Raw genomic sequence first — 67,001 nt, 5'->3', positions numbered from 1 at the left:
TGTGATTCTTTTGTAGATGATTGAAAGCGTGCACATAAGCACACACTAAACATAATATCTGGTCTACTGGCTGTTAAATATAATAAGCTACCAATCATACCTTGATATATTTTCGAGTCAACTGGCTTATCGGATTCATCTTTATCAAGTTTAGTTGATGGGCTCATTGATGTTCCAATTTCCTTAGCATTTTCCATCCCAAACTTCTTTAGTAATTCCTTAATATATTTTGATTGATTGATGAATGTCCCACTTTTTGCTTGCTTAATTTGCAATCCGAGAAAGAATGTAAGTTCTCCCATCATGCTCATCTCAAATTCTTCCTGTATAGTCTTAGCAAAAACTTGACACATATTTTCATTAGTAGCACCGAATATTATATCATCAACATAAATCTGAATCAAAAGAATATCATCATTTTTATATTTAATGAAAAGAGTTGTGCCGATTTTTTCTCTTGAAAAACCTTTTTTAATCAAGAAACCACTGAGTCTCTCGTACCAAGCTCTAGGAGCTTGTTTAGGTCCATATAGTGCTTTTGTGAGTTTGAAAACATGATTTGGGGAAATATGATTTTCAAAACCTGGAGGTTGCTCAACATATACCTCTTCATTTATAAAACCATTTAAGAAAGCACTTTTAACATCAATTTGAAGAAGTTTGAAATCTTTATAACAAGCATATGCAAGTAGCATTCGATTAGCTTCTAATCTTGCGACAGGTGCATATGTCTCATCATAATCGATTCCTTCTTCTTGATTAAAACCTTGGGCTACAAGTCGAGCCTTATTTCTAGTAATGACTCCGGACTCATCTTTCTTGTTTCTAAAAACCCATTTTGTTCCAATAATAGTATGATTTTTGGGTCTAGGAACAAGTGTCCAAATATCATTTCTTTCAAATTGATTCAACTCTCATTGCATAACTAGAATCCAAGATTCATCAAGAAGTGCGTCATCAATATTTTTGGGTTTAATTTGAGATAGAAAAGCAGTATAATTGCAAATATTTCTAAGAGATGATCTAGTACTTACACCTTGTGAAGGTTCTCCCAAAATTTGTTCCACTGGATGATCTTTCACAAATTTCCACTGTTTGGTTGCATCTTATATTAAATTTTGATGATCTTTCCTGATGGCTCTATGTTGAACTTCCTCTATTGTTTTCTCTTTGTTGAGATTGAGACTTTCCGTGTTATTTATACTTCCTGTTTCTTCATCAATAGATTTCTTGGAGAGTGGAGAATTAGATTCATCAAATACTACATGCATAGATTCTTGTACAGTCAAAGTCTTTTTATTGAATACTCTATAAGTTTTACTATTAGTAAAATACCCGAGAAAGATACCTTCATCAGATTTTGTATCAAACTTGCCTAAATTATCCCTATAATTCAAAATAAAATATTTGCATCCAAATACATGAAAGTAACCAATGTTGGACTTTTTCTCATTCCAAAGCTCATAGGGGGTTTTATCTAACTTAGACCTTAGCATAACTCTATTTATAATATAACATGCAATACTTACCGCTTCAGCCCAAAATAATTAGGCAAGTTGTTCTCATTGAGCATTGTTCTTGCCATCTCTTGAAGAGATCTATTTTTCCTCTCTACTACTCCATTTTGTTGAGGAGTTCGAGAAGCAGAAAAATTATGCACAAAACCATTTTCATCACAAAATGCTTCAATATTTTTATTAACAAACTCTTTTCCCCTATTACTTCGGATACTTGAAATAGTATAGCCATTTTCATTTTGAATTCTCTTGCATAACTTGGTAAAGGCATTATGTGTCTCATCTTTATGAGCAAGAAAGATGACCCAAGTATATATAGAGAAATCATCAATAATAACAAATGCATAATATTTTCCTCCTAGATTTGCAACTCTATTTGGTCCAAAAAGATCCATGTGTATCAGTTGCAATGGTCTAGTAGTGGAAATATGTTTCTTAGTTTTAAAAGAAGTTTTTGTTTGTTTACCAAATTGGCATGCATCACAAATTTTGTCTTTAAGAAATTTTTTTTTTTGGTAAACCTCTCACAAGATCATTTTTTTGAAAGTTTGGAAATAAGTTCCATGTTCACATGACATAATCTTCTATGCCATAACTAACTAGTTTCATTTTGAGCTGAAAAGCAAATAGTATCTTGTGAGGTAATTTCTTCAAAATCGATTGTATAAACATTATTGTTTATAAAAGCAATAAAACAAATATTACAATCATTATCATTCAAAATAATGCACTTATCCATTTTGAAAGTAACTGTAAATCGTTTATCACATAATTGACTTATGTTCAAAAGATTATGTTTTAGACTTTCAACAAGTAGAACATCTTCAAAATCGATTGTATAAACATTATTGTTTATAAAAGCAATAAAACAAATATTACAATTGTTATCATTCAAAATAATGCACTTATCCATTTTGAAAGTAACTGTAAATCGTTTATCACATAATTGACTTATGTTCAAAAAATTATGTTTTAGACTTTCAACAAGTAGAACATCTTCAATTATGAGAGAAGATTCATTACCTTTCGAGTTGTCTCCAAATGTCACGTGTCCTTCTTCTTTAGATCTAAGATCAAAGAACTTAGTTTTGTCTCCCGTCATGTGTCTTAAACATCCACTATCTAAAAATCACTTGTTTTTACTTGTGGATGACTTCATGCATACCTATAAAAACAATTAAAATGATTTTTCTTGGTACCCAAGTTCTTTGGGTCCTTTATTTATTAGTATTAGAAGAAACAAGATTTTTAGGTACCCATATGGCCCTAACAGTCATTGTATGATTTCTTCTAATAGGACAAGTATGATAATTATGATCACTTCTATTACAGAAATTGTAAATAGTATGTGACATATATGAAGAACTTGAATGATTATAATAATATATTTTTTTTACAAAATTATTTTTATGAAAAGAATTTTGATTATTGGTCTTTGATATAGAAGGATTATCAAACATTTTTTTATAAGGTTTGTATTTTTGTTTTGGTATATATCCCAAGTCTGCCTTGTCAAAAACACATCTTTGACTACCAAGAAGTTTTTCAAAATTTCTTTTTCCATTCGTAAAGTTTTCAACAATATTTTCTAAATCGGTTTTCTTCTTATTCAATTCAAGATTTTCATCTTTCAAAATGATACTTTCTTTTCTTAAAATATCAATTTCATTTGTTAAAGAAAAATTTTTCTTTTTCAAAGTAGTATATTTGATACCCAATTTTTCAAATTCCTCATAAACCTCTTCTAAAACATTTTTCAATTCTTCATATGAAGGATCTTCAATATTATCAAGATTTGTTACCTCAATGTCATCTTTAGCCATAAGACAAAAATTTGCTGATTCTCCATTGCTTGTTTCACTATCTGAGCTACTTGAATCATCATCCCATGTAGCTTTCATTACTTTCTTGCCCTTGTTTCGATCTTTCTTTAGCAGAGGACAATCTGGCTTGATATGACCAGGCTTATTACATTTATAACAAATTAAAGTGTCATTTTTACCTGAATCTTTCTTGGAAAACTTTTTGAAGAATTTCCTCAGATGAATTTTATTTTTCTTTAAGAACCTCTGAATTCTTCTTATTATCATTGCAACTTCTTCATCTTTATCTTCATTTTCCTCATCTTCATCACTTTCACTTTCATGAGGAACAGTTTTAAGTGCCAAGCTCTTCTTTGGCTTTCTTTCTTCTTCTCCTCTTTTCAATGTGTACTCATGGGTGATAAGTGACCCGATGAGTTCATTCACTTCGAGCTTCTTGAGGTCTCTAGCTTCAAGAATCGCTGTCACTTTTGATTCCCAGAGGTTTGGTAGAGAGTTGAGAATTTTTCTTACTATCTCCACCTTGGAATAAACTTTGCCAAGAGCTGTCAACCTGTTTATGATGTTAGTAAAACGAGTGTGCATACTAGAAATAGATTCATCATCATTCATCTTAAACATTTCATATTCATGAGTAAGAATATAAATTTTTGATTCATTGACTTGCGAAGTTCCTTCATAAGTAACTTCCAAGTTATCCCAAATTTCTTTTGCCGTAGCACGAGTCATTATTCTATTAAACTCATTTTCATTGAGAGTATTAAATAATAAATTTATATCAGTTAAATTCAAAGTATAAAATCTATCGTCTTTACGATCAAACTCTTCTTCTTCCTTTTTGACCTTTACTCCATCAACCACTTTTGTTGGAATATAAGGTCCATTTACAATACATTTCCAGATTTCTCGACCTTGAGCCTGTAGGAATATTCTCATTCTAACTTTTCAGAATGAGTAATTATCTCCACAAAAGAGTGGAGGCCGACTGCTAGATTGAACTTCACCAAATGAAACTGCAATGTTAGCCATAAGATCTTAACTCAAAAGATAGTTAATCTTATAATAGAGTTCTTAGTTCTGATACCAATTGTTACCCAGATGACTAACACAAGAGGGAGGGTGAATTGAGTTGTATTAAAAAATAACAATTATAAATCAAATATATAATATAAAATATAAACAAAATATGAAATAACAATAAATATAAAGAGTAAGGGTAAGAGAGAAGCAAACTCAGTATGTTAACGAGGTTCGGCCCCACTGCCTACGTCCTCGCCTCAAGCTACCCCTTGAGGATTTCCAAATTCACTATTCAACCTCCTTCAGGTAGAGATAGAAACCTATTACACCTTTGAACAACACCGCTACAAACGATCCGTGTAGAACACCCTCTACACTTGCAATCACCTTACACGTGGTGATTCAACTAATACTTTCTACACGCACAAGGGTTATACACACCCTTTTTCTGGTACAAAAGCTGATAGTGGGTAAGTTATCAGAATACACTCCTCAATGAGTGAAATAAGAACAATACAGCACAAACTATATTTCTCAAAATGAACAAGGATTAAAGCTCAATGTTTAGAGAAGCGAGAATGAAAGATTTCAATGAATGTTGTATGCTCTTGGTGTTGTGAATGTGAAGCTCTCAAATGATCTATTTATAGGCATATGAGACTTCATATTCAAATTTAAAAAGATTCACATGTCAAAGACAACATTATTCACTTTTTCAAAAAAATCAAACCTAATATTTTACTTTTAGCATATGACAAAAGGAGCACACTTTCATTTTCAAAGAATTCAAATCTAATCTTTTACTTTTTGTATATGACAAAAGGAGCACACTTTACTTTTCAAATTTTTCAAACAAAATCATCTACCTTTTGTATAAGTCTAAAAAAGCATCAATCACTTTTGAAAATATTCAAATAAAACATGCACATGTGAAAGATGACAATCAATCATCTTTAATATTTTCAAAGTTCAACCCTTTAATCAAGGCATGCATATGTAAAAGATGACAATCAATCATCTTTCAAAATTTTCAAATTTAATTTTCAAAAATATTCATGCACATGTGGAAAATGTATTTTAATGCTTTATGATAAAATATTAATTTTGAGCATTAATCCTAATTTCGAATTTTAAGAGATTTACAACATTACTTTATGATTTTAATGTGAATTTATTTCCTTCTTACTCATGCTTGGTTCTTTGATGTGCTTGACTCCATTGTATGGACAACTTGAGCTTGAAACTCCTTTATTCTTTGAATTCATTTGTTATCATCAAAATCCATGTGTAGATTTATAATCACATGAAACTTGAAACCTTGGGTTCAACAAGTTTGTATTTAAATAAAATTCTGGTATTTAGTTTAAAGACTTTTATTACCATTGCGTTATTTTTATGTACACGTGTTGCATATACACACACATGGCACTTGGCGATAGGATGCGTGACCCGTGTTGTCATCATCCTGATACCTCGATTTTCACATGTTTGTACGTGAGAGTTGGAGGTGTCACACCCTGCCCCGATAAAATCAATAATGGGTTTTTCATATTATATTATTTTTATTGATGATCATTCTCATTTTACTTAGCTTTATTCTATGAAGTTGAAGTCTGATTTTTATGAAATTTTTCTTCAATTTCAGAAATTTGTGGAAAATAAACTCTCTTGCAAAATTAAAAATTTTCAGAGTGACGGTGGTGCTGAATTTTGTAGTCTACGTTTTCAATATCATCTTCGCTATACTGGAATTCATCACCAAATGTCATGTCCTTATACACCATCCCAAAATGGTCGTGCTGAACGTAAGCACCGTCACGTGATTGAGATGGGCCTTGCTCTCTTATTTCATTCACGTGTTCCCACTTCTTTTTGGGTTGATGCTTTCAGTATTATGACATACATCATTAACCGGTTGCCTGCACCGCTTTTTAGAAGTATTTCTCCATTTGAACTCTTGCATGGTAAGGCCCCTCATTACATAAATTTTCATCCATTTAGTTGTCGAGTTTTTCCTTGCTTACGTGACTATGCTTCCCATAAATTTTTCCCCCATAGCATTTTTTGTATTTTTTTAGGGTATAGTCCTTCCTACAAAGGTTTCCATTGCTTAGATCCGATCACCACAAAAATTTATGTTACTCGCTATGCCCGCTTTGGCGAAACCCATTTCCCCCTTATTCCCAACTCTCATGTTTGGTCCATAATTGCCTTGGATTATTCCTCCTTTAGTGAGCCCATCCGAGCCCAAACCCCATCTACGCATGTTGCCCCATTGCCCTACCACACTCTATCCAACCCTGTTGCTCAGACCAGGCCCACTTCCTGTCATTTCTGTGTTGATCATTTTGTTGAGCCCCTGCAGGTTTCCCAGGTTGACTCCACTCCTGCTCGTAAGTCTTCAGCCCAGCATGATCTTGTTGTTCTACCTGGTCAGCCCGCAAGCCTTGCACATCAAGCCCCTGCCGGCAGCTGATCCAACACCCAATACCCCTCTTTCCTCTCATCTAATGGTCACCCGTGCCAAGCAGGTATTTTTCGGCCACGCCATCCTACCTATCTTAGCCTACATGTTTCTGGACTTCTTTCTGCCTTGCTCTCCTCCTCAGAGTCTCATGGTTTCAAATCTGCTGCCAAGAATCCTGCCTGGCTTGCCACCATGGATGATGAGATTAAAGCTCTCCATGCCAATCGCACTTGGGACCTGGTGCCACGTCCTCCAACATGAATATTGTGGGCTCCAAATGGGTTTTCCAAACCAAATATCTCTCTAATGGAATCATTGATCGTCTCAAGACTCGTCTTGTAGCGAAGGGTTATGCTCAGCTCCCTGGACTTGACTATATCGATACTTTTAGTTCAGTGGTCAAGGCATCCATCGTTTGTGTTATTCTCTCTCTTGCTGTAACGTGGTTGGCCTCTCCGCCAACTTGATGTCAAAAATGCATTTTTTTAATGGTGTTTTGCATGAAACTATTTATATGGACTAGCTCCTGGTTATGTTGATCCTTGTTTTCTTGGTTACGTTTGCAAGCTCAAGAAAGCTCTCTATGGTTTAAAACAAGCTCCTTGTGCTTGGTTTCGGTGCTTCAATTTTTTTTACTGAAGCTTGGGTTTTCTTGCAGCCGTGCTAACACTTCTTTGTTTGTTCTTCATCGTTAACATCTCATTTATCCTCTCTTATATGTAGATGATGTTATTGTCACTGGTAGTGATCACTCTCTTCTTGGTGCCTTTATTCACCAACTTCATGCCAAGTTTGCCACCAAGGACTTGGGCCCTCTCAGCTACTTTCTTGGTCTTGAGGTCACCTCTGTTTCAGATAGCCTCTTTCTTAGCCAAACCAAGTATGCCCGTGACATTCTTGTTTGGGCTCAACTCTTGGATTGCAACCCTGTCACCACTTCCATGGTTGGTGGACAGCGCCTCTCCTCTAATGGTCCTCCTTTCTTTGATGTTACTCTTTATCACTCTCTTGTTGGTGCCTTGCAATATCTGACTATCACCATGCCTGATCTCGCTCACTTCATCAGTCAATTTTTGCATGCTACCACCGAGGATCATTTTCAGGCTGTCGAATGCATTATTCGTTACGTCAAGGGCACTCTTCACTGGTCTCACCTTTTCAACCTTTACTTCTGTCACTATCACTACTTATTTTGATGTTGATTGGGCTGGTTGCCTAGATACTTTCCACTCCACGTCAGGTTATTCCATCTACCTTGGTGACAATCTTGTCTCTTAGAGTGCGAAGAAACAACTCATTGTCTCTCGGTCTAGTTGTGAATCTGAGTATCGTGCCCTTGCTGTTGAGGTTCTTTGGTTGCAACATCTCCTCCGTGATCTGCGTATCACTACCCTTGCTCCACCACTTCTACTTTGTGAATACAAAAGTGCTCTCTTCCTTAGTTCTAATCCGGTCTCTCACAAGCACTCAAAGCATATTGATTTAGATTATCATTTTTCTTTGTGAACTCAACATGTTGCTAGCACTCAACATGTTCCATCTTCCTTGTAGATTACTGACGTTTTCACCAAAAGTGTCTCCCAGCCACTCTTTGTTCTCTTTCGTTCCAAGGTTTGCATATGCTCTAATTCCACGCTTAGCTTGTGCTCGGGGGAGGGGGGGGGGGATACTTCAGAATCCTCTCCATGATTGTAGAGATATATTATTCATTATATTATTTATTTCCATTTGTATTTTGTTTCCATGTATAGCTATACGTGTACTCCTCTATAAATACAAATATCTCTCCACCTCTCAAAGTATGGTGGTTTTACAAAACATTCTTGAGGAGAAAATAGTATTATCTTAGTTTCTTTGAAACATCAACCATAGTTGGCCTTAGCTCCGGATTGTACTCCAAGCATATAAAAGCAAGGTCCAACGCAGCTTGTAATTGCCGCTCAACACAATCTCCTTCTACTTCTGCTAGGATTGCTGGATCCACAATCTCATTTTTATTATGTTTTCTTATGTAATCTTTTACAAGGTCCCGTTCAGCTTGCAATTGCTGCTCAAAAGAAGCTCCTTCTGCCATGAGGTCATCTTCAACCATAGCTTTTACATGAAGGTCACTAGATCTTAGCCCAGATAAGAGCTCTAATAGAAGCACAACGAAACTATAGATATCAGCTTTCTCCGTTATCCAATCGATAGCTATATAGCTGGAGCAAGTGTATCCCGGAATCCCAACAGGACTAGCCAGTACTCAAGTCACATTCTCTGAGTTTGGCATGGAAAGTGAAAAGTCAAATAGTTTGGGCATATCATGTTGGTCCAAGAAGATATTTCAAAGGCATATATCTCTATGGATGATGGGTTTGGAAAATGCATGATGAAGATATGCGATTGCATGAGCAATTTCTCAAGCAATGTTTAACCTACTTCGCTACTCTATGGGTTGTTATTGTCGTGGAGTTATGCCAAAATCGTAGGCATAAACTCGATCACAAAGAGATTCATTTGATGTTGATTCGAGTACCAAAAGAGGAACTAAAGTCTCAAGACAGCAATCTATTAGCTTTAAAACATTCTTGTGTGTCCTCATCTTTGTAGAAATAGTCATATCAGCGAGGGCATCATCTAATGTAGCACTCTTCTTCATAGAAATTTTTGGGCTTGTACGTATCAATATCCAGTTGAGTTTTCGAGTAACTTTTTTTATAAAGTTTATAGGCTCAAATTGCACGTTGGCGGATGTCAATTTTAAAAAAAAAAAAAATTAATGGATTTGCCATTCTAGTTAAATTCTTAGAATTTGTTATGAAACTAAAAGAGAAATAATATTGCAAGAGATAGGAGATATTGTAAGAGAAAGAGTTATTCAAATGCAAAACTTGATGATATACAAGTGAATGATACCCATATATATAGGAGTACAACGGAGTAGGTATAGCTCAATAGTCTTAATTAATGGCCAAAGAATGGTCTTCATTGATGGCTTCAATGGTCTTAATTAATAGCTAAAGATTAGTCTTCATTGATGGCTTTAATGGTCTTAATTAATGGCTATGTATGATCATACAATAAGTTTATAACACTCCCCATTGGATGACCATACATAAAAAATATACCTCGTTAAAACCTTGCCAAGGAAAAACCCAGAGGGAAAAAACCAATGGCGAAAGAAAAAGAGTACAATATTCATGTATATCGCCAAGTGCTTTAACATTACCTCATTAAAACCTTACAAAGAAAAACCCGGTGGGATAAAACCTTAGCGAAGGAAAAAGAGTACAATTAGCACAAGTTTTCAAGACATTACTCCCCCTAAAAAGTGTATGATAATAGGTCTTCAAGTCTTCGCATTCCAATGTTCTGCACAATTTTCTTAAATGTTACAGTTGGTAATGCTTTTGTGAATAAATCTGTCAGATTATCACTTGACCGTATCTGCTTGACATTAATTTCACTTTTCTCCTGAAGTTCATGGGTATAAAAGAATTTAGATGAAATATGTTTGGTTCTATCACCTTTGATATATCCTCCTCTAATTTGAGTAATACAAGCAGCATTATCTTCGTATAAAATTGTTGGACTATCATTAATCACTGGAAGACCACATTTTTCTTGAATATGTTGAATCATTGATCTTAGCCAAATGCATTCTCGACTTGCCTCATAGATTGCAATGATATCTGAGTGATTTGAAGAGGTAGCAGATAGTATTTGCTTGACAGATCTCCATGATATAGCAGAATTTTCATAAGTAAATACATATCCAGTTTGAGATCTACCTCTGTGTGGATCTGAAAGATAATCTGCATCTGCATATCCAACTAATTGTGGACTTGAATCATGTTGATAAAATAATCTCATATCAACCGTACCTCGGAGGTATCGAAAGACATGTTTAATGCCATTCCAATGTCTTCAAGTTGGTGCGGAACTATATCTTACAAGTAAATTAATTGAGAATGCAATATCAGGCCGAGTGCAATTTGCAAGATACATCAGGGCTCCAATTGTACTGAGATAAGGTATTTCAGGACCAAGAATTTCTTCATCATCTTCACAAGGATGAAATGGATCTTTCTGCAAATCAAGTGATCAAACAACCATTGGATTACTCAGGGGATGAGCTTTGTCCATGTAAAACTGTTTCAAGACTTTCTCTATATAATTTGACTGATGAATGAGAATTTCATTTTGCGAATGTTTGATCTGCAGGCCAAGATAAAATTTCATTTTACCAAGGTCCTTCATTTCAAATTCATTCTTTAAATATGTAGCGGTTTTTCTGATCTCTTCAAGAGTTCCAACAAGATTTAGATCATCAACATAAACCGCAATAATAACAAATCCGGAGTCTGATTTCTTAATAAAAACACATGGGCATATTGGATTATTCTCAAATCCTTCTTTCAATAGATATTCACTAAGGTGTTTATACCACATGCGTCCGGATGGCTTTAACTCATATAAAGATCTTTGAAATTTAATAGAATACATATTTCTGGATGTACTCATATTAGAAGTTTTAGACATTTTATATCCTTAAGGGATTTTCATATATATGTCATGATCTAATGATTTATATAAATATGCAGTGACCACATCCATCAACTGCATATCCAATCCTTTTATAAGTACTAAACTAATCAAAAATCTAAATGTGATTGCATCCATAACAGGAAAGTATGTTTCCTCATAATCAATCCCCAGTTTCTGCAGGAAGCCTTGTGCAACAATTCGTGCTTTATATCGCACAATTTCATTGCTCTCATTACGCTTACGTATAAATACCCATTTATATCCAACAGGTGCTACACCCTTTGGTGTTTGTACAATTAGTCCAAAGACCTCTCGCTTTGCTAGCGAGTTTAATTCAGTTTCAATAGCTTATTTCCATTTTGGCCAGTCATTTCTGCGTCGACAGTTCTTAGCTCAATTTCTTTTTTACTTCTGGTAATATCAAGTGCCATTTTATTTGAAAATATGTTGTCAACAACTGTTTTATTTCTATTCAAAATTTCTCCAGTACTCATGAAATGTATCGAGATCTCGTTATTTTCAGGTACCTGTCCCTCTCCAAGGGAAGACATTTCATTAAATACCTTTTCAGGAGGTTCTTTTTCAGGAGATTTAGTCTTTTCAGGAGCATCAATTACGCTTATGGCCTGTGTGGGTATGGACTCTTCGGGAGTACCAAATTCATTTTGTATTTTTCTCTTCCGAGGAATTTTGTCCTTAGCACCAATAGGCCATCCACACTTCAGGCGTATCTTAGACTCACCTATTACTATTTTGGCAACTTGTCCTTCAGGGACTGTAATCCTTACTGGAACATTAACAACAGGAATATATGATTTTACCACGCCTTTAGTGTCAATAAATACATCCAGTAATTGATTTGCAACATTTTTCGAATGAATAATCTTTTGAACCTCTAGTTTACATTCATTTGTACGAGGATCAAATTGGGAAATGTCTTTATTTTTTCAAGTAATTTCCTGTCGTGCTTCAGGCACCGACTTCTCATTACCTGATATTGGAAAAATGGATTCGTCAAAATGACAATCCTCAAAATGTGCCTTAAACATATCCCCTTTAAGAGGCTCAAGGTATCTAATAATAGATGGAGAATCAAACCCAACATATATCCCAAGTCTACATTGAGGTCCCATTTTTGTACGTTGTGGAGGTGCAATTGGAACACATATCGTACATCCAAATATACGAAAATGAGAAATATTTGGTTGTTGACCAAATGCAAGTTGTAATGGAGAATATTTGTGATATGCTGATGGTCTAACTCGAATCAACGATGCTGCATGAAGTATAGCATATCCCCAAGCAGAAATATGAAGTTTTGATTTCATGAGTAAAGGTTTAGCGATTATCTGAAGCCTTTTAATTAATGATTCAGCTAAATCATTTTGAGTGTGTGTGTGAGCAACTGGATGTTCAACATCTATTCCTATCAACATGCAATAGTTATCAAAAGGTTGAGATATAATTCACCTGCATTATCTAATCGAATAGTTTTAATTGGATAATCAGATAATTATGCTCGTAGTTTAATTATTTGGGCAAGAAGTTTAGCAAATGCAATAATTCTATTGGAAAGTAAACAAACATGTGACCATCGACTTGATGCATCAATTAAAACTATAAAATATCTGAACGGTTCACTTGATGGTTGAATAGGCTCACATATATCCCCATGAATCCTTTGTAAAAATGATAGAAATTCAAAAATAACTTTTGAGATAAATGGTTTGATAATCAATTTATCCTGAGAACATGCAGAGCATGGATATTCATTATGTAAGATAATCTTCTAATTCTTTAGGGGATGCCCATAAGAATTATCAATTATTCGTCTCATCATTATTGATCCCGGATGTCCAAGGCGATCATACCAAGTCATAAATATTTTGGGGTCAATGCACTTTTGGTGCATTACCACATATGATTCAATTATTCTCATTTCTGTATAATACAATCCAGATGAGAGAGCAGACAATTTTTCTAATACGAGCTTTTGGCTCGAAATTATTTTAGTAATGAGAAGATGCTCTTTATTGTCTTCGTTGGTGTTTCAATATGACAACCATTACGACGTATATCTTTAAAACTCAATAAATTTCTTCAGCATCGTGAAGAAAATAGAGTATCATTAATACAAAATTTGGTGCCATTAGGCAATACAATATAAGCTCTTCCGGAGCCTTCAATTAGATTCGATGAACTAGATATGGTATGAACGTATGCTTTACTCAATATTAGATTTTGAAAATATTTTTTATTCTTAAGAATTGTATGAGTTGTAGCACTGTCAGCCAGACATACATCTCTATTATTCATCTCAGAGATAGAAAGTTCATCAGTAAGACTCGATTCTACAAAATATATAAAACTTTCATTACTACAAAGTATTGCAAAATATAAAAGAAAATTTATAATAAGATAAAAAAATACATTAATTAAAAATGAACACTTCTATCACGAATCAAATGATCAACTCTACCACTAGAATCTTCAAAGAAATCAGAAACATCAAGACTTGTAATATCTTCTCCATCTATAGAATCTAAATCATCTGATGGTTCGACAAAATTTATTTCAAACTTTTTTATTTTTTCTTTTATAGAAACTTGGTATAAGTCAACCAAGTGCTTAGCTGTACGACAGGTATGAAACCAATGTCCAGTCATACCACATATATGGCATCCATCTTCATCTTTCTTTAAAAATTTGTTTTGAGGACCTTTACCCTTCTCTGAGTTGAACCACTTCTGGTGGTACGGTGTATTTTTATTATTATCCCTTTTAGTGTGGTCGCTTTTAGGACATCCACTTCTATAGTTTTTTCTACCACGTTCACTCCCTCGGTTTCTTTGAAAAGATGCACCATTCGCTTATGGGAATGGTGTAAATCTAGTACCATTCATTTCAGGGAATGATATAGAACTAGTAGGACGTGGCTGGTGATTTCTTAACAAAAGTTTATTATTTTGCTCAGCTAATAGAAGACAAGATATAAATTCAGAATATTTTTTAAACTTTCACTCTCGATACTGCTGCTGCAGGAGCATATTCGATGCATGAAAAGTAGTATATGTCTTTTCTAACAAGTCATCATCAGTGACTTTTTCACTACATAATTTCAATAACGAGCTAATTTTAAAAAGTGCAGAGTTATACTCATTAACACTCTTGAAGTCTTGCACCCTCAGGTGCATCCAATCATGACGAGCTTTTGGGAAGATTACAATTTTTTGGTACTCATATCTCTCCCTTAAATCATTCTACAAAATAAGTGGATCTTTTACCGTGAGATACTCAGTTTTTAATTCTTCATGAAGATGGTGCCGAAAGAAAATCATTGCCTTAGCGCGGTCCTGCCGGGACTCTTGATTTCCTTTTTTAATTGTATCTTCCAGGTTCATCCCATCTAGATGGATCTCAGCATCAAGGATCTAAGATAGATAATTTTTTTCAAAAATATCAAGAGCAATGAATTCCAATTTTGTAAGATTTGACATTTTCTACATATATAAATCAGGAACATAAGTATGTTTAACATTCACAAAATTAAGAGAATAAACATAGAGTTTTCATCAAGTAATAATAAATAATGTAACATTTCATATTCATTTTAGAAACTATAAAAACTAGTTTTAAAATCGTCAGAACTTTCGTGTTGATAATGTGTTATGAAACTAAAAGAGAAATGATATTGCAAGAGAGAGAGGATATTGCAAGAGAAAGAGTTGTTATTCCAATGTAAAACTTGATGATATACAAATGAATGATACACATATATATAAGAGTACAAAGGAGTAGATATAGCTCAATGGTCTTAATTAATGGCTAAAGAATGGTTTTCATTGATGGCTTCGATGGTCTTAATTAATGGCTAAAGATTGATCTTCATTGATAGCTTCAGTGATCTTAATTAATAACTATGTATAGTCATACAATAAATTTATAACAGAATTATTATTATTATTATTATTATTATTATTGAATCAAATATTTTTATGGGTGATAATGTTTTTCTTTGTAGTCAAGTTTAGATTTTTTTAAAGTTTTAAAGTCGAGGCCTATTTTATTTACAGACCTAGCCCATGATTCGTTTTAAAAAGTAAAAAAATAAATTATCATTTTCACACAGATTAGGGTTGCAACTCTAGATTCCCTTTTATATTTAAAAACTCTTAAACCTACCTATATACATCTTTGCTCGCATGCCCTCGGGTTCACAGCAGCACTGTCTATATATTTACACGCTAACTTCTCAGTTCACCATCTCTAGGTATTTTACACTGCCAAGCTCCTCTTGGTTGATCCCTGCCTTGCCACAATGAGGTGTTCCTCGCCCCTTGCAAGCCGTTGTGACCTAGCCCTTCCTATTTCCAAATCACCGTGCACTAGGTAGCCTACACGAAGTCGTACCACCGTCAGAGTCATGCTCCACATCTCAGCCAAACTCGGTCCCTCACGGCCTTGCACCTACACCAAGCATAGATGCCAAGGGATTTCTTCCACCACCCCATCCACAGAAGCCACCCCAAACCGTTGCCACCCTGTCCCATGAAGCCCATGCATGCTACCATTGAACGTCCAAAGAGGCCCTGTTTTCCCTCACCAAAAACAGAGCAACCTGAACGTCTCCTATCTCGGATCACCACCGTACCCAACCATAGAAAAGCCTTGAGTATCTTTTTCATTGGAACTCTTCGACACCGTGGGCTAACTTCCAGAACAAAACCACCGTGTGATAGCTAGCCACTGCCCAGCCAACGTGAAACTGCTGTACCACTGTGCTGCCACCGTGTGACCCAGCTGAACCACCCAACTGAGCCTGTGTGTCCCCTATTTTTCCATACTAGAAATAGAGCTTTTTGACTCAAATACACACTGCCCTTAAGCCATTACTCTGCAAGTTGCCGCAGCTACAAACGACGACACTAACAATAGAAGATGCCGGAGGACAAGCTCCCACCTTTGGACGCTACCCTAGGTGACCCCAGTCCGTAGCTCCCCATCGTGCTTGGTGAGTAAGTCCTCCCTCTCACTCATCACTCACTCTTTCTCTCAGTACTTTGCCTCCAAGCACACAGATGAATTCATCTCAGCTATCAATCTCCGTCGACGTCCAGCTCCGACTCTCTGTCGTAGTTGGTCCAGCTCTCTCTCGGTGGTTTTACGTATGCCTGGGTTTTTTTTTTCTAATTCAGAAGCTTTATTTGTAAATATTTTTGTTTAACTTCTCAATTTTATTTCCTAAAACATCCCTTTAGGTGAGTTTTATATTTATAAGTCTAGTCCTCATTTTATAATAGTTTTGAACTTTTATTTTTTTTAAATATATAGCTTATAAAGCAAATAAATATGGAGTTGAATTATATTATTAAGTAATATATATATATATATATATATTCAAATATGAATTTTTGAAGTGAACAGTGAGTGCAAAATTTTATTTTGAATCCTTTTAAAAGAATATTTTTGATTTAACCAAAAATTACTACTTTTCTACTTATAATGATTTTGATATTTTATAGTTAGACCTCAATAGTAAATGAGTTAGAATTTATTACTTTAGTGAGAGATTAAGTTGGATATTGAGGAATTTGGGAAGTGATGATATTTTTAGGTTAAGAGAAATTTAAGTTTTTGAGAAATTAAAATAGGCAATTTGAGTATTTCATGTGTGATTACAAGTTATGTATTCAATTGAAGATTTATTTAATTTATATGATTTTTTATAGGTGACGATTAATTATTTATTAAGCAATGTTGTAAGGAAGTTTTTTCAAAGACTAAGAAGTTCAGGTAAGTAGGGTTTTTATGCTAAACGTTGCATAAAAATAAAATAAACTGAGGTTGATTTATAAAAATGTGTATTATATGTTATGAAAAGAATGATGAAAACAACCTCAGTTATTTGTTCGGCATCATTCATGAACTCTGATGAAAGATAAAGCATTTTTGTCTTGACTGGTGTAGACATGAGTTTATTTTTTTTTTTTTTTGACATTCAGTTTTCTAAACTGTGCAAAGAGCGAATATGAAATTTTGTTCATAAGTTATATTTTTGTGATCTGATTTGTTATGTTTTGAAAATGTTATGTACTCTGATATGATATGATGTGATTTCTAAAAAATTTTTGCATGACATTCTAAATCGGGATATGTTTTGTAGATGGTAATCTGTTTGACCTACCATAGGTGCTAATAGTAGCTTCTGTTTGGGTTGGTACGAACTGTTTTGTTTCTGGTGTGCCCACTTTAGAGACAAAGTGGTTTTTCTGTTAATCTTTCCTGTGTGCATATTCAAGATTCCAAGAATAATAAGAGAAAGATTCGCATTATGTTTCTGCTTTGTTAGTTATCAAGATTTGCACAACCCTACCACGAGAGTTAAACATGACTTCTGATGTGATATGATATTCTAGTATGATGGTGGTCTGTTATGCTACGTCATAAGACTTTGAATAAAAATATTTTTGAATATGAAAATGATATGATTATGGTCAGTACTTTGTTTTGATAAGATGTGGTATATGAAAAATCTTTAGCATAACTATCTAGTTCTAAATTTGATTCTATCTCTGCTTTGTTCAGTTAAGGGACCCTACCATGGGGGATATATGTGGTATCTATTTCTGTGTGATGTGATATGGCTTTACCATAGAAAAGAATAGTAGTAATCTATTTCAGTTCTGATATGCACCTGCTTGGGTATCTGCATATACACAACCCTACCACGAGGGTTAAATATAGTTGGCTCTGATTTGATATGATGCTTTGATTAATGATGATAATGAATTAGATACATTATGCCAAAATACTTTTGAATATGAATAATTCTGAAACCTCGCTTTGATTTTTTGATAACATGTTTATGCTTCCGCACTCTGAAAATGAAAAGGGAAAAGTTTTGTTTAGCATACTGATCTCTCTAAATACTTATGTTTACATACTATTTTATGTTATTTACTTACTGAATTGTTGATAACTCACATCTTATCTCTTCAATATTTTTTAGATAATTTTAGAATAGTTTAACTAAGGATGATTAAGATTATGGAGCATTGGTGAGATGATTATAGTGAATTACTCATAGAAGATTTATTAGGATTGGCAGGTTTTATTAAGAGATTTTGTAGTATTCTAATAATTTTATATTTTGAAATTTATAAATATCTTGATGAAATGTAAGTTTTATAGTTATAGGAAGTAGCTCTCCAACCCTTATGGAATCGGGGCGTTACAACGAGCTTCTCCACTGTCATGCTTCCATTCTATAGAAAAGCTTTGTGTCTCTTTTTTGGACCATTCGAACGATCTCTGCAATAAGTCACCAGCTTCTCCAATAGCATGCCTCTCTCTTTCGTCTTTTCCAATTTAGTTTAACAAATGATCGATCTCTTCACTGTGCAAGAATTGAACATTGCCCAACCTTAATCTCCCTTTCCCCTGTTGTGAACGTAGTTAGAGGTACATTTCGTCGAAACTCCTCGGGAACCTTCCCATCGTGCCAACTGTTTGCTAGCCTTTATTTGATATATATTCTAAAGAAATTGTTCCAGGTCAACTGCAAGCATGCAGAATATATATATATATATATATATATATATATATATGTATGTATGTATGTATGTGTATTGTATGCATATGTATTTTTTTTTGTGTTTTGGGGGGGGGGGGGGGGGGGGGGGGGGGGGGGGGGGGGGGGCGCGGTACACAGTTTATGTGTATTTACGACCAAATATGGAAATGCAATAGATTGATACTTTTGTCATCTGAAGGGAAAAAAGAATAAAGAAAAAAAAAAGAAAAGGTCAACTGCAAGCCACTTCGCCACACGTTCTTTGTGAAAACCCTTCGTCTCCACCTTCAATAACTAGTTTTGCTTTGAGATAATCTTATAATTGGTTGGTCTGTCCTCAACCAAAAAACAGCCCACCAATAAGTGAGTGCCACGTAAGCGGTCTATTGGAACACAAATGTGACTGCATTGTAGGAGATAGCCTTGTAGCCCTTACACTTTCAGAGCCCGTTGCAGACCTCATTCAAGTTATCTCCTTCGCAAGCCCCTCATCTCCTTTGCAAACTTGCAATAAATGTGTTGTTTCCTTCATTTTTCAGGACAATTTATTCTACCTGATTCTTTGACTATTTCCATTTATGGGTTGATAAACATAAATTTATTTGGCATTGTTCGGTGTGCAGACGAGTTCATAGCCTTTAACCTTTTGATGCTAACTAAAAGCGTGGTGCTATATCGGGTTCTTGGGTTGTGAAGTCCTCAAAGTCTATTTGGATTACAGAGCCTTGATCAGTATCAATCAACTTAACTGGGTGGATGTTCAAGAAGTTCCAGTACCATTTTCACACCTCCAACATTTACCAGTGGACGAACAGAGATAACTACTAGAGAGAGAGGAAAGTGGATTATGAATTGTCGAAAGCCATGCCCTTTTGCGATTCTGATTTGGGTAGAGAACTTGAATATTCAGATGAATCCATCTCTGATCCAATCTTTTATCTATTGTGAGAGGCTTTCAGATGTATTGGAGGCTGGTTTGGTGGCTGACAGAACTGGGCAACGAATCTTTAGATGTATTCTGATTTGGTGGCTGACGGAATTGAGCGACGAATCTAATTGTGAGGGCGTTCGACTGGGTTAAGCCAGTTGAGTTTATGAAGAAATGTTTATTATCCAGAGAAAAATATAATTGCAAGTACAATTATGTATTAATATGTACATTAATATGATGTGATTGGTAAAAAAATAAATTTTATTAAAAATAATATTAATTTAAATTTTAAGTATGAATAAATCAGTATTAGTATACAGATTAGTGCACAATTGTATGTAGCAAAACTCATTATCCAATGTGATGACTATTATGTGAATTGTGTGAAATTGCTCATGTGGTGCATTATTATTGGAGGCTGATAATTCCTTTAAAACAGGTGGATTGGTGCAAAGCGTTTTTGTTTTGTTTTCGGCAAGAAAGAAGCCCATATGGTCCTATATTTTGTGACGAATGGCAAGAAGAAAGGGCTTTACCTGGGGCAGGATCTGGAAAGCAAAACAAAGGCCGTAAGAAAGGGCTTTAAATTTCCAGAAAACGACGGGAGCCCCAGCTAGCTTTCTATTGCCCAGGGTGCTTGAGGGGAGGTATGGTTTTGAGTCCAGTCCAACACTCGAATTAAGGCCTAGGTCGTCGCACGAAAGAACTCACTTCAAAGAATTCAGAGCAACAACTAGCTAGCACAGTAGTGCACGGGCCGAGGCCTAACACCCTTACACTATTGTCCAAGAATCATGCCCAGTTTCTGCAAATCTGTTTGAAATGTAATCAAGGGAAGACGGTCCAAGAAAATGCCTGACCTCGAGGCTGTTTTACGGTTGTCTGATTATCACAGCACCCGTGAATCCGCCCCCATGCCCCATATACATCAAACTGGAATGGGAATCGCAAGGCATGAGTTGTTGCTTTTGCATTAACAAGTTGTCCATGTTCAAGGGATGTGGGAGCAATTTGAAAATGCTGTTTAAAACTTGAGAAAAAGAATATGGGGAATCAGAATCCGTTTGTGTCAGTCTGGTCCCCAGCTTTTCAGTTGTCTCTCTCTACCTTTTGCATCTAAATTCTCTTTAACCTTGGAGTTGAGGACATGGCGAGTGTGTTCACTGTTCAAGACCACACGTGACTGTTGCACCTCATGTTGTACTCTAATATTCTTCCCCCACAACGATTATGCAAGCGAAAACCTCGTCACAGGCCAGCTCGATCGGCCTTCAATTAATTAGTCATCTAATATCGAATTAAAACCAAAATGTTATAGGGGGAGTTTCAAACGTACGTACGTGTATTTACAAGCACGTATTTATGTCTATTATTTGCATCTATCTAATTTCTTGATGTAATCACCCCACCCTTCTCGGATATATGTACGTAACTGTATTACCATCTATTTGTCATCTCAATCATATCAATAGAATATAAATGTTTTCTTAAATTAATCATAAAAGATTACTTTTGTCTTTACATCTCTAGAGATTCTTATAAAAACAGAAATGAATTACAGAAAAAAGAAATTATTTGTGAGACTCGATAATTATAAACGAAAATGCAAAGTGGAGCCCCTCAAACGTCTTACTATTCAATTTTATTATTCAAGCATTTTAATTTTTTTAATTTTTTTAATTTATTTTTTTACTTAATAGTTAAAAAAGTGATTATTAGTGAAATTTTATATTTTTTCTTAATAATTAAGGATATTAAAAAAATATTTAGAAAAAGATAAAAAAAATATCTCTACATTTTTTGTGATAAGTGTTGGGTGGCCCACTAGCCCTATCTAATTATAAAAATGTACAATTTTTTTGCAACCTTATTTTAAATAAATAATATCTTATAAAATAGAGTTGTAAGAATATTATTTTTCACAAAAGTGCCTCCATTTAGAACATGTGTCCGAATCATATTTAAACAAGGATAAAAGCAAATTAATGAACCAAATGAGAAGGCATAAGAGGAGGTTCGTCCTACGTTACTTACATGTAGGGCTAGTTCGTTTCTTCATGGCCTTGTGTCACAAGCGGCCGCCCTGGTTACTGTTTTCCTTGCAATTGGCTGCGTTTGTGTGCTGAAATAATTTTAGATGATTTAAGTTTATATGTGAATTGTAGTGTTTTGTGAGTCTTATAGAGATATATTTAAGGCTATATTTGGATGTTGACTTAAGTTAAGCTGAGTTGAGTTCTTTATGAATAATAATGAGTTAAGTACGTAGAGTGAGTTACGTGAGATCCATCTAAAATGAGTTTAGATATGTTTTGATATTAAAATAAGTTTAGTACTATTTATAAAAAGTTAAAAAAAGTTGTGAGTCTCATGTATAAAGATATATTGAGTTGAAAAATGTTACGAATTTCAAATGTAAAAAAGTTTTGAATTAAAATAAAGTTAATAATTTAAGAATTAAGTATTTAAATATTACACTGATCAGCTTAAAATTAAATTTAATTAAATTGATTTCAGTTGAGCAGGAACATTTCAAATAAATTAAAATGGATATAACACCGTAACCTAAAAAATCCCATCTTTTCCGTCATTCTCAACTCTGGAAATTTGGTTGTTGTGTTGTCATTCGGGATGAGCAGGCAACTTGCGCACCAACTGTAGGATTGATTTAAGTGTGCAAAATTCGTACTTTGCAATGTTATGGACTAAAACTCTTGCAATAGTCATGTCTGGAATAAAGATGGATGGATGATAGAAATTCATAGAAACAACAAGGAAAAACTAAATAGATGGAACAGATTGGAAAATCGACCATGAAATATCCCCTCAACTGTCATGTCCTGGAGACTATGATCTCTTCAACGATAACGATTCTGATCTCCTCGTGTCTTATCACTTCCTGCTACGTGAAACTCATGGAATCCTCTGAAGTCTAAAGCCTCCCGAGGCATTACCAATACCAATATTTTTCTGTGGTTTGAATAACTGTAAAGTGGTTTCTTTCACGTGAACACGAAAGATGATGAAAAACTTACATGTGAACTTAATATCTTCTTCTTGTTGTTTTGTTTTTTTGTTTTAAAGAAAATTTGTCTTCAAGGTTGTCCTTTTTAATGTCTTTACGTTTTGAGAAGTACGGAATTAAGGACGCTATATATATGAGAAGACGGGACGGTGGCGTGTGGTACAGGCAGACAAATACGCCAAGTACTGCATGCCATTGCATGCTTGAGATCTTCTTTGGACTTGGATTTTTGGGCTCTTCCTGAGATCGCCTCAACAAGTGTGCTTCTATCATTTATATTGGTTTCATTTAATCCTAATTACACTGTGGCTGTTGGCTGTATATTCCAACTTAAAGAGAGGGAATCTGTAATTGGGAAGAAGGAAATGCTGATCTGTACTGGATAAACAGAAAATGCAAATAATAACAATAATAATAATATATGACCGATTACAGTAGATTCATATATATATCAGTATATATGGAACCCATGATCTTTCCCCACAGGGAAAAAGGTTCTAGAAGTGAAAAAAGAGAAACGGCAGTACTATTATAATTAGAATCATTATAATTTACAGGGCTCACAAATAGGTATTTAATTTCTTCTTTGATCACCTGAAAAATAACTCTAATGCAGTTGGTTTGATTATGGGTTGAAGATAAGATTCCCACATTTGCATTTCCAACTGATGGGCTTGTAGTTTGAACTGTCATCGCCTCTTGCATATGCAGCAGCATTTGAGACCCTGGAAAAGACGTTTCTCTTCCCATTCTGCACTTGCGGATTTGTAGGGACTTGAATGGCTTCACAAGGCCCACATGAGCTGCACCTACGCTCGCACCTTGGAGGCCTTGATCCTATTCGAGCTCTAAAAATTGCCTTGTCTTCTCTTACTGTCTAATTAAAGAAGCAAAAATAATATGTGTTTGGGTTAATTTCCTTCATCACAACCCATATATATATATGTTTCTTTGAGAGAGAGAGAGAGAGAGTTTGTGCGAAGTTCTCACCTTGGAAAATGTTTCGGAAATTGTTCTGGCTGCATGACACAAACAAAAATGTTACCTACAATTTGCAAGTATGGTTCATCTTTTTCAAATTCAACAGTTACCTATTTACCTTCAGCAATGAGTTTCAGCTGGGTGGAGCTTATCGCAATGAGAAAGATAGCCGAAATACAAAAATACCGAACTCTACGGCTGCAAATAAAATTGGGATTACACCCCATTTCGTGAGAGCTAGAGAGGTGAGAGCAGAAAATTCTATATGAAATGAAGGGGAAATGCAGTTGGACGAAGAAAGACGAGAGAGTAAATAGTCAGATCGTTACTGATATAAGAGAGGAATGAATGTGAAAAGTATGCTGTAAGTAATGACAGTAAAGTTAAATGACAAAACAAAAGCTCTACCAATCTCTCTGATCAGTGAGATTGTTGAGGTGATCGAACGGGGAAAGACATATCAGAAAATGCAGAATGCCGAGAGAAAAGAAAAGAAAAGAAACTCATCCCGAAATGGGAATTGCAGAACCCCAATCCGGTTTGATGTGTCCCAATCCAAACGACCAAGAGAACCAACAAGACCGAGGACACAGCAAGGAGATGGCGAGATTAAAGGAAAGAAGCAACCAAAACAGCAAAATACCACAAACGCCAAAGATTTATATAAGAGACAAATTAGTTCCCACTACCGGACATGCATAGACAGCTGTGGATATTGGGTTTTCGCTTTCTTCAATATCTGCTTTCATTTATTTGTAATTACTTCTCAACATACGTAATTTGATGCAATATGTCATATTATAAAATATAAAATAGATTTAATGTATCATGTAAAATTATATTAATTTATAAATTTATTTATATATAATTTTTTTATGTCTATAATAATTCTCTTCTTATAATATTCGCTTCTTATAGTCTTCCTCTATATTTGTGACGACTAAATAAATGATTTTATTTTATTTTATTGGCACTGGTCATTTAAGAATAAAGTTTTAACTAATTCCGAGGTTCATAGATCCTTAATAATTTTCAGAAGAAATTCCCTCAATTCGATAATTTCAGGAAGATTAATTATCATGTCTATGTTGAAGTTAGAAGAAACAAAATTATATGCAGCATTACCATCCCATGTGTTCTCTCCATGTTTAAAGCCAGCCTATTTGGACATATATGTTCAAGTACTGTATTGTAATTTTGTTGGGGGAAGTTATGATGAGTTCCAAAGTACAACACGTGATTGTCGCAGTGTTGGTCTCGGACATACACACGGAGGCCCCGAATAACATGAAAATTATAAGGTGAAAACATAAGTGACACACAGGATACATGGGAATGGTTTGGATTTGTCTAGTTGTAGCTGGAAATTAATATTGGATCGTGTTGGCGCGCTGCATCATACTCCTAAGATATATTCTCGTACGTACGTGGTTCCTTTTCAAATTCTTATATATACATATGATGTTTTGATTACTGCAATTTCCTTCCAATATTAATGCATGCATGCCCAGAGTGTTTGTTTCTACAACCGGGGCTTTCCATGTTTTTAATCAAATCTGCCAATCAGATGATGTCAAAATTAACGTAGCATCCTCTCATAGATTTTCATTAGTAACTACTCAGCTGCTCTAATCTTCACTTTCGAACGCCGAAAATCCATTAGTACAATCATGGAGTTTGGGAGGCCCATCAGAGAGATACACCTGACTATCAAAAAAAGCTTAGGGTTTTGTATACAGTCCCAACGCAGCCTACTTAAATATGGGCCGAAGGTCCATATACAATAGTTTATACCAAGAACAAGGAAAGCTACTTTTTTTGAAAAAAACTTTGAATAACCTAGCAAGATGTGAACTTGTGCGAGGATTGACTTTGAATAACCTAGCTAGATCATGAAGGTTGTCGTGGCCACCATTGAGTGGTCATATTTGGGCCATCCACTAGTGGCCAGGATGTGGAGGCCCGGCCTCTCTCTTATTTTACTTAGGATGCGTTTGTACGTGAGGTGATTTGAGTCTATCTCAAATATTTTCGGACAATAGACTCTTTAGCATCCAAATGCACAAAACACTTCATAGAGATGTTCTCACTTCAACTCATCAGGTTTCTATATTGTTTTTTAATTGAACTATTCGATATTGTTGCATGGCAGAGGAGTCAGTAAAAATCATTGATGCGCACTGCCCAAGACGTACAAACAATCTCTACCTCCATCGGTCTAAAGTCGTCCTCCAATTATAAATAATTGGAAAATTTTCAATTTCAGGAATTTTCCAATTATCAGTAGTTTTTCAAAATTTTGAATTATTAATAATTCGAAAATTTTGATAATAAATATTCTAATTTAATTGGAAATTTTTGAATTAAACAAATTTGATGAAAAATAAACTTAGAGAATTCGATAATATTTAATATTTTTGAAAAAATGGAATTAAATAAATCTGATAACTAAAAATGTGTGAAATTAATTTTTTATCGTATTGGGGGAATTTTTTTATAATATTTTTGTTTTATCACTAAAACATATAAATAAAATAATTATTTCATCATCACAACAACATATAAAAACATATTTCAATTTATTTCATACATTTACATACATTCAAACATATATTGATGGGACCCAAATGCTTAAACAAAACCTACTCAAATATCTTAATGAAAAATTTTATATGCAGTTATTTTTACGTACTCTTTACATACTCCATTAATACGATTGGATACATAATTTTTTTTAATATAAAATAACTGTTTTGGTTAATTATATTACTAAAATATATAAAAAATATATATAAAAATGATTAAATGTAGCCTAACTATTTTCTAAAATATTAACAATTTCATAAGTAGCCAAATTATAGAATTTCTGACAGCAATATACTTGCATAAGGCCTAGAGAATTAACATTTATGTCCTAGTCCTTTCCAAAGAGTGAGGCTGACATCTAGCAGAAAAAATTTGACAAGATTCTCCATCCTCTATCTCATTTATGTGGTAATTATGGGCTTATGAAATACGTGGGGTTCCTAAATATTAATTCATAAGAATTTTCCTTCTACTGTAGATATATAATATTATCATGATTATCCACAGAGCTGTACGTCTCTTTCCAAGCTAGAAGATGATGTTCAGGGTCCCGATCACTTGATGCTTCAACGTCTGTCTAGAATTCAAATTGGATTGAATTATCGATCTCTGAAGAAGATCATCATGCTTTATTTATTGTTTAAAACCAAACCTGATGCTAACAGCACAGCCCTGGCTAGATTCCACTTCTTTTTATCTCTTTCCTTATATTATTTTTTATGTGTTCATTGATATTCGGTCTCCCATTCATGATAAAGTGACTCACGTCATGATTTTGATTGATGCATTCATGATTTTGCTTGCCGTCTAGACTAATGATAACAAATTAAGGATTAAAATTACCTCTGAAAACAATAGATTTAACATATACAACTGCCAATAAATACATAAGATCGGCCCTTCATAATTACCTAAAAATTTATTCGAAATTGTTCAAAGCATCCAGAATATGAGGAGGTTCTGATATGCACATCACAATAATGGCATTATGTTAGGACATGTTAAGTTGCTGCGCTCTGTCTAATATAATTTGGGTCGTTAAGCTTTCATATTCATGATCAACATGAAATATCATCAGATACATATATCAAAATCACTATGTTTAGTCAGTTTGACGTATTCATTATGTATTCTAATGATGTAATAGATTGCATCACTTTTTTTAATATAAAATAACTGCTTGAACTAATTATATCAGGTAAAGAATATATAAAAATAACTATATATAACAAAATTATATATATATAGAGCATACATTAAGGCTTTAAGCTGCATCCTTTTTATAACAAATGGTTGATATAATATATCTCCTTCTTATCCAAGGATGTGATTGCCCAAAGTACCATACCCTTCAGCATGCATGCATACATATATATGTATATATATAAATAGACACACACATATATATAGTTTTGTGTATCAATGTAGGTTAAGAGTAATGATATTGTTTTTTTTTTGTATCATCATCCCCCACGATCTCATAACGTAAAATTAAATGATTATAAGCTATTCGTTATATTCAATAACGTATCAAATAATGTTAAAAAAGCGAAAATAAATAAGATGATAAATGTAATTTTTCATATAAGCTCACTGATCTAAAACCCCACGTACATAAATTGTCTGTGTATTATTTCATGTTTGTGGGTTCTGCTTTTCTTGTTCGGTTATATTGATAGGTTCTGCTGTCCTTGTCTGGTATATTGATAAGGCAAAGAGAAGGGACCAACTTAGTTTGCCAACATGTACATTTGATCAGGATAATTGTGTGTACGTACTTACATTTTCAATTATAAGAAAATTATTTAATTATTTTTTTATAAAAATAAGTCTAAATAATCATTTTCATTACAATAACTCAATATAAATATACATTTATCATCGAGTAATGCTATACATCACACTATCATTCTACTTATATTTTATTATATATGATATGATGTATTTATTATTATTTAATAATAAAAAATATGTAATAAATGATCATTTAATAATGATAAATATACTACATTTTATTTAGTAGAATGATAGTATAGCGCATAAAATTTTTCGCATCAAAATAATTACTAAAGTTAATACGAGCTATAGCATTTTAATGGGGTGAATGTAGAGCGTTTCAAACGAAATATCTTATTAGTTTGCAAGCATACTTGCATCCAAGTTATGTACTTATTTCCACATGAAGTAATATTAATTGCAGTTTATCATTATCACAATATAAATTAATTATTAAAATAATAATAATAATAATAATAATAATAATAATAATAATAATAATAATAATAATAATAATAATAAATAAAAGAACAAGAAAAGAAAGATGAGCAATATATGTCGTTAACGCCTGTTACAAAAGTCAATTGTTGCTAATTAGTCAAATCCAGCCACCCTAATTACCGGCAAAATATTAAGTATTTGAAAACTCTGTTCCTCCCATATATATTAATATATGCATCCAAATAGTGCTGGGTCTGAGATATATATATATATATATATATATATCTATATATATAAATAATAGTAAAATAGTAGTAAAATAATTTGTATTAAAATGTTTTATGAGGTTTTGAGAGATGCAAAAGAAAAAATTAAATAAAAATATTATAAAGTTAAAATATTGTTAAAATATTATTTTTATTTAAAGATTTGAAAAAATTGAAATATTTTTTATTTATAAATTTGAAAAAAATTATAATGATTAAATAAAAAATTTAAAGATTTAAAATTAAAAATTATTTATATTTATAATATTAAAATATTAAAATAAAATAAGATCAGATCAGATCATCTTATCTTTTAATAAGATAGGTAGTGAAGTAATTTTAAATATTCTGTTAATAGTGATAAAAAAAAATAATAATATAATAATAAAATAAATAATAATAAATAGTATAGAATATTTCCACAATACTGTAGCATCCAAACTCGACGTTACAATAATTGAAAATGGACTGCCTGTACAAATGTCAGGATTGATAGTCTTTTCTACCTGTGTATTATTAGTGGTCCATGCAAGAGACCAATGAAAAGGTTATATATATTTATATTCTGGCGTACACTTGATTGACTTAACTTTGACAATATGGTGACTTTGGTCACAGAAATTTATAACATAATAATGGGTCTATTTCAAAAGTTTCTTTCGTTAATAAATATGGGTTACGTGTCTTTCCTTTTTCAATACGATACTACTGTAAAGCATTACGTGAATTATTATAAGAATTAATCTATACTTAATCCGGTTTTTCCTCCAACACCATGACATGGCGATTCCAGTCTGAACGCCGTGTCAGGATTTTGCACCTAAATGGTTCTTCCTCTTCTCTCACGCCACTTTTCTTCTCCTTCAGATTTCTTCTTTGTTTTTAAGTAAATCTTCTCCTTCAGATATTAGAAAAAAAAAACAAAAATCTTATCATTCATATTTCTCTTTCATCTCCTCCTTCAAATTTCTTCGTCGTATTCTCCTTAATGCAGAACCCCACTTTTTCAACTAAGTTTACCTCCTAGATTTTTTTTTTTTTCCAACGGATGAAGAGCTTATGGTGCAGTATCTATGTCAAAAAGTAGCAGGATATCATTTTGATTTTCAAATTATCACTGACATTGATCTTTACAAATTCGATCCATAGGTTTTACCAAATAAGATTAAGCTCACCATCCATAAGTTAATAATATGTAAACTCTAGTTTTACGAAGCATTTGTAGCAAGACATATACTCTAGTTCTCATAAAGGTTATTGGTTTGGTAATATTGCTTGACTGGTTTGAAGTGAAGGTTGCTTGGATGTTAAAGTTTGGTTGAAATTTGGTATTTTGGTTGGATTGAAAATCTAGCTTGGGATGAAGATATCACATGCAAAAAGCACAACAATTTGTGGAATTTGATTGCGTATTATGGCTTAGATTGAAGACGAAGATGAATACAAATGGAGAACTAATTTGGGAAAAGTGGTTTGGAGAGGAAAATAGTGAGAATTAATGTAGAAAAAAAAAAAAAAAAAAAAGAAGAAGACAAATCCACGTCAGCAGCAATGTACGGTGTTGAAGAGATAAGCGATTTAAATATAAAATTACTTTTAATATAAATAGTAAGAAATAAGAATTCTTCATTTACAATTAATAATATCGATCTTTTCATTTTTACCATCTATATTATGTATGTATGTATATATGTATTATATGAAATTACTATTTATCTAAAAAATTTAGGTTAATGGGAAGAAGTAAATTTAATTATTTAGGATAATGATAGATTTACTATTTCTTACTGTCGATTTACTATCTCTTACTACCAATTTACTACTCAATATTGGATTTGAAACTTTTATTATTTATTTTATTTTATTTTAAGTATTTTTTTAACATCTTTAATTATTAAGAAATTTAAAAAAAAAAAAACTTCACTAATAGTTACTTTATTAACTATTAAGTGAAAAAAAAATAAGCAGTGATAAGAGATAGTAAATCTATCATTAAATGCCTAGGATGAACTTGGAGAGACAAAACACAACAGTATTGAGCATTACAATTAGTTGCAGTTTTTAGATAAAACAATTAGTTGCACTTGGTTACAAGTAGTTATGGTTGTTACTAGTTGTTTTACCTCCAACTAAAATTAGTGAATCCCTAAATTAGCATCGCAGCACGTAGAAACGCTTATATATTCATATATAAATATATATACATATATATTTTCTTTTTCTGTTATTTTGGCCAAACGTGCTTATACGTATATTGAACCAATTAATTATTCATTTTTACAAGGACTCGTAGATACGTACGTACGGGTAAAATGTCAACAAAATTGATTGCCCATAATAAATGAAAATTGATTTTGTTGGTTGGCAATGGAGGTTTGATCCTCCAAAGCGTTTTCAATTGCTACAGTACTGCCACATAATGCCCTTTTTTTTTTAAACAAGTGGCTCTACAGTCACACATGAAGATGCAATCATTTTAGAATGTACAAATTTTTTTAATATATTTTTTAATATTTTTAAATATATATTTAAAAAAATTTATAATATTATTAAAAAATATTTTCTTAATCACTAAGTAAAAAAAAGTCACTATCGGAATACAAATTTTATTGAGTGGCTTTAGCATTTCAATTTTTTTATTGAGTACAAATTTTAAATAGATAAATTTTACATAAATTTTTGTAAACAAATAGATCACACCTTAAAAAATTGTAAAAATACTATTTTTATTAGTAAGACTCACTTTTTTTAATACGGGACTTTTACGAAGTTTGTTTATAGCTGGTTTAGATTTAAAGATGAAATAAGATAATTTTATATGAAAGTTAAATCAAATATTATTATTATTTTAAAAAGTTGATTTAGGATTTGAAATAATTGAATTATTTATTATATTTTGTGTGGTAATTTAGAAAAATTATAACGATATAATAAGATAAAATACTCTCTAAATTCAAACCAGACCTTAAATTTTAGGAAAAATTTAATTACAAACATAATTATGCACTAATATGTGCACCAATCTATTATAATTGATCAAAAAGTAGATTTTATTGAAAACATGTTAATTAAAATTTTAAGTATGAAGGAATCAGTATTGATACGCAGATTAGTACGCGACTTTACTTATATGTAGCAAAATTCTAAAATTTATAACTACTATTAATCTTTTTTTACTAAGATTTCCCTTCAGATCTGTTATGTTCATTGATATTCTTTGTTTTTTTATTTTTTATTTTTTATTCCTTTTTTAAACATCAGCAATATAAAAGCTTCGTACATGGGTCAAAGCCAAAATAACATATCAGCATAAATTTTTCTTGATTTAACTTCTTTTATTTCATTTTCATATTCCGGAATAGAAAAATTCTATTCACAAGTATGTGTAAAACACATCTCAAAAAATACTTATATGTCATAAACTTATTTCAGAAATTAAATTTAAATTTTAAATCTTATAAATCAAATATTATAATTTAAATTATTTAGATAATTTTTAAAAAATACTTATACATTGACTTAAAAATAGAATGACTCTAATCTCTAGCTATATGCGTTGACGAAATGAAAAATATATATTTGATAAATGCTACCCATCCATCTACACGGCATACCGTTGGTGTTTTAAATTTTATATTCCTATTAAATTAATTGAATATTTTTACGTATTATTTCTATACAGTAGATTTGGTAAGAAAAAAATAAAAAAAATAAAAATAGGCATGTAGTATAGAGATAAACCAATTGGGCTTGACTGCGTCTAATCAGCAGTGTCAACTTCGTACACATACACATCAGATTGGGCCCAGAATTTACAGGCATCGATCTCTTGTTAATAGCCCATCCATACCGCACCACATCATACCATACCCTCTTTCTATCCAATCCCATTCTCCAAATTTTCAATCATACAAAAGGTTTAAAAAAAAAAAAAAAATGATATATTTGTCTTTTAGCCTCACAAATTCAATAAAAAGTCTTTCCTTGTCAGCAGCATGGCGCACCCCCCTTGTCGGTCCCACTTTCCATTTCTTCGTTTTATTTATGTGATGTATGCCTGCCCAGTCTATTAAACCAACCAAGATATCATAATTAAAAATTTTATTTATAATTATTTTTATATATTTTATTATAATAATTAACTGCTTCATCTTTTAATATAAAATAATTATTTTAATTAATCATATCAATAAAATATATAAAAAATATATAAAAATAATTATATATAACATAACTCTATTAGAATACCCACGCCACAGCTATTTTTTTTTTTTAAATTAAAAAATTCTCACATTAAATAGTCATGAATGTAATTATCCCTTTTGATTGGTGTTTAGATTGCCACGTATTTCCATAAATATCACTGACCCACAAATGTGTTAAATGTGTCCAACAAATATTTCAGTCCATGCGTGCATGACATTTATTTTATTGAAAAAGTTATTACTTTTCATCGACAAACTATCATCAAAATTCGATTTTGCATCCAATTTTCTTCCATCTTTATGTCCTATCTTGTTCGATGATACCCACTTTAGTTTGGAAAATGAGCAAGTAGATGACCTGACACTTCCATTATTCTATCACAACACATGATGTAATTGAAATTACTTATACAAATACCAATCTTAACTGTTATGACATTCTATGATAAAATAGAAAATTGTGTATTCGTATTCCTGGAGTTCTTAAAATTTACTCCCTTTAGTTTTGTTAACAATTTGTTTTTCAAAATTCCTTCTGCTTATAAACTTCAATTTGGTATTAAATACTTGTAAATACGATTTTTCTGTTCAAATAATTGGTCCTATGAATCGTATACAAGTTTATCTTGAAGTCCTGTTTTAAGTGATTGAAATGATGGCTTAATGAGTTTCAGCTCAAACCAGACTGTAAAACGAGAGGCCCACACATATCAGTCTTCAAGTGGACGTATCTGCCAAATTGCCCCTTCGAATCAATCTACTTCTCTCCTGGCTGTCCACAGATTGCAGCACGAGTTGATTTAATAAATGACTTTTAACTCCAGGGCCAGTTAGACTGAAAGAACTCAGCAAGCAATGCAACAGAGATGATGGCCTATCCGTTTTGGTGTTAGGTGCGGGTAAAACACAAGCGATTGTTCACGCCATCTTCCATCTTGTTGTTCCTTATATTTTTAGACTGTTATGGGAATAATTGAATGAGTTAGGCAGAATGGTATTTAGTTAGAAAAAAAATATTACAGCTTTTTCAATGTGCCAACTTAAAGAATGAGATGAAGAAAATCAGATGAAAGGAGATTGAGGCGTGAAGGAAACTACAAACAGTCCGAGTAGGGCCTAATGACGGCTTTCTATTAGCTGTATGGAAAGCTAAGCTGAAATAGAGATTTCCGTATGAAGGCAGCAGTCTTAATCACTTAACACCGTGATTCTCATTCGTTACTTACCATCACTGCTATATATATATATATATACCTCCAATTTCTCTTGTTCTGAATCATATTCGAAATAATTCTCTCGTTCTTTTCAACTCAATCATGGCCATGTATGCCTCCTTTACACATGTTGTTGCCTCTCTTTTACTTTGTGTGCTTGCATTTGGTCTCTCTGTTATGGGTCGACCCACCACTTTTCTTCAAGGTTTCAAAGTCACATGGGCTGATTATCATATCAAGCAGATCGATGGAGGGAGGGCCATCCAACTCACTCTGGACCAAAATTCTGGTAAAGCTTTTTAGTACAGTACTTCCAAAAGTTTATAATTTGGATTGTGTTCGGACAGAGATGACACACAAATTGTTACGTTTCAGGATGTGGGTTTGCTTCCAAGAGTCAGTACTTGTTCGGGCGTGTCAGCATGAAGATTAAGCTGGTTCCTGGAGACTCTGCTGGAACTGTCACTGCCTTTTATGTATGTTAGATTATCAATTTGAAAAACTTTTTCTCCATCTGAACTGAGCTAGCTTTTGGTATACATCACTTTTCTGACCTAGTTGCTGGTATATATATATATACACACACACACATACATATAGTTGAATTCAAACACGGATTCAGTTCGTGACGAGCTGGACTTCGAGTTCCTGGGGAATCGAACTGGGCAACCATACACTGTCCAGACCAATATCTACGCTCATGGGAAGGGAGATAGGGAACAAAGAGTGAACCTTTGGTTCGATCCTGCTGCTGATTTCCACACTTACACAATACTGTGGAACCACCATCATATTGTGTAAGTGAACAGTTTCAAACATACATACATACATATATATATATGTATTCAAGCATGACCGACATATACCCTTGTAATAGCAGCGATCTGATCGATGTTTTTTAATGTTGTTGTTGTTGGCGCTGCAGCTTCTATGTGGACGATGTGCCGATAAGGGTGTACAAGAACAATGAAGCTAAAGGAATTCCATTCCCAAAGTTGCAGCCCATGGGGGTCTATTCCACGTTGTGGGAAGCCGATGACTGGGCTACGAGAGGTGGGCTGGAGAAGATTGATTGGAGCAAAGCACCTTTCTATGCATATTACAAGGACTTTGACATTGAGGGATGCCCTGTGCCAGGACCTACTAACTGTGCCTCCAACCCCGGAAACTGGTGGGAGGGAACCACTTATCAAGCACTTAATGCCCTTGAACTTAGAAAGTATAGATGGGTTCGTATGAACCACATGATCTATGATTACTGTACTGACAAATCGAGGTACCCGGTGGTCCCGCCGGAGTGTTTCGCCGGCATCTAAATTTGCTTAACAATCGAACCGGAAGTCCATGCATCCACCAAAGTGTTTCATACATTCATATTCCATATACTTTCTGTACGTACATATATGTTCTCGTACACTACGTACGTTGTGATAAAAGTAAAGTCATGCATAATGGAGGGGTGTAAAGGGGGAGTTATATGAACTATTCCTGTGTATCAATGTCCATGAAGGCTACGCTCTGGGATTGGGCAAAAGTCAATTCCTGCATGTGGGCTATAATAGCCTATTTGTGTCTGTACTTGTTAGGCATTTTATGTGCCAATAAAGCTTCTGCATAATTGTGACGAGGATATTCCACAACTCTACGTGCAATGTTTTCAAATGCTAAGCCAAAAAAAAAATCTTCTTACTTTCAACTGATGAACCAAAAGCAAAAGATCATCTGGGACCATGCAGACTAGCAGTATATATGTGCATGGTTTCTATCATCATGTAGGAGACAAGCCAAGAACGAAAAAGATGTGGTTACATCCAAATTGATTGTTTTGGGTGTAAACAAAAAAATTCTAAGAATTTTGGGTATGATTTATATTATATGAGGAATGGCTTTGGTTTAGATTCTACCATTCCTGATCATATTTGCTTAAAGCCTATGATGAAGTGCAGCAACTCTTTCTATATGCATTGAAAATATGCCTCTAGTGGGCACTGAGAGAGGGTCCCAGCAAGCGTGGTCGTGGTTTTGGGTGGTTGTATGTGCACGAATGAGGATTAATGATATGTACCGTCATGTTGTAGTCAATATGATTCATAAAAGACCATATATTATCTATCATGTACAGAGACCAGCCCCATTTATAGCCTTGGTGATTGGGGTTGATCAATAACTCACATTTTTCTTATTTTATTAATTTTTTTGTATTTATTCTACCTAAAGAAAAATTGGACAGGCTCACTTAGAGGTCCAGCAAAATATGAGTAATAACAAACTTACAAAAATAATTACCAACAAGAGGCTTATAAATCAATATGATTTGACATGATATATCTAGCACTAAAAAGATTTTTGCAATTAGACACATCAAATTAAGTAAATTTGTAAAGAGATTATTTGTAATTAGAAATAACACCCTCTTCATTTTCAGCAATAAAAACTTGAATTAAAAAAGTAGATATTAAAACTTGAATTAAGAAGTATTTGAATTTCAATTTTCAATTGCTTGCCCAGATCTTTTTTTTTTTTTCAATCTAATATTATCCATTTTCAGAACAAGTACCAAAATGTTGATTCATCCATTTCTATGATGGTGAGGCACAAAATGTAGCTAAAAACTCCTAGTCGTTAAAGAATAAGTCAATAAGCCCTTCACCATTTGAGAGGAGGATCAGATATATTTACCTTTTCTAATCACACCTATGTCTAGCCTCATAAGATATTTACATCTCTTCTAATTAACTAAAACACTCTCAAAAAGGTTAGGAATTTGCCAACAGATGAGTTTATTTTAGGTATGTTATCTGTCAAAATCATCACCAGAAAGGGACGTGTGAAATATTTTCAACATTTTGGATGACACCATAGCACAGAATGATTAAAAGTCACTCACTTTTGGAAGATACAAAGATCGATTTAACTGATACAAGAAAGTTAACAAGGACAAAACTAAAATTCAGGACATTTATCAGGACCAAACACTTGGAAAAAAAAATAAAAATCTTCGTTTTTTACTATTCTAAATGATATGAGCAGTCTGAAATATAGGGACCACAATCTCAAACTGCTGGATAGGAAGGCATTAAAATTTGGGACCTTGACACACCTCCAACTGGTTTGACTTAGGCCAAGGGGACCATCCAGTAATTGATTTTCAGTTAACCACAAGAGTAAATGTGTTTGCTGTGGCATATGATAATACGATGCTGCCAATATAAATGGTGGAAAAACGTTGTCGGTTCTACTTGTTGATATCGATATAAAGTAGTTCACAAACATAGCTGTATATAAAGCCAAACATAAAATAAGCAGGAAGTCTTAATGACAGGCTAGAAGGTAATTTATAAAGAAATAGCCAGCAGTAAAGTCAAGAATAAGGTTGATTGGGTGTGGGATCTAATTATATGTTGCTAATTCAATTGAGGAAAATCATGCGCAGATCTACCTGTCTATATCAGTACAAAGCTGTTTGCAAGCATTTACATATAGCCAAAGATGATGATCACTAGAAATAGAAGTCCCCATTATGAAGAATAAAGTTAAAACAAAGGTCTCATTCGACCAAGAAATATAATCAAGGGAACAGGTTGATGGATAAGATTAGGACAGAAATAAAGGAACAAAAACCATATCTCATTGTTAGATAGAACGTCATAATTTGTAAATCAACAGAGTACTACAAGTGAAACAGAATTTACATCAGATGAAACCCTTATCTAGCATTGATACGCTGGACAATGTTAATGAATAAATCAAGTAAAGAAAGTACTTCATATATATTTTTATTGCAAGTAGTAAAGAAAGCACTTTTGTTCCATCAGTGCTGTAAGATTCCTGCAAAAAGAGCAAGTTCCTGCTCTTGACCATTTGTTGTTTGAGTTGTGTGTCAAGGAAAAGACTCTTCTGCTCAATGAGAAGGTATGGACAATTCCTGAATAGAAATTGAATAAACTGTAGTGAAAGTATGCACCAAAAATCATGAATACAACAAATTATCAGAACAGTACTACAGGACTCAGACACTAAGGACACCACAGTGGCAAAAATCACAGCTAACAGCTAAAGATATATTCATGCATGAACCAAATATAAAGTTGCGACGATAATTAAGAACACATACTGCCTCATTGTGATGATGGAGGTTGCGTTACCAAGCTAAATACTATTGAAAGCCTTACCACAAGTGATATCATCACATCTATATTCAGTTCTGGCTCATCTGTTAGTTCCTAGCTCATCATTACATTAATATTAGAAAAGTAATGGCATATGATTAGAGAACAAGTCGGTTAACATCTAAGAAAAGGCATACAGAAATACCAACAGGAAGACATTGAATTTTCCGAGTATGGCTGACTTTTATACTGTGCAGAAGATCATAATGCACAAATAAAGAATATTACTGATTTTTTATATTCTCTCCCAATGCTCCAATTGTTGATGAAGCAATCCATTTTCAGAAAAATATAGAAAAGTTGTGCACCGATTCAAAGAATTTTAGCAATGCATGATACCAAGATCAAGCAGCAGGTATTAAAGCTTCACCCTTATATCCAACGCAAAGAAAATATATTGACACTTACTATATATGATAAAGAACTTCAAAGTTTTATGCTGTTAATATGAAGCATTGCCATTGAATGTCCATATTTTTCTCTGGGGTACCACCCACCGGGGGAGGATGAGCTGGATACCACCATCTAGGAAAACCCAATAGATACTGAGCCATAACAGGTTGTTGCTATATAGAAAAGTTTGTTAATGGATATTAATTGAGCAAGAAAGCTCGCACATCCATGAGGAATGCATCTCTTTTGTATTTAAAGAGATTCCGAATATTTTTCAAACCTTATATAACAAGTATCCATCAATGGTATACCATTTTGCGTAATCAAAAATATAAACTAAAAAAATTTAATGCCAACTAATAGAAAAGAGAAACGTTCTATCAATACATGGATAATCAAAAACTGGCTCACCTATATTGATTTGGCGATGGGACATTGAATGTGAAAGCTGCTTACAGTCAACAACCCAAAGAGATTAACATATCAGCCAAATTATACAAAAAGTGCTGAAGCTTCTCCAGATGCTGTGTACACAATACAGTAGTTGCATCCTTTAATAAAAGCAAGAAGCTGTGAGCAGATGCAATGAAAAAGACACACCATGCCTTAGGGAAGTAGCTAGTAGCAAATGATAGAAAAGCTCAAGACTTAATTAAAAGATCTTGCAACAAATAACTTTCAAAAATGCAATTTCGAGCTTATGGATTATTTTATGTAAAAAGAAAATATGGTACATCCTCTTGAAGGAATCTCAAAGATAACTAAAGCCTATTAATGCAAAACTTCAACTACTGATGATATTGAAGAAGACCAACAATTGATACCATAGGTGGACTTTTGCTTGCATCCCTGTCAATCAAATTTAGCAAAAGGCTCAGTTCACCACACGAAATAAGACATATAAACAAGTAGAGAAATTCAGGGGACCATGACATATAATAAATATAACAATTCATAACAATTTATAGACTTGACAGCAGGATATACAAACATCCTCAGAGGAATCTTTAGTACACTTCACGGTTAAATACTTTAACACTTATAGCCCATAAAATTAGGCATTCAGGTCGACTAGCACCAAGCTAAATTCCTATGTAATTCAATCTAAATCCTCCATCTGCTGCCAAAAAGTTCTCTCAATATTTCAGTTTGGACTCTAATATGTTCCATAGAAGGTAAGAGAGGAAACAAAGATACACGATGCATGCTACCATGTATATCAGGCTTTGATGAACATGTTTCATTCCATCGTTGGTAAATTGTTATAGAGGATAAAGGTCACAAATGAAGAAGTGTTGATCTGTGGAAGAGGAAACTGGTTTCTCTAAGAAGAAAGGCAAGACTTTGAATTCTGGAGATTAAACCAGACAACAGTATCAACCCAGTTGACTCTCACCTACTAACCCATTCCGGCCAGCTCTTTCCAGGGAGGGGAAGAAGCTCCGTTATCCCCTCCCCAGACCACCATTTCCCATCGATTCTTGGAAAATCCTTCAAGAGCCACTCAATTTGGATCTTCAGTCCATATTGGAAAATCCTTCTGGGAAATTCAGGCAATTTATAATGTATTTTGATAGTTCCTTGTATCTGGATCCAATCTCCCCCTGTTGTAATGTCAGATCTTCACTGAATCTCACCAGATGCTCCCATCCTACCTCTTCTTTCTGTACACGCAATGACCAAAATTGGTACATACTATAAAGATCTTTAAGGAAGCTCTCTAGGTTCCAGATTACTATATAATATGAAAAATACAAGTTCATATTGAACATTTTTGACATTAATTTGTATCCAAAACTAAATTACAAACCATGTTGCATTATAAACCATCCAAGTTCTCCATTTCAAAAGGAGATACAGTTTTGATAACTCTAGGGCTTTGTTAGCTTAAAGAGAAATAAAGGCCACAAGAAAGAAGTTACAACGTAAAATGGCTATTGCTGCAATCAAAGATGAGAAATGACTAAAGGATAGGCCTTTTCTCTTCCCCACAACCCAACTTTGCTCGAGCAAAGAATGCAGATGATTCATTTTGGGAATACAGAATTAAGGTTCGTCCTTATACTATTTTAACAATTCAAGCATGAGTAATGGGAGTTTTCTGGGTTTACATATATAGCTTCATATTTCCAAAAATATCTTAACTGTTTCTGGGTATTATGAAGAATGTTCAGAGACATTAACCCATTATTTTTCACAATAAACTTAAGGAATGTCATTGATCCAAAACAATAAAATGTAACACAATAGAATCAATTGAAAGAAGTCCCAGTTTTCCAATGAAAAATGAACTTGTGAGGAAACACTGTATCAGTTTTTCCTTTGAACTTTTTTTTCTCCCTTCACACAATTACATTCAGTTTTCCAATTTTTACCTTGGAAATATAAGACATGACTAAAAATTGAGCATAATTTCAACTTAGATTAGATGCAAGTACTGTTGCGCCACATTGCCACAAGATGATACTTCCATTCCCAAGTACTGAAACAAAACTGAATACACATGAATGGCAATAGTAATTACCTATGATGGTCAGGTTACCTTATATTAGATAATTTCATGCCACCAAACCAATGCCACGCTTGGAGGGTATGGCCTACACTCTGGAGGGGCCCAAACATCACCATTCCTCGCAACATCTTGACGGTATTTCTTTTCAATCTGAGAGACAATCTGTCGTGCTTTCTCCTCTTTTTGTTGAAAGTAGACATCCATACTTTCCTTTCCATCAAACTCATTGTACTTCTCAAAGCAGTCAAGTTTGGTGCAGTATTAGCCGATGCAGCTTTCAAACAAAGTATAGCAATGATTGTATAAAAAAAACACCTTTATGGTAGTTCCCTCCTTGACTCCATTGAAGAATTTGAGCCTAGACCATAGGATAAAGATAATGGTAGGTGGTGTATAAGATCCTACATTGCTTGGGAATGAGAAGTTCTTACTCTTTGTAAGATTCCAATTGGGGTCTCAATTGTATTATTGATTAGTCCTTTGGAGTATAGACCATGTGGTTTGAGCTTTCCATTGGGGTGTTACAAATAATATCTGACCCTATCCCAGTCAGAAATATGGGACTTGAGTTGTGCCACCTATGACGGACGGGCCCAAAGAGGACTTCGGGAATTTAAAAGGGAGATTGTGATACCTCATATGATAAGTGAGGGTAAGTGGTGTATGGGATCCCACATAACTTGGGAAATAGAAGTTTTTACTCTTTATAATGTTTCAATGGGGCTCCAATTGTATCATCGACTATTTCTTTTGAAGTATAGGTCAAGTGGTTTGGGCCTTCTATTTTTTTTTTGTATAAGTAAACGATTATATTTATATGAATAGGCATAGCCCAAGTACACAAAATGGTACACAAGATGGGCCTTCTATTGTGGTGTTACAATTTGAGTGTAGATTATTTTCTGGCCTCCATGGGCCCTTTGTTTTTAATTTCCATGTATTTTATTTGTTGTAAAAAGATATTTTTTCAGGGCCTACCCTCTTCTTTTGTATTTCTCCTTTAAATTTAATATAATGTTTGCTAAAAAATAGAAAGACGTGGAGCCAATGATGCCACAAGTAATGGTGGCATTGAGAGTATAGGTGGGAATGAGTGGTAATCATTGCAGTGAAGATGGTGGCAGTAGTGGCAGCAGCTCATTTGATAAAAACAAATGTATGCTAGAGGTAAACCATTAGCAGAACAAAACGAGGTAAAACCAATGTTGCCATTAGTTATGGTGGCATTCAGTGTATAGATGGGGATGGGTGGCAATGATTACCGTGAAGGTGGTGGCAATGGTGGCAGCAATTCCTATGGCATCAAAACATGGTTGCAGGGACCATGTTGGTGATTCAAGGAAAAGCAATAGCCAGGCAGTGGAAACCATTGTAGTGAAAGTGACGAAGTGATAGAAAAGTGGAGAAGGTGGACGCAACATCGATTAAGGGAGCACAATAATGGTACTGCTGGTGGTGGGTCCTTGGTGGTTACATTGTTTGTTATATCAGAAATGACAGCGGTGGTGGTGGTGGTGGTGCTGGTGATACGCCAGTTCGGAGGAACGAACTTGTGGGGTAAACAGTGAAAATGGTGACTACTGTTATATATAGGGAAATCACCACCTAGCAGTGCCAGTGTGGTGACAACAAATTTGAGCTCGAGGCCCTCGCAGAGTGGTTATTGGCATTTTGGAGGAATTTTACCAAACAGTTGGTGCGCTATACGGCTTTGGTTCCATTCATTTTTTATTTTTTTATGGGTTGGGAGGGGGGAGGGGATTAAACGGACACCAAACAATTGACAGCCACGAATTGACGTAGTAACAAAAAATAAAAAAATAAACCACTTATAATTCCAGGAAAACCTAGAGCTGGATGTAGTTGCCTCAGAGAAGTTCATTTTTACCAAGAAAATGCTGCAAATTAGATACCTGCCTTTCCCGATTAGTTGCTGCAAATATCACTGTCGTTGTAACTTGTAAGAGTCTCAGCCGTCCTACTAACCTGCTTCACCCTTCGCGGTTTTAATTTTGGAAAAATCTATTCATTTTCAATATATATATATTTATATTTTTATCCGTAGATATTCAGGTCAACTTGCACACAAAACGATTAATTTTATGGTATCTAAAGTTAACGGCCAAATAGACCTCTAGTGATTATGAGAAGATTCGAACTGATGATTATTGAGAAACAAATTCAAGACCTGACCAACTGAGTTATCCCTAAGGATTTCATCTTTAATTTTTTTTATTATCATTTCTTCATCTTATGATGTAATATTAAATAATAGTTTTATAAATAAAATATAATAAATAATATTTAACATCTAATATTATATTATAAAATGATGAAAATAAAATGAGAATTAGAATGATATATTACGATAGAAAATGATATTATTTCCTTCAAGTCTGCCTTAAATTTAATCGTTTATGTATTTTATTTTATTTTTTAATATATTTTTATTAAAGAAGTAACTCTTAATATATTAATTTTTTTACTTTTAAAAAATATTTTAAAAAAAGTATAATTACACTGAGGAACACCAAGTAAGCAAACTTGTACTGCAAAGGAGTACTACCTGCAGTAATATTATTTAACAGTTTTCTTGGAGAGAAGTCAAAAAATTTTTGTAAGGAAAAATATAGTTACAAGTATAATTGTATACTAATCTGTGCATTAATGTAATGTGATTGGTCAAAAAATAGATTTTATTGAAAGCAGTGTTAATTTAAATTTTAAGTATGAATAAATCAGTATTGGTACACAGATTAGTGCGCGACTGTACTTGTATGTAGCAAAACTCTTTTTGTAATTCTTTGTACATTAATCTTGATTTAAAAAATAAAACGATGATATTTATTATTTATATAAAATAATATTATTTTTATGAGTTATTTTATAAAAATATTTTTAATTTAAAATATAATTATATAAAAAGTTATAAAAGAAATTATATGTCTATTATTTTTTCAAAATTCAAGCAATGCAATATGAGGAAAAACAAAACAAAACCTCAAAATTTAAGTTTAGAAAAGAAAATAAAAACCAGAGAGAAAATTTTAGAAAACATAGAATTTTAAATTTTTTGAGTGAAAAATAATGTGCTCACCACTGATCTCTAGATTTCATTCCGCGCCAAGGCAAGTGAAAGTTCTTGGCATGGCTTCCCATTAAATATAGCTTGCATGAGCTAAGAGCACTCGACCATCCCTTTCGATCGATCTACGTTTCTTTCCCAACATAGTTAATTTCCGTAAATTTAATTTCGGAAGATTGACGGAAATTCCGAATCTTAAATTTTTTTAGATTTATGTACAAAAGTACTTAAACATTGATACCTTAAATTACAAAAAACTTAAAATTTAATTATACTATTCACTTTGTCTCATTGACATGGCACTACCACATAGTGCCACGTGTTTATTAAAAAATTAAAATATATATATATTCAAATAAATCAAACGGTGTTTGAAAATATAAAAAAAGAAAAAGAAGAAGATCAAAATCATAGGTTTCCATGAAAATTGCGTCTAATATTTAAGATTTAGTAAGTGTCCTTTTTTTTGGGTTATGATTAAGTTTAGAGAAACTTTACATACTACATTAATGTCATTTTACTTCCATCTCATTACGACGAAGTGATATCATTAGTCTATTTTAAGATTTTTCTTTTAAAATATGGTCCATATATATATATAACATGATCCAAAGGCAAATATTATAACTCTTCCCTATTTCTATTTTACGAGTACCATATATTGATCAATAGCGAAGGGAGGGAAGGAAAATCAGCTCATGATAGATATTTTTAAGCTATGTACGTATGGAGAATCGGAATATTTTTAACACATGGTGGAGATCTACATGGACTTTAATTTGTAGATGGGAAAACACTAACGCCACCGTTGGCCATTTTTCTTTTCTTAATGATTAAAAAAAATTGTTTAATATTATTATAAATTTTTTTATATTTTTTAAAAATATTTAAAAGTATTAAAAATGATTTAAAAAAAAAAACAAAACAAAAAATATATATTTTTTTGCCTAATGGTGACTCTCAGCGGGAGCCACTAGCTGTGCCTGTAGCACCGTTATTTGTAGAAGACACCCGGCCTACAGGTTTCCTTCTTATAGTTTGTATGGGGAAAAAATGAAAAACCCTAAAGCTGTACGACTAGAAAGATTAAGGTTACATTTATAGTAAGGTGTTTCAGATGATTTGTAATTAGTAATAAAAAAGTGATGAAAAAATAATAATAAAATATTAAATAATAATGAATAGTAATAAAAAAATAATTAAAAATAATAATAAAATATTAAATAATAGCCAAACACAACCTAAGGCTATATTCGGTAAGTGTCACTGCTATTTATTACTATCCATAAATATTTTATAACTATTAATTACAAACTGTTCACTACTATTCGATCATTATTCTTTCATTATTATTTACAGACTATTTAAGATTACCTTAACATCCACATCCTAAAACAATTAAGCATGCAGGCGCTGTAGCAATTGACTGGTCCACAGTACTACTGGGTGAAATGAACATTAATCGTATAATGAGACAACAAAGAAAAACATGAAGACTATATCCCAACAGCCAATTAGACAGGCATGGAGCTAGCCTCATCCGCATGCAACAAAAGAACACGAGGCAAAGTTCTCCAGCTGGCTTGTTCTCACGCAACATGAGTTAGACATATACATACATAAATATCTATAAAATAGGTATGTCTGTCTCATGCACGCGTGGTTCCAAAGTAATAAATACATTATCATCTATGTTGTTTAACTATATATGATCTTTTGTAATCATCCAAGACAGTTGAGTTGTTTCTTTTCGCTTGTTAATTAGAAAATGAAGCGGAAGTACGTACTGCAGATAAAATTATGCAGATTTCTGGGTCTTCTTCCCAGGTAGCTAGCTGCTTGTTCTTTCTGGGTAGAGATCATAAATTAATTAATGTTATCTTAAGCAAGTAAAGAAGTGAACATTATATATTAATATATATAGGCGTGCAGTGATGGCGCAACAGCAACTACTGGGACATTATAATCATGATCGACCACCTTATCATTAAGCCATAATCAAATAATAAAATTAAGGAAAAAAGGTACAAACTTATCGTGGAAGCCATGCAAGTCGACATTCGTTTCAACATTCAGGTTAACAAACCAGGAGACAACTCATGCACGAACATGTCAGCAGGCCTCCCACAGAACAATCATTTCTTTAATTTGCTGTTTCTTGTATTTTGAATACGTGTTCCCTGCCAACATCCAAATTAAAATAACAATATATATATATATATATATATAGAAATCACAGATTCCACGCAGCTTAAGCTTGACCCTCTCTCTCTCTCTCTCTCTCTCTCTACCGGTTATGCAGAGGATTAGCTCCTGTTGGCACACCTCTCTTATCTTCCAAAGTGACATTGCAAGAAACGTTGCGACAAGAATCCAACTCGGAAAATTTTGAAAACCCTCGAGCAACAGCAAGAAATCCATGGTTTACAACAAGCAGCAGAACCAGTACTAGGACAGCAAGCACATGAGTAGTACCCATGATCACGACCGATATTAACGCAGATCTTGAACAACTCAATTACTAATTAGCAAAAACTCAGGTCATCGGCGGGATCGAAGATCGAGAAACAGCTCTAATACGTACCAATTAAGCAGTAGTTTCATACATAGCAGCTCTTACATATATATAGCAGCTCTTACATAGCAGCACTCCACCTTTGCAGAAGTGAAGCATCATTAAGATGTACAGATCAGACAAGCATGCATTATATATACCTGGCATACCAATAAAATTGCAACTAACCAGCAAAATGCAGGGGGCCGGGCCGGGGAGCCTGGATGGAAGAGTATATATGTAAAGCAGCGCATGCAGACTTTTGAAGGAACGGGAAATCAGATAGAACCTGTGAATTTTGCAGATTGATCAGCTTCTCAAGTATATATATGATCAAGTTTCTCTGGACATAAGTACATGCTGCTCTAGCTAAAGTCTGGAACCCAACAGCCATGTATATACGGGATGCAAGCCAGTTGAGAGAGATTATATACCAATATATATCTTGATCAGGCTAACAAGGTAACACTGATCACCTGAGTCTAAGAAATAGAAAAATAATGATGACGATAATATTAATAATAATAATATTAATAATATAGTAACAGGACTCACCTGAGCCTCCAACGTCGGTAGCACCAATCTGTAGACACCAAAGCTCTCTTGGAATTTGAAAAGGACCCGTCTGTCAGAAAGATACTTGGAATCTGTTTTTAGGTTTATATGTGAATGTAAAAAAATGATGAAGAAAGCGAAATCTCTAACCAATATGCCCCACAAGAACTTCCCTTTTTTCTTGTGTTTGAATGGTCCAGTATCCTTCTTGCTCTTCCCCAGGCCCTCATCATTAAAATAAAGAAATTTAATTGTGTAACAAAGTTAATTTTCATACAAAAATAACAATGCATAGACCATGCATCAATCAATTTGGGCTCTATTGTTTTCCATGATGGGCTTTAAGCCCCAACTAAAATGCTTAATACCAACTTCCATTTACGTCATGACTTGGGCCTTAGTTTTCAGGCTTTTTAATCATCCCCACCTAAGTTAAATAAGAGTGACCGATGGGTTTTTATGCTACACCCGAAATGGGATTTTGCATTTTGCATCATAAACTATTAAAACTGACACATTGCACCATTAAAGTATTAAAAACTAATTAATTGCACCATCAAATTAACATTTCTAATCTTAATACAGATTTTTTAGTTTAAGTGCATAATGTGTTGATAGTATAAATATGCAAAGTGCGAAATAATTTGGGGGTGTAAAATATATCAAAAATATTATATACAGTCACTTTTGAGTATTTTTTGTGCACTCTATTAATATAATTAATTGTGTCACTTTTTTTTAATATAAAATAACTGATTTGACAAATTATATCAATAGAGTATATAAAAAATACGTAAAAATGACTATATATAATAAAACTCAAAATATATTCATATCTAATCTCAATAACTCATGCAATCGGATCGGATAATAGTGGGCCCAGTTCTGGATTTTTTTAATTTTTTTTAATAGACCTATCCATGTGGCCAGTTGTGTTACCAAGCTACGTTATTGTCGGCTCCAATATAGACAAGGTAAAATCTTGGGCCGTCCATACGTTATCTGTTGGGCTTACAAATCACCGTCCCCACCATTTATGCCACTACATGGGCTGTCACGGGCTTGGGTTCCATCTACTGCTTAACCATAGGCCCACACATTTATGGTCGACAAAGACTCCTCATTAGTTGGTCAAAAACAAAAATAGTGAGGTGTTTGTTCTATTTATGAGCCCTATTTTTTTTTTAAAAAAAAAAAATTATTAAATTTTGGTTCTACTACCTTTCATCAAGTTGTGTAGATAATTTAAAGTTCCTATTAGAAATATATATAATAATTAGACAGTCTTATACACTATACAATGTCGTACATATTTTTCAGAAGACCTAATGATTTGACTTGATTTCAAACCAGACTGATTGGAAAAGTAAATTCCGAACACTATTTGCATCTAAGTTATTAGATAAATGCTTGAAAGGATTTCATAAAAATATATTCATAAATTGACGTAATTTGATATGGTATATTAGATTACATGTCATGCTGTTTTTATTATAATATATAGATCTAATGTATCTCATGAAGCCAAGTAATTAGTTTGTGAATTTATTTTTATAAAATCTTTTTATAGCTATTATAGTCCTCGAGTTATTATCTTTGCAATCCAATGTATCCAAAATATTCGAGTACCGTGTTCCACCTGAATCAATTTAAACATTTATTTTTAATAGGGCCATGTATTATCTTTTTTTTTTTTAAATAATAATAATAAAATGTATATACAGAACTTACATACCTAAACTTATTTGCCATCAATGATTGATTAAGCCAGCCATCCTATATATTATGGTTTTATAATTTTGGAATATATACAAGTAGTGTACTACCATTTTGGTTTTTCAGATTTATTTACCAGAATATTGAGAGGCTTAGGTAACTTAAATAAAAGAGGCTTATCTAGTTATCAATGGTGTTATTAATAACTATATAAGCCTCAATTATTATTTCATATATGATTCGGTAGTAGTCTTAGGTCGGCTTTCCAGTCATGCCTGGCTAATTCTATATAGTTGCCTTCATGCATGTATAGACTTTAATCCAACTACAATCCAACTATAATCCTATATAATTAAATAAATTAATCATGATGATCTCAAGATCACGCCAAGTACGTACCTGAGGAAGAACAGTTCGCTAGCTAGCTAGCTGATCCTATATATATATATATATATATATGATATTTTCCACCCAAATTAAAACTATATTATATATATAATATTAATAATAAACCCAATTTCGTCCCATACAATATTATAAAGTATATATACAATTTAGTCAAATGGGTTGTTTCTAATAATTTATTTGAGATTATTCATTTTTCAAAAAAAAAAAAAGTCTGATTATTAATTAGCATGATGCATGGTACATATAATTAATATAATCATGTGGTCTCCAAAAGCAGCTGGAGCCTGGGTTGCTTTCAACCAGCGTGAAAGACAACAGTACTAGATTAAACTAAACTAAAAATGATCATGCACAATGAATATATTAATTAAGAATGAAACTCATGAGACAGGCCGACAAAGTAGCCAACATAAGACATGTGTCTTTTGTTTTTATGTTTTTCTTAAACATAATCATACGTGTGCGCGCACGTAAAGCAAGTCGATAATCATGAGGAAAATGAGATTAAACAATCAAAATCTTTACTGATCATCTAAAGATCATCATCATACGTGTTTTCTAATGAATATTAATGCAACTTGGCCCATATTTTATATATATATATATAGGAAAAATTTAATTATAAGTATAATTATATATTAATCTAATATTAATTTAATGTGATTAGTAAAAGAATAAATTTTATTAAAAATAATATTAATTTAAATTTTAAATATAAAAAAATTAATATTAATATGTAAATTAATATATAACTTTATTTGTATGTAATAAAATTTATATATATATATATATAAAGAAAAATAATTAGCACTTTGGTTCAAAAACAAATAATTAGTAGGGATTAGAATTCAAAGGGGTTGAAGAGTTCAAATCATGACGATTATGATGGAAAAATGATGATGAAAGTGATAGTATGATGAGGGAGAGTTTTCCGGGAAAGTCCCTCTCATTATTTATTATATAATTGGTCCACACGATTATAGAGTGATGTGTGGACTATCTATACATATCCTATTAGTATGGCAGTTTCGTCTCATCTCTTCTACACTAAAATCGTCATTCCTGCATTGTCAGCCCTAATCATGATGGCGTGCCTCTAACGTTTACATGTTTATCTCTCTCTCTCTCTCTCTCCCCCACCCTCTTCAAAGAAAAATGAATCTGGGCCGCTCATTCTTGACTTCAGAAGATCTCGACCTAAGATTTTCGTCTCAGCCATTATAAGGTGATGGAATATCTGGCTTTTGAACAGGATGGAGATTAGGAATTTTTAAGCAAAAAGCAAAGGGGTGGGACTTTGGGCCCACAAAATATATAGTCTGGTCTGACTTTGATGAAAAAAAAAAAAAATCCTATAATGGAGATTTTGTGAGGAAAAAAGAGAGGAGAGAAAGCAGCTATTACTAAGAGATGGCCATTGGGACATCACGTGGGCGTGGGACCCACTAGTCCCCTCAAAGGGAAGAAGAGCATCTCACGAGACCATAATACAAACACAATCCTCTTATCTTTTATCTGAATTTTTATACTTTCTTCAAGTGAATCATCCATTCCTTTCTTTCTCTGCACGCCTTGACCACCCATTTCATAGACCATAACTCTCTCTCTCTCTCTCTCTCTACACACACAACAGAATCAGAGACAGATACTCGTGAGCTAACCTCCTCCCCACACCTCTATACCCTCCTTTTACTTAATCATAACCTGCAACTGATTTATAACTATCCCATCTTATTTTCTTCCCTTAGTGACACATTAGAAAATATATATATATATATATATAAATTAATATAAATATAAATTAAAAGATTACATAAAAATAAATTCATAAATTTAATATAATTTAAAAAGATTTATTAACAATATAACGTATCAAATCAAATCATATTAATCTCTATTTTTTTTTTTAAGTAAAAAATTTCATATAATGAGTTAATGATCAGTTAGAGTTTTGTATCTTCCTCAAAGAAGTGTAATATATGTTGAAGCCAGATAATTAGGTTAGTTTCTTTTATAATTTATGTATAAGAAAGGACTCATGCAAAATCCTTCACTTTACACTCCAAATCAAGTCATCATTCCTGGCTCATGATCATCTGATCCTTCATTTCGAGTTGATTTTTGGGTCTGCAGATAACCTTTAGTAGGTTTAAAACCCACAAATGAGTCTCACGTTCCCTATCCGTCATACATATATATATATATATATAAACCCACCGAACAAACCCTCAAACTACGTGAAAGGATGGAAAAAAAGTGAAGTGTTTGAACTTTCAAACAAAAGGGAAAAAAATTGACAACAAATAATAGTTTTCCCTTCATAGATATAATGTTTAACGATCGATTTACAGGCATATATATATATAATGGAAAAGAAAAAAGGTAAAATTGATCAGTAAGTACTGCTATTTTCTACAACTCAATTACACTACTTTGACTACGTACGTACAATCCCTCGACCAAAAAAATATAGGGGTTATCATATGGATCTATTAATTTTTCTCTAATCCTAACACCCTAACAAGCAGCAGAAGGATTGTTGAAGGGATTGTAGAAGTGAGGCTTGGGAGCCATTGAGAAGGAGCTCTTGGAACCGACGTTTTCGCCGACACCGCCAATCCTTTCGCACGATGGGCACATGGTGAGGGTGGCTGCCGGCATATGCATGTACAAAGGTTGGGATAGTTTCAGTGCCTTGAGTTCTTGCAGTTCTTTCTGAAGCCTCCTATTTTCATCTGTCAGTGTTTCGCAGCACTTTTTCAGGAACTCGCAGTCTACCTCAGTTTGCTTAAGCTTTGTCCTACAAATAGCAGTAATCTCATTTATTTCTCATGGAACTTTGTGACTTGGAAAGAAAAAAAGAAACATCTTGGAATTTTGAACTTTTCTATCCAGAAACTGAAGCCCGCTACTGTTATTCTATTGTAGGGTTAAGGATGGTACATATATAAATATATATACCTGGCTCTCCTGTTCTGGAACCAAACTTCAACCTGTCGAGGCCGCAGACTTAACTGCCTTGCTAAAGCTTGCTTTTGCTTCTGTTAATTCGATCAGTATTAGTCTAAATAGCCATAATAAATCAACCGATACCCCTCAAAATATGTAAGAATATATATATATATATATATATATAGAGAGAGAGAGAGAGAGAGAGAGAGAGAGAGAGAGATTAATTACAGGGTTGAGAGTGCTATGTTGCTTGAAGCTTTCCTCCAAAAGAGCAGACTGTTCCTTGGTGAGCCTAAGCTTCTTTCTTGCATTAGGACCATCTTCGTCTTCATCACTGACTCTTGAAGAGACTCTCTCTGCCTCAACTTCTTCACTGCTAAGGTCTCTCTCCCTCTTGACCCTACCACTAGAGAAGGATGAAACAGCGCTGTGAGGGGAAGCTTGTCGATACAAATCTACCGATTCTTCACAGCCTTTGTTCACATCAATCTTTTTGGGGATTTGGTTATAACTATCACCTGAAAGACCCAAAGTCAAGGACGGCTCAAAATTATTTGGGGTCGTGAAGTTGGAGCAAGGTTTCTTCGGTACTACTGCCCTTGATGGAGTATTAATCTCTTGTGATGCTGTGAGGCCTAACCCTAGAACAAGGCCTGTATTACAAACATCATCAAAACCCATTTTGCAGGTTTGCTAATAAAGAACAGCAAGCTAGCCCTTCTGGAGAAGACACAGCCTGTGTTTTGTGAAATGAGGAAGGGAGATAATATGGTTCAAAGTTATGGGAGCAAAAGGGTTATATGGAGGGGAAAGAGAATGAAGGAGAGTTTTGTGGGGGCATTGGGTGGGTGGGTGGGTGGCTATGATTATTAATCAAAGGTGAGAATGAGTATAGAAACGAATCTCAGCAATGGGAAATTATGAAAGTCCCCCCATCTCTCTTTACATAGGTTGACCATTTGAACCCCCCTAGCTATAGCTATATACTACAGTTATCGGCACTATATATTATATATATATATATATATATATATTAATAATATTACAAAAACTTAGATGGCAAAAAGAAGAGCCAACAGAGAAAGTTCTCTTCCTGTGTGTGTGTCATGAAATACTTGGAATCCTACAGTACTAAATGCTAGTGGGAAACACATCAAGAGGATGATTCGCCAGCCCCTTCGCCACCCATTAGCGTACCAAATTTAACCATTACGACCCACTTTCTCTTTCCTATGCTTCCTTGAGTATAAAGTTCCACTTTATATGTATCAATTATTAGCTCACTTTTGCCTCGTTTTACTTATGTCCAAGCAGCCTGCCTTGATATTAATCATCTCTCTCTCTACCACTCTCTTTTCCTTTTATTTTATTTTATTTATTTATTTATTTAATTTCTTGAAGTTTCATGTAATTGCCAATTTGCCAGGCCAAAGTTTTCCCACTCATTTAAAGATTACTTAAGAGCTTGCCAAAAAAGAAAAAGAGGATGTAAAAGCCATGATTGGATATTAATGAGTTCTTTTTTATAACAGACCACATGATCTGTCTCCCACTGATCAATGCCCAATTGAACTAGCTAGCTAGAGAGATGGGTACCATGTCACGACCTTGCTTGATTGCCAATATTGCATTCTTTTGATTAATGAGGATGGGTGGGCCGTTTCTTCATACCCATTATGAATGCTAGATGGCAGAGACTGGAAAGAGATGTGCACTATCTCGAGTACTTCTAATCAGATTGGTGTGGTTTTTGGCTTCCTATGTGAGATGATGTGTGAAAAGCAAAGTAAGAAATAAAAAAGGAAAGTAGGTAGATAACACCATTGGAGTTTCAAAGAGCGATAATGGTGCCAGAATATGATTCATCAACAAGAATTGAGGGATCTTTGCTTAACTAGAAAGTCGATGTGAAGTGCTTGGGACCTACTACTCTGTACACGAACAATGAGCACTTTCAATAATGCTTTGTCGGCGATGCTGATGAGAAGTTAGGTCACCCACAAAACATGATAAACGTAAAATAATCGAACAGAAAATAACAGCAATAACACCATGCGTGCACCTCTATCTATATATTGATTCTCAAGCCTTAACTGTTAAGTCTTTGTTCAGAAATAAAAACCATTAATATATGGAAGGAGTAATTTTCCCTCATACAGCATTAATTCTGCTTGCAAGTAGCCCAGACCCACTAGTCCATTAGATTAAAGAGATCTGCTCATAAAGTAATGGCCGTAATAGTGAGATATCCTTTCAGCCGTTCTCTTTTAAATTAATTGGACCAAAGTTGCACTTTTCTACCGATCAAGAGAATATATATTAATTTATCGGCCTACTAATTAGCAGTACTACTACTCGTTAGTTCATGAATAGCATGCATATGCATGTGCACTTTGAGCTTTTATATCTATAACCATTTTTATATTGAGTTGGCATGCATCATGATGCAAATCATGCATCGGAAAGTGGAAGGAAACACCTAAACCTTTCGACTTGATATCAAAGGATTAAGCTTTTTTCCTTTTTAAATCTTAATTTCTAAGCAATTGCAATATAATTTCTTTAATAATTGTAGAGTAATGGACTCTCATGATGATCATCTGTTTGAGTGCCAAAAAAGGCTGCTAATTGATTTTAATTCTAATTTATACTTTTATTATTCTTATATATGCATAGATCAGACCGGCCGGGAATTCATAACTATGATAACATTAACCCCATCGATGTTGTTCATGTATTTCGATAAATATATGTATGATACATATATACATATATATGAAGTACTTCATGAAGATCAAGATTATAATTAAACATGAGTTTTAGATACTATTATTATATGATATTATAGAGCATGGGAGACAATAAGACATAAATTTTAAAAAGGAGGTTATCCAAAGTTTTTGTCTGCAAGTGGCTGCTTAGCACAAAAAGTAGGTAGATTACTAGATTTCTTACACACATATTTTTTGCATCCAAGTAGATATATAGATGTTGACTTTGACACAAGTTGAGAATATTAAAAAAATAAATATATTAATGGTGCATAATAGACAACTTTCTCTTTAATGGATGATTGGGCATAATCTACGAATTCATTAAACAAATCTCCTTTCTAATTAAAAAGCAAGTAAACTTCAAATCGATCTCATCGATCCTCTCATCCATCCATGTATATAAAATCAAGTTAGTAGTGGTTCTCATGTCATCAACAGCCTTCTCTCTCTCTCTGATTTTAATTTCTCATATTAAGTTTTTTTTAGAAATGTGTCGTGTGGAGAGGGGGTGACACGTGGATGGCTAAGAGAGGGAGAGATTGTATGAGACACAAGGCCCCCACCAATGATTTGGCATGATGGGCATTCGATTCCGTGGGGATCTGATGATTGTGGAGCACAGAAGTTGGCAATGATGGAGGTGATGAGGAGGAGAGAATATCATGAGATAAGGTTTTTGTTGGTGATGTTTTCCTTTTTCTTTTCTTTTCTTTTTTTCTTCCACCCTTTAAAGCCTTTAATATTTGGAGATTTGATATATTGTGTTAGCTAGCAATTACAAAAACTACACGAATTGGTGGGGTTTTTCTTGGTCCTCTACATATATATTATACGAACCGTCATAATCAAGGAAACCAATCAGGCAGTTAATTGCTCGATCATGTCTTATACGTCGATCATATTGTTCAAACTTCAACAGTGATGGCATGCGGTTCGTATAATTATACGACTTATTAATTAAGAACATGATCACATCGATCGATCAACATACATGCATCTTATAAAGTCTCTCTCTCTCTCTCTCTCTCTCTCTCTCTCTTTTTATCTCTCTTAAATGGTCCAAAAAAAAAACCCATTGACATAAAATAAACTTTATTATTAATAATTAGTCTCTTATAAATTTTAATTTTTCTGGTTAATTATTAGCCATTACTAGTGATATTCTAATGATCTAAATTATTATTAGTATAAATGTATCAGTATACTGAGTTTGATTTAAATGCACTATAGCTAGGGACCAACTTGTATTAGTAGTAGTAGTAGAGGGGGGGTGATGATTTGAACAACCCATTAATGACATTAATAGGGTTAATAATAATTTACAGTATTATAGTATACGCAACTTGTAATTAAGTTCAAATTTTGGGTACCATATATATTTATCATGCATGCCCTATAATTCTTCATGTGGGACTATTACTTTTGTTATGTGACGACTGTCTAGTATTAATACCTATTCTAGATCATAGACCAAAAAGAAGTATCAAATAGATCATCATGTACGTAATTATTAAAAGCTCACATGAATATAACGATTAATTACTTCCTGAACTTAATAATTAAGATCTTATTTATAATATTATTCCTAGTACGTACATTGGTATACAGATAATTAATTATCCTAGCTCTATCAGTTCACACCAGCAAGACATGAAAAAGAAGAACTCATTATTACAAGCTGGTGTACGTACTCCTCTTTCTCTATGTGTATGTATGTGGGAGGTGTGTGTACACCCTCGTTCTCCGGAGAGACGAAGAGTGTACACGTGAGTAGAGAGTTTTAGCTGAAGTTTGTTTTTCTCTTCTTTTTATTTTTTATTTTTTTATTTTAAATAAGAAAAAAGGGAAAGCAAAGTACAAATAGCCCTTAGTTGAAAGAATAATCCACAAAAAGTTCATATCTAGAGAGAGATAGGTAGAGAGAGAGTTGAATTTGGAGAAGACAGAATCAAAAGGCATTGGACAACACGGATCCTAGTCAGAGTAAAAACATAATCTGGTTTGATATATATATATATATATATATATTTATATATTTTATATTCATGAGAGGATAGCATCAACAAACGCACCGACTTTGCATAAAGCTAAAGGCTTTAGCTTGCCGCCTAGCCCCACTTGAACTATCTTTTCCAAGACTTGTTCGGGTGAAGCTTTTCTTTCATACGCACCTATCATGCTTGCGTTTAAAAGTGGAGAAAGCTGAGACCCATGTCACCCCCACTATGGTGACTGCTGCGCCTCCCATCACTGAATGCATGAGAGAGAGAGAGAGAGAGAGAGAGAGAGAGACCCTAGAATGGACCCTTGGGGTGGGGTTGCAAGCATAGCTCAAATTGACTTGGTGGTTGGGGGTAAGAAGCAAACAGAGTCAAGGCTATGCCGGCTATATTGTAGCACAAAGTAAAGGCAAAAGGGCCCATCAAGCATCATAATATATGCATACATATATATTCTACTTTTTAATCACTTAAATTTAATGTAAAAAATATAAAATAATTGTCAAAATTTTTTTATAATTATTTTATATTTTTCGCATCTAATTTAAAGAATATAAAAAATTATCTTTCTTGTAATGATATATATATATATATGTGTGTGTGTGTGTGTGTCTGTGTGTAGGGTTTAGGGTTTCTGTTGCAATGGAGGTGGAGTCTCGTTGGTGAGATATAGGTTGTTTCTGGTGGAGTAACATTAACATATATGCTTTGTGCACGTCCGAGTCTTATGGTCATTATGATGATGGGCTTCAAAATCTTTTTTAAATGACTTATCAGTATCCTAGCAGCTTAGCTTAGTTAGATGAAACATTTTCCATGAATACGCATAATGGAATTGAATTTATGCTCCCTGAAAGTTATCATTATTGTACCCTTTAGCATGGTGGGGTCCAGATGTATAAATATATATATATATATATATATATATATATATATATATATATATATATATTGGGACTGATATTTCAGCCAAATCTCCCATCATTTAACTTGGTAGACCCCTCGGGCTCCATGTATATATATATATAATATGATGCAATTATTCTCAATTATTGTATCATTCTTCTAGATGGAAGGCAGCTTGCAGGGAAATCGCTGGAATAAATATAATTAAGCATGCATGAGAGGTTTTGATCAGTTCTTCTAATTTGGTTTACTTTCATGTTTAAATTTGGTCTAATTACTATTATTAGGATAATCTCTATTAAAAATGATTACTGTTGTTATTATTATTATTATTATTTGGTTTAATGATATTGTTGAAGATATGATATTGGATCTACTCTTAAATAGAACTTAACATGTGAACGGTTAAAAAGCGTAGAGAATCGGGAATCTGTTCATGAATAAGTAGCCTAAAGATTAGGTACATGAGATCATCCACGGCGGCCAAGAGATTTGACTTGAGCTAAAAAGCTGAAAAGTCACAACAAATTAAGAGGTGCCCGTCATCATAATGCAGGAGAGAATATATATCTGCAGATCGATCAGTATATATCATCGTATGTGTATGTTCACGATGATATATATATTTATTCTGTACTTTGCTATCCAACATGTACAACTGGCTGTGTCTTTAATGTATTTTTATTTATTTATTTTTAATTTAAACATCCTTAAACATGATTTTTAAAAAATACACAAAATTAATAGCAATTATTTTCTTAAACGTACATTAAAAGAAAAAAAAAATACATAAACGGTCAAACTCATGAGACAACCTAACATTTTCCTAGGCTATATTTTCTTGGCCTCTTGTACGAATTAGTAGAGATCAACATGGAATATGCTTCGATCATCTCTCCCTGTTCAGTTGCCTTGGGGAGCCGTACTTTGGTATGATCAAGTGGTTCATGACAGCCACTCTGGTATATAAAAGGGAAATTAATATGTATTTGCAATGGACTTATACATTAGAAATGAATTGGAAAATGACAAAAAACACTATAATTTTTATAACTTTCTTATAGTAATTACCCTGTATTCATTACTACTCAAGTACTTAAATATTTCGAGGGAATATATTTATTTATTTGTATATTGTCGCTAATTTTGTGAAATACAATCTCTATTATAAAAATTGTAGCATACGTCTTAAGCACTAATAGGTTAATTTGAGATATATTACATATAAAAAATTATATTTACAGTTATAAAATGCGTATACACTCTTATTAAAAAAGAATAGAGTCTATTATTAAAACATATGAAGTGCATGACGCTTGAAAAATCTATAACTATATCTAAAATTACTCGTTACCTAAAAAGATTATTACATTTGTTACCAAACAAATAGAATATAAAAATATAAAGCATAGAATCAATCATCTAGGAGACGGCAAAGAATAAGAAAGATTATTTTTTCTTTAAGAGTTCTATTAAAGCAGTTGTGTTAGCTTCTTCAAAAGTTCAGCTAGATTTTAGCTAAAATATTCACTTTCATTTCTCTATTTTAGCTATCCACATTTCCAAAACACCATATATACGTCCCTCTCTAATTGAAAATCTGAAAATAAGAGATAGGAACACTGAGAAAGGAAGGGGATGAACTCCTCCCTCTATCCAAATTTTAACTTGCTAACACCATCCTAGAAGGCGATTGAGGATGTATCTACTCACTCAACCCTTCACCTCACATCGTATTGTAATGGATTGGAACTTGATAACACCATCCTAGAAAGCGATAAATCAACCCTTAGAATTCTAATTTCCACTCCTTCATTGATCTCTTTGTAGGCATTACACTACATTGGACGTAAGTGACTTATTCACAATCACCAAATTCATCACATACAAGAAGTCCATAAGTATTACATGATCTTGAATTGGGTCATAAATCTAATTAGAAAACATTTATATATGGGACACAAAAGTGCATGGACACTACGAAGAAAGCGAAGGAGGAAAGCTAGAGCACCCCTCCTCCAACACCCTCAAGCTGAATTTTGATAAACTCTACTAGATATATGATTAGTATAATATGATATAGACAAGCCTTTTGTTGGAGCTAGAAGCAGAAGCCTCCCTTCTAACTCCACATGCAAAAGAAATATCAATTTTGTTAACGTGCAATCTTTAAGCTGCATATTACAATATTGTAGGATTCTTGACCATTTTAAAAATTCCCATTGTGTTTTTACCTAAGCACACCATTGACCGACCCCTAGCTATCTGGCCTCCATCTTATCTCTTTTTAACTTGGAAAAAAGAAAAAATCTAAGTGGGGTGAGAAGTGAAATTAAAGGTTCTTATATTATAATCTGTTAATATGTTATCTGATTCAACAACCGCAAAGTCTACACAATAGGAACAAAGTTCAAATCCAAAACCAACTCTACAACTTATCTCAAATTCAAATGATTTCTAGTGACATTGTTTCTTATCTCAGTTTTGTATTTTAGATTAAGCCATTATCAGGTCACTTGTAATTTAAAAAGTCATGCTTATCTCATCTGTACTTATCATCTGTACCTATCTTATCATTTCAGTTGTAACAAACAATAGCATCACCTTATAAATACAAATGGAGGCAGACTACTCAACTCACTTTGAGTTGTCATTTTTCTATCTTTTGTGTTTCTTTACATGTTACAAGTGCCTTGTTAGCTTCATGGCTTTACTGGTCCTTTAATGGTCACTCCCACTTCTACTTCCTCCTCTCTTACTACTCCATTCAATGCCCCCAATCTTGCTCCTTTTATATTAGTCAAACTAGACAACTCAAATTACCTTCTTTTGGTGTCACAAATTCTGCCTGTTCTTCATAGCTATGACCTTATGGGCATCATTGATGAAACCAAACCTTGTCCTCCACAGTTTGTTGTTGACTCCATTGGAAAAACCACCCAAATAGTCAACTCATCATTCACTCTTTGGTATTAAAAAAAGACCAATTCTTATTAAGCTGGTTGAATGCCACTCTCTCTAACAATGTTTTGGCCTTGGTATATGGCCTCAACTCCTCCTAGCAAGTGTGGACTCTCCTTGCTTCTCAATTTTCCTCTCAACCATGGTCTCAAAATACTAGTTTGAAGCTTCAACTTCAATCACTTCGTTGAGGATCCAAGGCTTGTGGTGAATATTTACGTGTTAAACTCTTAGCTGACCAGTTGGCTATTGTTGGAAAGTCAGTCAATGATGAGGATTTGATCACATACATCATAAGTGGTTTGAATCCTTCCTATCATGTTTTTATTTCCTCTTATCCATTTGCTACTTTTCACTCATTGCTTAATTTTGATAAGTTCCAAACATAATTGTTGAATTATGAAATGCTTGTCAATAACCACAATTATAGAAGTAACAAAGATGCAGGTGCATGTATTCTTTGCTCTCACAAGAAAAGGAATGGTCTCTATAAGCCTCAACGACAAATTGGTCATCCCAGCAAGCAACACTCAAACCAAACCAACCAACCTACTAATTCAACTACATTTCAGCCCCACAAACCTTCAAATTCTAGCTTTGCTTCAGAGCACCGTGCCCTTTGTCAAATTCGTGGCAAAAGTGGACATCAAGCCTTGGATTGTCTTAATCGAATAAACTTTTCTTACCAAGGTCATCACCCTCCCTCACAACTTGCTACTATGGTTGCAAAACAATCTTATACAAGTGAGGAGCATACCTTGTTTTCTAATAGTAGATTCAATGCTCACATCATAGTTAACATGAATAATCTCACCATTAGTGAACCTTATAATGGTGGTAAGGAGGTAACAGTTGGAAATGGCTCTGGTTTGTATATTGCCACATTTGGTTCCTCTACACTTACTCATACTAAATCTAAGTTTCATAAATAGCATACTGCTATGCCCTAAAGCTGCTGCTAACCTCTTGTCCATTCAAAGATTTTGTAAAGATAATGATTACTAGTTTGCACTCACATCCAAATGTTTTTGTGGTGAAGCACAATCTCAAGGGGCAGATTCTTTTAGGGCCCAATAAGAATGGTCTCTAACCTATCAAATTCCCATATTCTACAAATAAAACACAGACCTATGCTGCATTTCTTGGAGTTTCTATTGATTCTTCCATTTGGCACCATTGGATTGACCACCTAGCTGCTGCTATTTTACAATTGTTAAAGTCCAAGAACCTTGTCTCAGTTTTTAGTCATGTCAATAATAAGATTGTTTGTGAATCTTGCCAATTGGCCAAAATTATGTCTCTTCCCTTCTCTAGCGCTTCTCCAGTGTCTAGGTTTCCTCATGAGTTGATACATTCTGACATTTGGTGTTCACCTATTAAATATTTTAATGGATTTAAGTTTTATGTTACATTTATTGATGATTTCTTGAGATGATGCATCCTTTACATGCTAAATCTAATACATTTTAATGCTTTCTAAAGTTCAAATGTTTTGTTGAACATCAGTTTGACAAGACCATCAAAGCTATTCAGACTGATGGTGGCAGATAATTTACCTTTGACCACTTCAAAGATTTTCTTCATGCTAATGGCCTTATCCATCGAATCTCATGTCCTCATACCTCTCTTTAAAATGGAGTTGCTAAGAGGAAACATAGACACATACTGAAATAGTTATCTCCTTGCTTGCACACTCTTATATTCCATTAACATATTGGGTTGATTCCTTTAACATCGTTGTCCATCTTATTTATCGTATGCCTACAATTGTTCTTCACAAGTCACCATATGAACTTCTACTTAATAAAGTACCAGTTCCTACATTCACCTACCATAACACATTTCACTAGGGGTGGGTAGAGGAGCCCCACATCACGTTGCCCCATCCCTATCCACTCCACCCCTGCATGGATAGAGCAAATCCTTATGTCGCCAGATGTGAGGGGTGATGGTCCCATCCGCATTTGGCCGCCCAACGGAGGCGGGGGGTAGGCTGGGCCCAACTCCACCCCAATTTTCCCTCGCTTCGCATTATAATATATTTAAATATATAATATATTATATATATAAACCCCTTAGCCATAAAATGAAGCCGTTTTGTAGACAAAACAACATCATTTTATGACTGGGGGTTTTCTTAAAACAACCAATCCCATACCAGAACGATGTCATTTTGTCTATGTTAAAACTGAGTCATTTTGGTATGGAGTGTTAAGTCCCCCCCCCCCCCCCCCCCCCGGGCCTCTTCTCTCTCTAATTTTCACTTTTTCACTCCTGAATCTCTCTCTCTCTCTCTCTCTAGTGTCTTGGATTGAAATTTTAGTTCATCTGTTGTATGCTGTCTATCTGCATCTCCATCTTTGAAGTTAAGTTTAAATTGATAATTAATTCAAATTTTTTTTTTTTAGTTAAGGAGATTGGAAGAATGATGGCATTAAATGAAGGAGTTGGAGGATGGGATTATGTCTTTGTGAATTGTGTGATGTGAAAAATCAATTTATGCATGTGTTTTGATATTTGTATTATTTTTTGTGTAATATTGTGACTTTAGGGTTTCAGATTAGAACTCTAAATTAGTTTAGGATTTCAATCCGAAACCCTAAGTTAATTTAGGAAAACCGTAAGTTACAATTGACTTGAAAATTGGTTGTATTTTTTGCTGAATATATTAACTGATTTGAAAATTGAAAATTGATTTGAATATAGACAATTGATTTGAAAATAGCACCTAAATATATTAATTTCTTAAAAATGCTAAAAATTGCTGAATATACAATTGATTTGAAAATTAATGAATATATTAACTGAATACATACAATTGATTTGAAAAATTGAAAATTAATTTAGGGAAACCCTAAAATATATTAAATGGGATGCATGCATGTATGGGTTGTTTGCTGAATATTGTCATGACAATTGGATAATACTTGTTTGATGAGTATATTAATTGCAAATTTGAGTCATGCTTGGATCTCTTGTTTGATAATTTTTTTTGTATTTAGAAAAGAGAAACAATCTGCATGCATCTTAACAACATGTACTTGTGCGTGGTTTTGATTATTGTTAGTTTTTGCTACAGTGTTGCTGTGAATCTATTGGTGTGAATCTGTGATGTTTTGATTGATGTTGTGGTGTGAATCTATGATTTTTTTATTGATGTTGTGGTGTTGATGTTAATGACATGTTTTCATTTCAGATTTTTGACTATTTTGTGGAATGTCTACTCCATCAGATATTAGCATTGGCTCTCCTACCCTTATCCCAACAACTAACCTTACACTTGCCACTAACCCTACGGCTGCTAGTCCTACCCTTACAGAGATGAAACCTTGACCTGCTCCCAAACCCACACAAAGCAAGAAACCAGTTTCCATAATTTGGTCTCATTTTACCAAACTAGAGGGTGGTAACGCCAATAACCTACAAGCAAAGTGTAACCACAGTGATAAAGTTTACGGATGTCACTATAAGAAACATGGTACATCACAATTAAAGGTTCAATTAGAAGAATAATATAAGAGTCCAAAATTAAAATCATTACAAGAGATGAATCAATATATACTAGATATTGGACTAAATAAAATGGCAGATGAGAGTAGTGAGGGTTCAACGTTGAAGGGATATACTAACCATGATCTCGATGAGTGTAGAAGAAAGTTAGCTCATATGGTGATCATGGACGAGCTACATTTTTTAGTTTGTAGGGGGAAGAGGATTCCAAGAATATTATAATTACTTGGAATCTAGATTTAATCTTCATTCTCACCACACAATGGCACAAGATATTAAGAAACATTATAAGAAAGAGAAATATTTGTTGAGGGGCCAATTGACGGGTCAAATAGTTTGCCTCACTACTGATACTTGGACATTTGTCCAAAATTATAATTATATATCTTTGATTGTGCATTTTATTGATTGTGATTAGATACTACACAAAAAGATTGTAAAGTTTTATCTAATTTCCAATCATAAGGGTGAGACGGTTGGAAAAGCCTTGAAGGCTACAATAAAGGAGTGGTGGTGGGCTCGGGTTTTGACAGTTACAGTTGATAATACATCGTCTAACGATGTATCCTTAGGACATCTTAAGACCTTTCTTAGAGAAGTAAATAAGATAATCTTGGATGGTGACTGTTTACATGTTAGATCTGTTGGACATATTCTGAATTTAATTATCAGTGATGGTTTGAAAGATCTTGATGACTTGGTTGCATGAGTCAGAACGATTGTGAGATTTGTGAGATATTCTCCTACTAAATTGGAGAAATTCAAGGCTACTATGAGGAATGCAGGCATAATGTCCAAGAAGAGCCTTCTTACTGGTGTTCCGATAATTTGAAACTCAACCTTTGTGATGTTGGAGGCAGTTCAAGAATATAAGACGGCCTTTGCATTATTGGGTGATGAAGACATTCAATATGTCAATTATTTTGATGAGCACGGGGGATTAAGGAAGCCTATTGATGATGATTGAGAGGTTGTTGCTACTTTTGTAGATTTATTTAGGCTTTTCTAGGAGATCATATTGAGGCTATCTGGTTCTTTGTACCTTATATCTAATGATTTCTGTAAGCAAATATATAAGGTGAAAAAAAATTTGGATGAAATGTGTAAGGAAGACCATATTAGGATGTGGTAGATGACATTAATAATGAGGGTCAAATATGACAAGTATTTGGGATATTTGATTAGGCTAGATATTTTGTTATATGTGGTTGTTACTCTTAACCACCAAATCAAGATTGATGGCATGTTACATGGTTTGGGACTTACGCACGGGAATGCATGTGCTGAGCTTACTGGGACAATGGTTACAGAAACTCTTGGTACATTGTTTGATGAGTTTATCATGATTAGGGGTGGTAATGCATCTACACTTACACCTAACCCCATCTCAGTGCACGCCTCCTCTAGAAGTTTAGGCGGGCAGGAAAAAGGTGCAGGTTGGCATGGGATGAGAGGTTGGAGCAAAACCTCCAATCACTTTATAGATCAAGGTAGACAAATACTTTGTGGAAGACCAATGCCGTGAAGTAAACATTCCTTGGAGAGATAGCCCGTAATATTTTAGTTATTCCTATTAGCACTATTGCCTCATAGTCAGCCTTTAATACCATAGTTCATTGTTCACCCTTGCACCATAGTACTCGTAGGGTACCTTGCCCAGGGGGGGTGGAGGGCGAGGAAAGGGCAACCCCACCACGTAGGGTGGATGTAGCATCCCTATATTTCACTACAACAAAATGTATTCTTAAATATCTTAAAGGCTCAGTGCACCACAATCTCTTCTTTGGTAAAGACTCTTTTACTCTCAATGCATTTTGTGACTCTGATTGGGAAAGTTCAATGGATGATCATAGGTCCATGATTGGGTATGCTATCTTTCTAAGCCCTTGCTTAATTTCTTCGAGTGCAAAGAAATTCAATAGTATCCAAATCTAGCACATGATTCAATAGTAACTGCTAAACTATATTGGCTAGGAATGCTTCTTTGAGATTTAGCAGTTTATCTTCTTGTGGCACCGATTCTTTGGTGTGATAATCTTGAAGCCTTGTCATTGGTTGCTAATCCCATCTTCCATACTCGAACAAAACATATTAAGGTAGATTATCACATCATTCAAGAAAAAGTTCCAAACAAATACATTAGTCTTAGAT

General features: G+C 33.7%; 3 protein-coding genes and 1 long non-coding RNA gene across 5 annotated transcripts; 1 reads left to right on the top strand and 3 right to left on the bottom strand.

Moving 5' to 3' along the window:
- Window positions 1–23,280: 23,280 nt before the first annotated feature.
- LOC122316803 (EPIDERMAL PATTERNING FACTOR-like protein 2) lies at window positions 23,281–24,494 on the bottom strand. Its single transcript, XM_043133596.1, has 3 exons — window positions 23,986–24,494; window positions 23,877–23,905; window positions 23,281–23,763 (listed from the first exon to the last, which is right to left on the bottom strand). The coding sequence occupies exons 1-3, from the start codon at window positions 24,092–24,094 to the stop codon at window positions 23,512–23,514; spliced, it is 390 nt and encodes a 129-aa protein (XP_042989530.1). The 5' UTR covers window positions 24,095–24,494; the 3' UTR covers window positions 23,281–23,511.
- Window positions 24,495–34,401: 9,907 nt separating this feature from the next.
- On the top strand, window positions 34,402–35,995 carry LOC122316461 (probable xyloglucan endotransglucosylase/hydrolase protein 6). Its single transcript, XM_043132988.1, has 4 exons — window positions 34,402–34,644; window positions 34,731–34,831; window positions 34,956–35,152; window positions 35,281–35,995. The coding sequence occupies exons 1-4, from the start codon at window positions 34,458–34,460 to the stop codon at window positions 35,669–35,671; spliced, it is 876 nt and encodes a 291-aa protein (XP_042988922.1). The 5' UTR covers window positions 34,402–34,457; the 3' UTR covers window positions 35,672–35,995.
- A 1,966-nt stretch (window positions 35,996–37,961) lies between these two features.
- LOC122316462 lies at window positions 37,962–43,458 on the bottom strand. Of its 2 annotated transcripts, none has more exons than XR_006244260.1 (3): window positions 41,442–43,458; window positions 39,329–40,581; window positions 37,962–38,280 (listed from the first exon to the last, which is right to left on the bottom strand). It is a non-coding gene; the product is annotated as an uncharacterized LOC122316462 (long non-coding RNA). The 2 variants fall into 2 exon arrangements; XR_006244259.1 differs by having other exon boundaries at window positions 41,460–43,457.
- An 8,582-nt stretch (window positions 43,459–52,040) lies between these two features.
- Window positions 52,041–53,554, bottom strand: LOC122314799 (homeobox-leucine zipper protein HAT22-like). The gene is made up of 3 exons (XM_043130396.1): window positions 52,928–53,554; window positions 52,709–52,788; window positions 52,041–52,547 (listed from the first exon to the last, which is right to left on the bottom strand). The coding sequence occupies exons 1-3, from the start codon at window positions 53,378–53,380 to the stop codon at window positions 52,265–52,267; spliced, it is 816 nt and encodes a 271-aa protein (XP_042986330.1). The 5' UTR covers window positions 53,381–53,554; the 3' UTR covers window positions 52,041–52,264.
- Window positions 53,555–67,001: the final 13,447 nt, after the last annotated feature.

Source organism: Carya illinoinensis, chromosome 7, assembly GCF_018687715.1.
Source record: "Carya illinoinensis cultivar Pawnee chromosome 7, C.illinoinensisPawnee_v1, whole genome shotgun sequence".
Taxonomy (NCBI): Eukaryota; Viridiplantae; Streptophyta; class Magnoliopsida; order Fagales; family Juglandaceae; genus Carya; species Carya illinoinensis.
Note: the sequence above shows the minus strand (reverse complement) of the source record. Positions and strands in the feature narration are given on the sequence as shown.

What these genes read in the sequence shown, in the direction of transcription:
- LOC122316461 (XM_043132988.1), top strand. Translation starts at nt 34,458, where the DNA reads ATGGCCATGTATGCCTCCTTTACACATGTTGTTGCCTCTCTTTTACTT. An exon ending in GAACTGTCACTGCCTTTTAT is followed by an intron (nt 34,832 to 34,955) that starts GTATGTTAGATT and finishes ACATACATATAG; the next exon opens with TTGAATTCAAACACGGATTC. An exon ending in TGGAACCACCATCATATTGT is followed by an intron (nt 35,153 to 35,280) that starts GTAAGTGAACAG and finishes TTGGCGCTGCAG; the next exon opens with CTTCTATGTGGACGATGTGC.
- LOC122316803 (XM_043133596.1), bottom strand. Translation starts at nt 24,094, where the DNA reads ATGGGGTGTAATCCCAATTTTATTTGCAGCCGTAGAGTTCGGTATTTT. An exon ending in GCTGAAACTCATTGCTGAAG is followed by an intron (nt 23,906 to 23,985) that starts GTAAATAGGTAA and finishes TGTGTCATGCAG; the next exon opens with CCAGAACAATTTCCGAAACA. An exon ending in TTTCCGAAACATTTTCCAAG is followed by an intron (nt 23,764 to 23,876) that starts GTGAGAACTTCG and finishes TTCTTTAATTAG; the next exon opens with ACAGTAAGAGAAGACAAGGC.
- LOC122314799 (XM_043130396.1), bottom strand. Translation starts at nt 53,380, where the DNA reads ATGGGTTTTGATGATGTTTGTAATACAGGCCTTGTTCTAGGGTTAGGC. An exon ending in AACATAGCACTCTCAACCCT is followed by an intron (nt 52,789 to 52,927) that starts GTAATTAATCTC and finishes TCGAATTAACAG; the next exon opens with AAGCAAAAGCAAGCTTTAGC. An exon ending in TTCCAGAACAGGAGAGCCAG is followed by an intron (nt 52,548 to 52,708) that starts GTATATATATTT and finishes TGCTATTTGTAG; the next exon opens with GACAAAGCTTAAGCAAACTG.